We start from the raw sequence: 72,089 nt of genomic DNA on the forward strand, positions 1-72,089 counted from the left end.
AGACACGGGTTGTGTCAGGTGGTTAAGATGTAAAACCTGGAAAACCCAACATGGGGACCAGCCCAGCCTACCCCAGACCAGACTAGTCTATCCTAGACCAGCCCAGACAAGGCCGGTCCATCCCAGACCAGACCAGCCTATCCCAGACCAGACCAGACCAATCTATCCTATCCCAGACCAGCCCTCCCATCCCTGGCCAGACCAGGCATAGTCTGAACACACACACACACTCGCACACACACTCGCACACACACACACACACACACACACACACACACACACACACACACACACACATTTGAATACTTTATTTGGTTCCACAAATTATATTATACAAACAGGGAATCAAATATTTCGGGGCTAAGCAGCACACACACACAGTCACACACACACACGCACACACACACACACACACACACACACACACACACACACACACAGTGCCTGCTAAGAAACCCACAAAGAAAAGATGGGATCTAACATATGTAAATGATAATCCCCCACATAACTCACACCAAAATGTCTGCCAACCATAATATTCTCATGCTGCGTTAGTGCGGCTCATTTCACCTCTGCTTTACCTCAGATGGGGAATTGTAGACTAAGATTAATAAAGCTAATGTTGAAGCCATTCGTCATTTCATAATCCCTGGTGTAACATGTCTAATATTAATCCAATGTTGTACTTTTTGTAAACTGTGAATTCACATTCACTCCCCGCTGAGGTGCCTTAGTGCCGTTTGTGTGACTCTCACTATAGATGAAGAATCATCATACAGTGTGTGCGTGTGTACGTGCCAGTGTGTGTGTATGTGCTAGTGTTTGTGTGTGTGTGTGTGTGTGTGTGTGTGTGTGTGTGTGTGTGTGTCTCTGTGTGCCAGTGTGCGTGCCAGTGTGCACTGAATGATGTAAACAGACATATTAGACGAGAGAAGATTGCCATGATCACCAGAGTCTATTCTAAATAGGCCTAAATAAAATGTAATAGATATTAAATAATTGAAAAGTGGTTTATTTATTTCCACTAAGTGGGATTCCATCCGTAGGGTCTGTTCCTACCCAGTAGCCCTGGAATCTTCTCTAGCTTGACGTGGAGAAGCTCTGTAGAGATGTGTTGCTATGACTCCCCAACCCTCGTGGGAGGTTATCAGAGGACAGGGCTCGTTGTAATGCATGGAATGGAACGAGGAATGGTCGGAAAAAAGAAAAGAAAACTCTAACACACGTGTTTGAAACCATTCCCTCATTCCATTCTATGCACTTCTACAATGAGCCCGTCCTCCGATTTCTACATCCACCAGCCTCCGCCTGCAAAGAGGGTTGACCCTCACCTCTCCTACCGCTGTCCCATCAGAGTCTCTCAGCCAGGCCGCGTCGCTTCAATAATTCAGCCCTTGATCCTAATGATCAAAACGTTCCTTGAGCGCCATCTACTGGTGTTGCCTTGGAACTGTGGTAGGCTAGTAGAAATAGATCATCAAAATTGTTTCGAAGACACAGGGGCGTGGGACACTTCAAGTGAACATAGACATGCAATACATATCTCTAGTTCTTCATATCTCAAGTTCATATCTCTAGTTCTAATGTATAGGCTTTATTTGCCTTCACTATACCTAACTATGTTCTTTAAGTCATAAATGTGCAATGCATTCTTATTTGACATATTTATAGTGCAATAAAGTCCTCTACATTAGCCTATTTACACAAACCTCTCAAGAGGGTCAGGCTGTCATAGCAACGCATCTCTACAGAGCTTCTCCACAGCATGTGTCAAGCTAGAGAAGATGCCAGGGTTAATGGGTAGGAAAAGACCCTAAAGGAATCCCACTTAGTGGAAATATATAAACCACTTTTCAATTATTTAATGCCGTGAGCGTTATCTATTAAATTTAATTGAACGCAAATTGACTCTGGTGACCCTGGCAATCTTCTTTCGTCTAATATGTCTGTTTACATCATTAAGCAGGGTGCACACTGGCACATACACACACACACACACACACACACATACACACACACACGCACACACATACACACACACACACACACACTGGTGGGTATATAAAAACACTCACACACACACACACACACACTTGTGCGTATATAAAAATACACACACACACACTGGCACATACACACACGCACGCACACACACACACACACACACACACACACACACACACACACTGGCACATACACACACACACACACACACACTGGCACAGACACAGACACACACACACACACAAACAACCTCCTCCATAGCTGATCTATAATTAATTCAGAGTGTGAGGATGGTTGCGTAAGAAAATGTTGTGCAGTGCTCTAGAAAAAGCTGGTTTGGGATGAAGGGGTATCTTATTAATGACTCTGCCCTACGTGGAGGGAGGATTTAGGACCAGCGCAGCACCGCGGCTCTGATCAGGGGCATCTGTAGAGAATCACACACTAGAAGAGAACAAGGTTGTTGTTAGGCCAGAAACACAGGGATGAGAATCTCTTCTAAAACCCTGCTTCTACAACCACTGAGAGCCCTCACATGGAAAAGGAGATTTATTTTAGATAACAATATATTATGCTTTGTCATTCATGATACAGTATTGCACTGTTCAATGAAACTGTATTAGTTAAAGGTCTAATGATGATCTTCATCATTGGATTAGAAAAAAAAAACTATTCTCAGTCCATTTACGTAATTCACCTATAAGTACACGTCTTTAAGCGGATAGGCAAGGTGATATAAATCTAGGATAATCCCTGATCTGCTGTAGTGTAGTCTAATACTGTATGACTTTATACATGAACATTATGGGATAGAGTTGTGTTGTACCAGGAGGACTTTGGCTCGTCATAAAAGTGAAATGTCAAAGAGATGCTTCTGGGTGTTTTATGGGTTCATGTTTATTGACAGCATCACCTAGTGGTGAACTCCTCACACACACACACACACACACACACACACACACACACACACACACACACACACACACACACACACACACACACACACACACGCACACACACTCACAGCAAACAGGTGGCATGGGAATACTTTCTTATGCAATTTTTCACCCTGTCCCTGCCCAAAATGAAGCGTTATCCCCCTAATAAACACATTGTAGTTCTGAAAGGATTAGATAGGACATCATTGTCATGAATGGAATGAGGAATGGTATCAAACACATGCAGTATCAAACAATATGGTATCAAACATGTGTGTTTGATACCATTCCTCATTCTATCCTATGCATTACAATGACCCCGTCCTCCAATGTCTACCTCCAGCAGCCTCCCCTGGTAGAGGGAATAAAGTGGCTCCTCCCTATACTTCCTGGGTAAAGGCATCTTCAGTCATGGTCAATTGAGAGATTCGATTCTGGGTTCAAAGGTGACTTCCTATGAGGGTGAGGGGGTCAAGGTTGATTACTGGACTGAGCAACACACTTGTCATCTCAAACCAGTTGAATCATAATGCTGTGATATGAATGGATTACGAGTCTCAGGAGTGTCATCATTGGCCTGGTTTCATCCATGATTTCATCCATTGATCCATACTGTTGTGTCATGAGGATTAAAAGGGTCAAAGTTCACTTGATTGAGCCAATTCCTGTAGAGTTTAGGTTCAAAGGTCATTGACGAGAGATGACCAACAGCTGGAGCTTTAGGGGTTTGGACCAACAAGGATAATCTGCGGTGGCGGAGAACAGACCATAATGAATGGAAAATATGTTTATGACTTAAGCAATTGCTTTGTTACATAAGGACAACTTGCTGATAAAGCCTAATGTATCGGAATTCATCACCGTTTGAAATTGCTTCCGAGGCTACATGATGGAAATGTGGATCTTCTCACTCAAAAAGAAGGAAAACATGCAAAGGTTTGTATTTCTAAACACCCCAGTGCAGTCTGTGATGTTTGACTTGATGATGGTTAAGCATTAATTTATGGTCCTATAATAAGATAGTTCTTGTGAAAAAATAAACTTGCAAGCCAGATCTCCAATGTTCCAATGATTTCCCATGTGTGCATGTCTAGTCTAATAAATGAATGGGCCATGGTAGGAATACATCGGAATGGATCAGACAGGTCTTCTTAGAGGAGTCTTAAAAACAAAGCAAATCTGTCTGGAAGGGGAACCGTCCTAACTCCAGCGTCATTTGCGGCCCCTTTAAGGAAGGAGTCGCTGACATTGACGAGATTTCCTGGTGTGTCTTGTGTGTGTGTGTGTGAGCTATGAAATCAACAAGAGACTGGAAACGGGAGACAGTCTATTCTCTCTAGGAGGGGGGGGGGGGGGTTACTACTGGCATTTCTACAAAAACCAATCAAGGCAGCGGGGGATAAAGCGTTGCTCTGGTCCACAATAGAGGGGATTGCGATGGAGCGGCTCAGTGAGCGGCTTGGAACGCGAGGGGGAGAGGACCGTTAGATATTCTCGCCAATTTGCGGACAGACAGACAGCAGGTGTATAAAAGGGATTTAATCAAAGGCAATCTCTGTGTTCATGAAACTTTGCTACGATTTACGAGCTGGGTAAGAAACTTTACGATTGTTATTAGACCTGTCTGTCGGTGGTGAAATGAAGCTTTGGAGGGTTAAAATCGTCTGATCGCTGAGTTGTGTCATGCATTACTTGGATTAGGAGTCTCTCCAACGGAGCTGTGTCGTATGTTTATTTCTGTGATACAGTAAACATATTTTCTCTCTGCATGTCTTGATGAGGCAATAAGTAAGGCGTTGAAAACACGATAGGCCCATGTCTATGATTGCTCCGTGGATCGGAGCAGCTTCCAGAATGAATCGCTCGAAGGCAGCAGAAAGACTTGTTACATTGTCACAGCCGACACCTACTGTTGCTCCCGCTGAGTTCCGAAGTCGGACGTCGTCTTGGTCGTTTCTCTGGAGCTCTGTGATGTTATTATAACCACTGTGATGTTATGTTGTATTATTTATTCACTGTGTTTATAAACTGAAAGTTGGATGCAAATCGGTAGGCTAGAGGGATCAGCATGCCACCATTAGTTGGTGTGGTGTTAGTATGAGCAGTATTATTATTATTATTATTATTATTATTATTATTATTATTATTATTATTACCAATAAAATAATAATACTGCTCATACTAACACCACACCATCTAATGGTGACATGCTGATTCCTCTAGCCTACCGATTTGCAAACAACTTTCAGTTCCCGATGTAGCCTATAATAATAATAATAATAATAATAATAATAATAATAATAATAATAATAATAATAGGCTACATCGGCAACTGGTGGGGCTACATGTTTACGCTTTTTAGCTGTTTGTTTGCTATAGTTGTATGTGTTTACTGCGAAGCTGATGACTCTCCCTCGCTGTCGTGATGATGACTAGTGCATCGCTTGAATGATGAATAGAAGAGAGGCTTAGGTCAGGGCTGATTTACAGTTAGATAGACTAAAGTAATCAGACCTATATTCTGGACCACATCAATCACTGCAGAGTCGTTTCCCTGTTATTGTATTACGCAACTGTCATAGTGAATGAAATGGGTCTACTCTGTTTTACTTGGCCAGCGGCCTTGATCATGAATAGGCACGCATACAAGTAGCCTAATCCATTTAACAGCTGTTTAAGTTTGATGTGCCTCTCTCTGAATGAATGAATGGTCTTTATTGTCATTGATATAGTACAGGTACCATACAACGACATTTGGGAGGGGGGGCTCCCCTGGTGCTAGGAAAAAAAAAGAAGGGAAAAGAGCTGGTTTACATAAATAAAGGCTATATACACTATCCACTATACTATACTATATAAATAAAACACTGTGCTGTACTCTATGCTATGCTATACATATCCTAACATTTCCTATATCTGAACCTTATGTACCCGAGGGTTGCACTGCTTGTAAGGCGTCCATCAGAGCAGATGTCATCTTGGACATCTTGGATCTTAAGTGAGACTCGCAGATGAATTGGGGTTTCAAGAACATGAAGGTAGAGAAGTCCACATACAATTGAAGCACTTGTGGCTGTGTGAATGCTGTGACTTTGGCAGCTATGCTGGGTGGGTTGGTGGGTGGGTGATTTTCAGATGAAACCAGTGGGGGAGACTTGCGAATACGTCTCTACAGGTGGGTGTGTGAGCTGGTGTGAATGTCTGTTTATCGGCATTCAAGTCTTTCTCGGCAAACACCGTGACCTCACCGTGTCAGGTGAACCATCTCATGCCGTTAGACACACCGGATGTTGGTGGAAAGACTAGACTTTCAGGTTCAGGGCAGGCATTTGGGGACTCTCTGTTTCAGATGCTGTCTCCTGATGATTTGTTTCTAATGTAGGCCTAAGTTTCTGTTTTCCCCTGGACTAAGTGTTACTAACGTCAACCAATCCATGACTTTCCGTCCCGGGCTGGGGAATGTTGATCTGGGTCAGTGCTCTATCAGAGTCATTGAGGAGTATGGTGTGTGTTGGAGTGGAGCCAAGCCCCTCTCTCTCGCTCGCCAGTTGAACACCAGTACATTTTCTCTCTCTCGCTCTCTCTCTCTCTTTCTCTCCCCCTTTCTCGCCCCCTCTCCCCCTTTCTCACCCCAGTTGTACACTACAGCAGTATGTGGTGGGTGTGCGTGTGTCTCTCTCTCTCTCTCTCTCTCTCTCTCTCTCTCTCTCTCAGGCCCCAGCTTGTGTACAGCTGATTGAGATAAAAGGTGGGGTGGGGATCTCATTGAAGTGAGACGCCGTGCTCATGGCTGCCATGGAGATGGCTCTCGTAGATTACGGACGTTGTCACGGCTGCAGTGGGCGTCCATGGCCCTGAATATTTATGAGTGAAGTGTGTGTGTGTGTGTGTGTGTGTGTGTGTGTGTGTGTGTGTGTGTGTGTGTGTGTGTGTGTGTTGGACAGGAATATTGGCATATTGGCCAGCAATTCCCACGGACTGAACAAGGGCCCCCCTGTCTGTAACCAATAAGAATGTTGAATATAAGTCCTCCTCTTAAAGTCTGTCATCTAATAAGCTCCTGGCTGTTATTCCCACAGAGCCTACTTGTATTCATCCAACTCCTGTAACACACACACACACACACACACACACACACACACACACACACACAGGTCTGTTGGTGGGGTCATTAGCATCGTAGCAGGGGGCTTACTACTGACATTGAGGTGGGGGTAGGTTACAGCAGGAGACTTATGAGGAGACAGGCGAGGACACAGAGCTTAACACTAGGACCGCGGCGGATCGCGACCTTATTCAATCGCGATGAGGTGTGATTCAGCACTATGATAGTTTAACATAGAGAAGAGTGTACTGACGCACAAAGATCGCTGGAGGGCGATGTCACACAAGGCCGTCTGCCAGGCTCCGACGCCTTTTCCCAGAATGCATTTCGCACCGGCAAGCAGAAGGCGTTTTGAATCCTCCATTTTTTTTTCAAAAAAAAAATGCTGTGATTTTGCCTTTACAAGTGTTACCATGTCATTTTATGAAGTTTTAATATGTTTTCAGGTGAGAAAGTACCAATATATATTCCCAAAATGTGTCCAGCTTATCAAAATAACCCGTATATCTCCTCTGACGATTTTCGTCGTCGAATTCGCTAGCATGCGTTCGTAAATTCGCCCTGGAAATCTGGTTAGCACCCATGGAATGCCTCTTGTCCAATCAAATTACCTGGTCCCTTTATGACGTTGAACCCGGTGTGCGCTCCGGCGCTCTCATAGCGAATTTACGAACGCACCCTGCGGTTTCACTTTCAAGATCTAATTTTTTTGCATTGGAAAACACTTACAGAGTGAACTGTCATAATGAAAACATGACAAAGCCATTTGACTATCTTGTTCATAAACAATGGTGTCAGGACTTTTCATTTTGATGACACTGACAACTGTTGTGCAAATGTTAATAGTGATGTGAGAAATGCACCAAAGCGACTGAGAAAACTGTATTATACACAACAGTGTTGTGTTGTGTATATGTGAGTGAGACTGTGGTCTACAATGATATACAGAAAAAACATTATATACAATATTATACATATATTTTTGTTGTCAGGACTTGTTTAGTTATTGTCATTTCGCAGAGTCACCTCAATAAAGCAAATGAACAAATGGAACATTTGCGAACAGTTCTGTAACAAAACGCTGTTACTTTTCCTCACACATGTGTAAGTGGAAATCCTTGGCCTTTCCTGTGGTCCTCGCAAATAAACCAGAATAACTCGTTTCTAAAGTCAGTTCCATTCACTTGATATAATGGTTGAAGCATGGGGGATGGTAATCTAAATTCAAAGGATCTAAAACAATTGTGGCTTGTTTTTCCAATGAAGCCAACAAGGTCTTTGAATTTAGCCCTGCCATGACTAATCTCAAGTATATTGCAGGCAATAGACCTCCATTTATCCCTATACTTGTAGGGCAACTTAGAAACAATAAGCCTGAGGTTTGATGGGCTATCAAGCTCTTCCAGATAGTGCAAGTCTTGCATGGCATTGTTGCATCCTCTCAAATACAGTGCATAGGCCTGTAGTGACTTTCCATCTTCAGCCTTTATGCTTGGCCAGTTCAAGGCTTTATTTATATATATAATAACGTATGCATGTATGTAACGAGACTGCGGGAGTTTTCATTACTAACGAATGAAAGTTGATTATCATTATTAAAAAATAACTGTAATATATATTGCAATGTTGTCCCTTTCACACATAGTTCCAAGTAATTTCCTTGGAATCCCAAGCTGTGTTGACCAGGTATCGAGACACAACAGCAGGGGAGGGGTGGGGGAAGGGAGGGGAGGGAGGGGTTACATCACCCTCTGTAGAACATCTTCTATCTAATCGGCGCACTGTGCTAAAATGCAATGCAAACAAAACAACACAGGACAGACAGCAGTGCAGTGATGCGTTTTATATTATATTCTTTGAACAACAGAACGGGACAGGCGCCAGAAACTGCCATAATATACCATACATATATCTGCCATATATCGTACCTCCGTTTTATATTGAGAAATATGATGATAAATACATATAGGGCGGAGGTATGCTATGTGGTGTGTGGCTAGATATTTTCATGTAGCACTGTGACTGCGGGGGAACCCGATGTCTTTGTTCATTGATCGGAAACGATCGAGAGCCAGCCATCAACCCTCCCCCCATCAAGCGCATGTCTTATTGAGTCAACACGAGTTGACTCGCTGGAACGAGACAGACTGATACACACCACACCTCTGCCATATCATACATCGGTCCCACATGTATTTATTTACCATCATATTTTTCAATATAAAACGGTATGATATGGCAGATATATATGGTAGCCTACATTGCAGTCGTCCCGCAGTTCTAGTAGATCGCCGACATCATGTTATTTGATGTACATTTCACGGCAAGATAATTCCGATTTGTGGCAAACACCCAACAATTGTTCGTTCACTAAACATTATAACATGAACACAGTTATAGCACCAGTTCCTAGCACCTAGTTTCCTAGCACCAGGGGAGCCCCCCCTCCCAAATTTCGTTGTTTGGTACCTGTACTATATCAATGACAAATAAAGACCATTCATTCATTCATTCATTCAAACAATGACAGTTACAGTCTCGCTCAAACTGTAGCGAGATTAGGAGACTACTAATTGAGAAAAAGAAAAGAAAATACATGAAAGAAAGGAGAGAAAGAGTACAGAATGATAAATCCGCTAATGTGTGTAATGAAAAGTGTGACAATGTTGAAAGACATGATGTCATAATCAAAATATAAAACCTGGTTGGATAAAATAAGATTCTGTTGTGATTGTGTTGACATTGTTGTGATGTCAAAAGAGATCTTGGTTATGTAATGTGTAAAGTGGAGAGGAGATTGATCGGAACTGCGGGAGTTTTCATTACTAACGAATGATGGTTGATTATTATTATACAAAAATAATAGTAATAAATATTGCAATATTGTGTTATCATAGTTATGAGCTTCACAGTGATAACGTCTGTTTATTTGTCGTGAACTTCACGCCGGCCGTGCCCGTAACATCAGCAGACAATCGACTGCTGTAAGCTTGTAAGCGTTGAAACCTGCTTGGCAGCTTTGAAACCCGCTTGGCAGCTTTGAAACCCGCTTGGCTCGCTCATGAATTGGCAGCTATTGTTTGCTAATGGGAAACGATCAATAAGATTACCCTCCCCCGTGTATCAACCATCAAGTGATTGTAACTCACTTTAGAAACTAGTTCTTAGCCTACACGTTTCTTTGTCAAATACATGCTCTGCATGTTTCTCTAAAATGCATAAAGTTCCTATAAGCAGAGAAGTGGGGAAATTATTAGAGCAATCTGATGAAGCTTGAGTCAGCTGAGAACGAACTATGGAACAGATTAAATGCTATATATGGAGAGGAGATTGATTGAGACTGCGGGAGCTTTACTAATGAATGAAAGTTGATTATCATTATTAAAAAAGAATAGTAATAAATATTGCAATATTGTGTTATCATAGTTATGAGCTTCACACAGTCTGTTTATTTGTCGTGAACTTCACGCCGGCCCTAACATCAGCAGACACATGAACACAGTGAGGATTCAAACCAACAAAAATAATTAATACACATCATTTCATTTATAATGTGCAGTAAACAAACAAAATAATGTATACTCTCTGCAATTGGCTACTATACAATGGTGCCAAAATCAACTATCCAAATATGAATCTGCGTATATCTATGTACAACCTTGATTGAACCAAGATTCATAGACAGATTGTCCCTTTTGCATATCATCATAATAGGCATTCGTGTCATCATGTTCTTTACACATTACATAACCAAGATTTATTTTGCAATCACAACAATGTCAACACAATCACAACAGAATCTTATTTAATCCAATCAGGTTGTATATATAATCTATATATATAATCTATATATTGGTTTCAATATACCTCCATAGCAGTCTACAGTCTAATTTAGCTATATATATAATTACATTATGAGAACATCAGTATTTTTACGCCTTTGGTTGTATTGTCTGAACGAACATTGATTGGGAGACATACTGTACAGTTTATCATTTTCATAACTGTCTGCACATATACATATCTTATTTTGATTGTTATTGTAGCCTATATATAAACACAAATATCAGTCTTATGCACTGTGTCTCATTCAGCACTGAAGCCTGAATTTGAGCACAGTGTGTGCCCCCTTGCTACCTCTGCTGATATAAAAGAGAATTGCAGGCTTGGAGAAATAGATGGCAGCCACAAGTACACAGACACACACAGAAATACTGCTAAAACGCTTTATACTAACTCGATTTTGAAAATGTAAAAATGCTGGGTGGTAGAACGCACATATCTAGGAAAAGTCATGAAAGGAGGGTCCTGAAATGTGATCGAGTGCAAAGGTAGAATTTTTTTTGTACTCACTGGTGCTGTTTAACACCTCACGGCTGTTCTAGTGTTAACAGAGGACGCCCACCCCTCCCCCTGTGTGAGGCCTACCTGAGATTCACTAGTTAGAAAACAACAAAGCAACCTCAACTGGCCTACGGGTTAGGGTTTGATAGGGTCAGTGTGTGTGTGTGTGTGGGGGGGGTGTGCGCGAGTGTGTGTGTGTGTTTTCTGCTGTATAGGAGGTCATTAGAACCCTACAGATGCTCTCTCAATGGTGGGTTTCTATTTGCTACATCTTCAATGGAGTGTGAACGAGGGCTTTCAGGTAGCCGAGGCGTGCGTGTGCGTGTGTGTGTGTGTGTGTGTGTGTGTGTGTGTTTACCGCTGAATGAATGGCAGAGAGGTGTGGGTTGTTGATGAGAGAGAGAGAGAGAGAGAGAGAGAGAGAGAGAGAGAGAGAGATGAGAGAGAGAGAGAGAGAGAGAGAGAGAGAGAGAGAGAGAGAGAGAGAGAGAGAGAGAGAGAGAGAGAGAGAGAGAGAGAGAGAGAGAGAGAGAGAGAGAGAGAGAGAGAGAGAGAGAGAGAGAGAGAGAGAGAGAGAGAGAGAGAGAGAGAGAGAGAGGAGAGAGAGAGAGAGAGAGAGAGAGAGAGAGAGAGAGAGAGAGAGGAGAGAGAGAGAGAGAGAGAGAGAGAGAGAGAGAGAGAGAGAGAGAGAGAGAGAGAGAGAGAGAGAGAGAGAGAGAGAGAGAGAGAGAGATTGAACAACTCTCCTCACCTCCTAATGGATCACATTTGTGACCCCCCCCCCCCCCATTCTACTGTCCCTCTGTACCTGCTCACACACTTTACTTTTGGACATTTTTGACATTTAGCCTTTATCCAAAGCGACTTACATTGAGGGTACATTGGTCTAAAGTAACAAGTTAAGTGGCTCATCTGTACGTCATCATAACCAAACCTCTACACTAGGACCAGGTGACCAATGCTTAGAAAAAGGAAGGATTGTTATTATTATTATTATAAAAATAGATATATTAACAGTAGAGGAACTGTACTGAAGTGAACGTGGGAGTCCACCGAGAGCTGCGGTATGAAAACTGTAGTAAGCTACAGAGGAGAGCTGTTATCATGCTAGATCTGTCTTGTGTGAACTAGGCTAGCATGTACCCTTCGAGTTTCCGCTGGCTTTTTCCACCTCCATTTGGGTGAGGTGTGTGTGTAAGTGTGCGTGCATCTAAGTGTGTGCACAGGCTGTGTGCGTGTGTCGGCGTGTGTGTGTGTGTGTGTGTGTGTGTGGGGGTATGTTTCCATGCGGGCCTGCGGGCTGCTCCTTGTGTCCGCAGCTTAACCCTGAGGAGTGAGAAGAGCTGTGGAGGAGAGCTGTGTAATCTGAGGCTTACCCTGAGGAGAGTGGAACTTAATCCGTCCACAAATGTCAAATCACATCATATCATGTCAGGCTGGCCCAAAACACCACAACATTCAAGATTCTACTTTTTATTGTTATTGAACAGAGCACAAGTACTGAGACAACAAAATGGACTGCACTTATATAGCAAACGGACTGCACTTATATAGCGCCTGTATCCAAAGCGCTTTACAACGGCCTCTCATTCACCCATTCACACACCAATGGCGGCAAGGCTACCATGCAAGGCGCCGGCCCGCTCACTGGGAGCAATTTGGGGTTCAGTGTCTTGCCCAAGGACACTTCGACACGTGGCCAGCCGGGGCTCGAACCGCCGATCTGCCAACCTTGCGATCATTAGATGGGGGCTCTACCTCCTGCGCCACAGCCGCCCCCAAAATGGAGTTTGTGCACACGCCTCCCCCCTCAGAGCCCCTAGAGCAGTTAGGGGGTCAAGTGCCTTGCTCAAGGGCACAACGGCAGTGGTGGGCACCGTTGATATGATGCCAGCAACCCTCCAGTTACCAGCTCACACCCTCCTGGGTTGGGGATCGAACCAGCGACCTACCAATGGCTGGCCGGCCTCTCTAACTCCTAGACTACCTGCCGCCCTTGAGTCAAGTGGCCACTCTCTGGTTGGTTTGGCACTGATCTGGAAACAAGTAAGCCCTCGAAAAACAATGCAGAACAATTGAACAAACAAAACAAACCCATAGACAGCGGCAGCCACTTGTATTGTGATAGACAATTCTAGGCCTAGGTCAAATGCTTTGATATCGCCTGTGATATGGCATGTTTGTTGAAGTGGAGTGCTTCTGTTGGTTGGTTTGTTCTGAACGGGTGAAGTAGCATCACATTGTCTGCACTCAAAGTGAAATTGAGATTGTTTTTGTTGCTTCTATCTCTGCGTTCGTGAGTTGAAGTACCATGATCCTGTGTCAGGAGGGTCATTAGTACCATAGGGGAAGCACTTCTGATGGTGCACTTTTAAAGTTGTAGTGGGATTCATCATTTTATCATAAATATGGATGTGTGTGTGTGTGTGTGTGTGTGTGTGTGTGTGTGAGAGTTCCTTTCGATTTCCTATGCAGTAGATACGACCGTGGCTGATGAGTCAACCACTGATACATGTCTCTCTCTGTCTCTCTGTCATTAGCCTGAGTCAGACAGACACTAACCACCATCATTAATGTTTATAGTCTCCCATTTGTGTCACACCGCCTCTCAGTGGGCAGGAAGTGAACCCTTCTATTCAGTTAGCCCTGGGCTGCGTTAACGACCTGTATGTCCTCTGACCCGGCTCTGTTTGTCCCCCGCAGGGTTGCCGTACACCATGTTAAGGTAAAACCGAAGCGAGGGGTGTCGACCATGCGCAAGCGCTTGGACAAGATCCGGTTCAGAGGTCAGAAGCGAGATGACTTCCTGGATCTGGCCGAGTCTCCCAACGGCTCCGACAACGAAGGTGGTGACGACACGCCGCCCCTGAAACCCCGGGCCTCCCTGCTCAGAGACACGGACGAGCTGCCTGACCCCGTAAGTCACTTATGGGGTGTGTGTGTGTATGTGTGTGTGTGGGGGGGTGTTTGTGTGTGTGTGTGGGGGGGTGAAGCCCCGGGTCTCGCTCAGAGGCACGGAGGAGCTAGAGGACCTCATAATTCACTTAGAATGCTGTGTCTCTCTCTCTGTGTGTGTCTGTGTGTGTCTGTGTGTGCCTGTGAGTGCCTGTGTGTGTCTGTGTGTGTCTGTATGTGTGTTTGTGTGTGTGTGTGCGCAAGTGAGTGCCTGTCTGTCTGTGTGTGTGTGTGTCACTCTTCTTGATCAGTTACGTTTTTTCCCCAAAGGTTTTACCGTGCTTATTCCCTGTTTGATGTTCCACCACAAAGCCTTGACTGGCACACACACACACACACACACACACACACACACACACACACACACACACACACTTCTGTGTTGTTTAATTCTCCTGCATCATGTATACATTCTGCTGAGAGAAGGGTTTTGACCTCAGGTTGACTTTCACAGCACACGCACACGCACACGCACACACACACACACACACACGCACACACACACACACATCTGTGTTGTTTTGTTGTCTCATGTTCTGCTGAGATCTGTGTCCACATGTTGACAAAGGCAGAGTCCTCGTTTAGTGTTCAGCCAGGGGTTGCCTGCCGCGCTGGTTAATGAGGCTGATTACGTGTCCTCAGAGAGAGATGTACAGACTTTAATATCTGAGACTGAACAGCATGTTGTATGTGTACTGCTCCTGTTTACTCTGCTCATATTAACATTGATTTGACTCCGGGGGGGGGGGGAGATGAAAAGATGAAAGGGTTAAGCAGAGAAGCACTCCTACTGTGTTCAGTGTGCTAACGCCTTCTCTGAAGACGCCCTGAGACAGACGGACTGTGTGTATGTGTATATACTGTACATACACACTTACACAGATGCCAAGGTTTCTCAGTCTCTCATCCCTGTTTACCATATTAAGATCTCATTATAAGTGATGATATCTGACTGTTGTGTAATTATCTTGTCTCTAGGGGAAGTGAAGCCAGTGTGGTAATCCTGTTGTCGTTCGTCAGGCTCTGTGTATTTTGAACGGTAGCTTGCCGCCCTGATAAAAAAAAACACCAGTCCATTAGTCATTGGGACGTGAACGGAGGCCTTCTCCTCACACGTCCTCTTTCCTCTGCTGATTCTCCGGTTTATGCAAACGTGTTTGTATGTGCCTGAGTGTGTGTGTGTGTGTGTGTGTGTGTCAGAGAGTTTGTCGAAGGTTGTCCACCTTCCCTGGTCCAGTCAAGGAGTGGGCAGCAGCTTAGTGAGAGGTCACAGCAGGGGAGACCTAAGGGAGAACACACACACACACACACACACACACACACACACACACACACACACTCTCTCTCCCACACATACGCCGTGTTCTCTATCTCAGAGCACCAGGGGAGGGAGGCAGTAGCGATCAGAGAGACAGGCCGAACCTGGGGCTGGACTGAGGACAGTTCACTCAACCTGAATTCACAATACAGGACCAAACCGAGCCAAACCGTGCCGACCTGTACTGGGAGGGCCTTGGTTAGCCATCCACCATAGTTACTGCAACAACGATGGAAAGGACATTGTGAAAGGAAGTGATCTGACGGTGTGTTCTCACTAGAACATTTGCTTCACTTGGAATCAGAGTTTAGGAGAAAATGTGCTTTGCTCTGCGTCGTTTGGAGCTGTGAGAACGCACATTCGAAGCCACTCCCGGAGCAAACAACCGACGGATGCTCCGCTTGAAAAGGGTGGTTTCGCTCCGGTTAGAAACGACGCATCGAGGCTGTCCATAGGAAAACAACAGCGCATGCGTGTTGCTCTGGATAAGAGCAGGACGAACGGGCAATTTTCAATTTTTCGGACCAATCAACTACCACGTCTGTTGCTTCGATTGCGTATGTTACTTCGTTTACATAAAGGGCTGTGAGAATGCAAATCAGAGAAATAATTTATGCAACAATGTTGCAAACTCATCCACTTGCTCCGGGTCCTGATTCAGACTTTCATGTGAGAACATGACCTGAATGGACACAGAATGGTTGCAGGGGTCAGCCCCTGTCGTGTGTAAAGCCCACTGCAGTCTGGGACACATTAATCCCCGCAGCAGACTGAATCTAGGCCCACTGGTTATTATGATAAAGCTTACTGGGACCAGTGCCAGACAGACCGGGTCATCTCCAGACCTCCCAGCGCCGCCGTCCGTTGGTCGTGTTTACCGTTTCACGTTAAAGGTCAAGCGTGTTGTTGTTTTTATGCGACGTTGCTGTCCTCTTTGGTCACTGAAAGTCTTGAAACAGTAAACATGCTCTGTTTCCTAACGGAGGCAAATGTGTGCCTAATATTTTTAAACGAACGAAATGTAAAATAGATGTTTTTAAGGGTCAAGAGGTCGAGAGTCGCTGCCAGTTCTTATTCCTTGTCATTCTCATTCATCATAATAATAATAATAATAATAATAATAATAACTTCGATTTCTATAGCGCCTTTCAAAAACCCAAGGACGCTTTACAATTCTAAAGGGGAATGGTCAGACAGACAAAACAGAAAACAAACAAAGCAAAACAGAAACAGTGACTAGGGGCCAAAGGCCTTGGTCAACAGATGGGTTTTAAGGGCTGATTTGAAGGAGTCCAGGGTGGGGGCGTTGCGGATCACTATGGGGAGAGAGTTCCAGAGGGTAGGTGCGGCCACTCTGAAGGCTCTGTCCCCAAAGGTCCGTAGTTTGGTGTGAGGGGTGGACAGCAGGCCCATGTCTGCGGACCGCAGGTTCCGGGAAGGGGTATGTTGGGAGTTAGGTACTGGGGGGGGGCAGGCGTGGAGGGATTTGTAGGTGAGGAGGAGGATTTTGGAGGATCATGGCTATTAAGCACTACTTTTAAACCTCATGTTTATATTCTGGACTTTTTTTTATGTTTAATAATCGTTTCAAGTTAATCTTCAAGTGAACTCCAAAAGTAAAACTATCTACAGTAGAGTTCACATTAGTCTATGTTAAAAGTTGCTCCAGATGACCCCAGAGGGAATATTGCTTCATAGTGTCTCCCTATGTTCTAGTGTTTGTCCGTCCGTCTGGGTCAGAGGGGAAGATCAGAGTTATGACAGTGTTGTTGTTGGATGAGAGACGCATGTTTTTGTTCAGCTAAAGGCGATCTTCTGCCATAGACTTAAGACGCCATCACTTCAGGCGACATCTTGACTTGTCCCTCCTAAAGACCTCTAAAGACACCCCCCCCCACTAACCCCTTTGTACAGTTCCTCTATAAGGTCATGTTCTCACATGAAAGTCTGAATCATGGCCCGGAGCAAGTGGATGAGATTGCAACATTGTTGCATAAATTATTTCTCTGATTTGCGTTCTCACAGACCTTTATGTAAATGAAGTAACATACGCAAATGAAACAGACGTGGTAGTTGATTGGTCAGAAATGTTTTAAAATTGCCCGTTCGTCCCGCTCTTATCCAGATCAACACGCAAGTGAAGCAAATGTTCTAGTGAGAACACACCCTAAAACAGTCCTTCCTTTTTCTAGCATTGTGCCTGCCGGTGGCACCTGGGCTGGGCCTAGCATAGGCTTTTGCTTATGATGACTCACGTATAGATGTATTCACTTACTTTAGACAAATGTACTTTGTAAGTTGTAAGTCGATTTGTTTAAAAGCGTCTGCTAACATTTAAACAACGTTTGCGGCACTGAGCCTTAGAAGACGCCAAACTCGACACATGTCAGGGGGGCGGTTGTGGCGGTTGTGGAGGTAGAGGTGACATCTGCAGAGGCGTTGTTGCAACAGTTGCAGACCTCGTTTGAAATTGCTTCCTGTACTTTATCGTTGGCTTCAGTCTGCCTAGAGTGCTGCTTTTGGGACTTTTTCCCCATCGGGTCCAGATGAAGTTCGCTCCAGGCAAAGTTAATCAAGCACAGAGAAGTGTGTATGAAATGATTTCCAACGCTACTTGAAGCCAGGCCTGAGTAGTAGTAGTGAAAGAGTCTGTTCTCTACTCAATCAATATTTGACACGTTCTGATTGCACTTCATGTATTGCTCAGTGTGTGTGAGAGAGAGAGTGGCCCCAGCAGCCTGCTGTGGTGCGACACATAAAATCACAGATGAGTCATACTTAGAAAACCCAGAATAAACCCAGCTCTCTCTCCCTGTGTACACACACACACACACACACACACACACACACACACACACACACACACACACTCTTTCAAGCTCCTCACTATTTATATTTCTCATTGATTTCCCTGCAGTATAATTAGAGCCTGTATTGTGTTATTACAATACAATGTGTGTGCTTTTACAGAACACTTACAGAATGTGTTTGTACATAGTAGCCCACATACAGTACATATTATTGATAACCACTACTGTATATCTTACTGTACCTACCCTGCCTCTACATATATCTGTACACACCTACAGCTTGCACAATGCAATCTGGCTGGATGACAAATGCATTTCGTTGTCACTGTACTATGCCAATGACAATTAAATGGAATCTGAATCTAAGAACATTCAATTCTCTACAAAAGGTATAATGGCAGGCATGTTGTGCCTTGGAACAATGATCAGAGCCTTTCTCTGTGTGTGTGTGTGTGTGTTAATTGTTATTTGCAGCAACTTTTCCCCATAAACAGTTTCTGATGAGGCTGGCTCAGAGTAGCAGGTTCAATGCAATGAAAAAGTTGCTAAGGACCGATCCAATCATGACCGATCAGTCATGACTTCAAGGAAGGAAGAGAGGATGCATTTTTTAAATATTGGAATAGGTCCCCCCCCCCGCAAGCCTCAGGCCTGTAGAGATTTCAAGATGCTGCCTCTCTCTGCCTCTCAGGACATGGTCACATGACGTGGGTCTTGGCCTCAGCCCCTGCTTCCTCTTCCTGATTCAGGAGGAGACCCCACCCAGTCTGAGCTCAGCTCTCCCAATCGCTCATCCCTAATATCTCTCTCTCTCTCTCTCTCTCACCTCCCCTCTCTCTCTCTCTCTCTCTCACCTCCCCTCTCTCTCTCTCTCTCTCTCTCTCTCACCTCCCCTCTCTCTCTCTCTCTCTCTCTCTCTCTCTCTCTCTCTCTCTCTCTCTCTCTCACCTCCCCTCTCTCATGCTGTCTATTTATCCCACCTCCCTCCTCTTTTCTTGCCTCCCTCTCTCCTTGATCTGCCCCCGCTTTCTCAGCTCTCCCACCACATCCATCCGTCTCTCTCTCCCTCCCTCCTTCTGTCATCTGTCTGTTTCTCTCTCTCGCTAACACACTTAGCAGAGGAGAGACACCCGTTCGGTGTTTGAAGCCTTCTGTTCCCCTCACCACCGTCATTTCTTTTCTCCTCAACCCACCCGGATGTTTCTAAGCTCTGGCTGCGTCCCAAAACATCTCTCTTTCCCTCTTTCCCTCTCTCTCTCTCTTGCTCTCTCACTCTCTCTCCCTCACCTCCCCCCCTCAGAAGTATCTATCACATTGGCTTGACAGGCAGCACAATAGATTAAGACACTGCTGTGTGTGTGTTTGTGTGTGTGCCAGGCTGGTTGCTGCAGGGAGTAGCTGGTGCAGTGTGTGTGTGTGTGTGTCAGTAGCGGGAGTCTCTTAAAGGGACACCCTGCTCTTGTCTGCCGTTACAGCTGAACCTGCATTGGCTCACAGTAGCCCAGCACTGCAGCTCCTCCTCTCCTCCTCTCTCTCGCTCTGTCGTTTCTTTCCTCCTCACACTCCATCCCGCCACCTCTCCTCCTTTTGTTCTCTCTTTCTCATCCTCTCTCTCTCTCTTTCTCGTGTGTGTGGGAGTGTGTGTTATTTTTCTCACACACTCCCATCCTCTCTCGTTCTCTCTCTCTCTCTTTCGTGCTCTCCTTCTCCTCTCTCTCATCCAGTAGTGCTCTCTTTCCTACTCTCAGACACACACACACACACACTCACCTGCGTGGTACTGAAGCCCTGAGTCAGAGTGATTGAGTCATTGTCCGTTGTTGTCGTCAGATTAGAGGACGGTAGGGATTCCTTCGCTTCAAAACGGGAGGGACACGCAGCGCCAGAGTGAGTCATGTCTCTCTCTGTGTGTGTGTGTGCGCGTGTGTGTGTGCGTGTATCTGCGTGTGTGTGTGTGTGTCTGCGGGTGTCTGTGGGTGTGGGTGTGTGTGTGTGTGTGCGAGTGTGTGTGTGTGTGTGTGCGCGTATGTCTGTGTGCGTGCGTGTGTGTGTGTAGGTCGTTCTTATACAGATTTTAATTTATTTTTAATTCTCCTGCGTGTATGTGTGTGTCATTTGCGTACATGTTTTAACTCGTGACTCTCCTGTGTGTGTGTGTGTGTGTGTGTGTGTGTGTGTGTTCTCTCCAGGCAGGTTCGGGGCCTCTCACCATGGCTGCTGCCATCCAGGATTTCCAGAGGAGTGAGTCGGACCGGCTGAACGAGGTGAAGGGTCACCTGGAAATTGCCTTACTGGAGAAACACTTCTTACGTGAGTCAACACAACACTAGCTCTGTTGTTGTTGTTGTTGTTGTTGTGGTTCCCACCATCATTACAGTGTGTGCTGCTGCACACTGACGAGCTAGCTATTATGGAAGGGTAGAGGAGGGAGGGGGAGAGGAAGGAAGAGAGGGAATTTGTCGGGTACTTGTACTCTGCAATGAAAATAAAGTTGAATGTAATATCTAGTGATGGAGACAGTGGGGTGAGAGAAGGATGGAGAGATGGAGTGGTTGAGACAGAAAGGAGAGGGAAGGAATGAAATGGACGGGGAGAGAGAGAGGTGGGGGGGGGGGAAGTCGTGAGAAAAGAATTGAGGTCCTCCGCAGCTTGAGCTTTTCCTGAGTGAATTGTGCTGACTCCCCAGTCTCTCTCTCTCTCTCTCTCTCTCTCTCTCTCTCTCTCTCTCTCTCTCTCTCTCTCTCTCTCTCTCTCTCTCTCACACACACTTACATGCATACATACACACACACACACTTACATGCATACATACATACTGGAGTGTTCCCTCTGGCCTTCTGGGCTGTCCTGGTCCATTAACCGTCCTCTGCTCTCCAGTGAGGAACACGCGCTGTACCGTACCACGGTGTTGCACATGGAGAGCCCTGTGTGTGCACGCTTGCACGTGTGTGTGCACGCATAGTGGCCTGTGTTGTCTGTTAGCTGTTTTTCCCTTCACAGGCCTGCCGCTTGTCACTCACTCCACCTCAGGGACCGAAAACACACACTGCTGAGGCTAAAGCTAAAGCTAGGGTTGCTATTGTAAACAGGCAGAGTTAAAGCTAAAGCTAGGGCTGCTATTGTAAACAGGCAGAGCTAAAATTAAATCTAAACCTAAGGTTTGGTATTGCAAACATACAGTGCTAAAGCTATGGCTGCTATTGTAACCAGACGGAGCTAAAGCTGAAGCTAAGGCTGCTATTGAAAACAGGCAGAGCTAAAGCTAAGGCTGCTATTGTGCTACTGCCAAGAGGTTGCTACAGTAGCAGGGTGGATCTGCATAAGCACTGGTGGTGCAATCTCTGTCACTCTCTGTCTCTGGCTAAATTAGTCTCTCTGTTTCTCTCTCTCTCTCTCTCTCTCTCTCTCTCTCTCTCTCTCTCTCTTGAGAGTGTAATTAGCCGTGGTTCATCTAATCTCCCAGAGAGCCTTTGTGCAGAGTCTGATACAGTTGATGAGATGCTTCAGAGCCTAAGTACCCAGAGAGAGCAGGATTCCAGCAGCATAGCCATGGGGCCAGACAGGTGTCCTCGTCACTTAGTTTTCCTCAGTCAAATGACATTCAAGTTTTCCGCCTGACTTGCTTTCTGACTTGTTGGTATTGAGTAGGAAAGTCGTTCCTAAGCAGGCCTTTTTAGGTTTAGCAGGTTTAGCGGTCTCTCCCTCCCTCCCTCTCTCCCACTTCCTCTGTCTCTACCCCTCACTCCTATCTCTGGCCAGTGTAATTGGAGTTGTGAGAGCACTGGAGCATGACAATCCATTAGCACCGAATGGAACTCTGTTCTGTTCAGCTCTCTCTTCTCCTCTCCTCCCTTCTCCTCTCATCCCCTCTCCTCTCCTCTCATCCCCTCTCCTCTCCTCTCATCTCCTCCCCTCTCCTCTCTGATCCCTCTCCTCTCCTCTCTGTTCAGCTCTCTCTTCTCCTCTCCTCCCCTCTCCTCACCTCTCCTCTCCTCTCCTCTCCTGTCCTCTCTCTTCTGCTCCCTCTCCTCTCTGTCCTGCTCTGTTCTGTTTCAGTGTGTTGAGAGGTACCCATTCAAGCCCCTCTCCTCTCTTTCCTCTCACCTCCTCACCTCTGTAAGCACTATACACACCACCTCCTCCCCTTCCTGCCTGCATTGTTCACACACACACACACACACACACACACACACACACACACACACGTGCCCACCAACACCCACACGTGCCCACCACACACACACACACACACACACACACACACACACACACACACACACACACACACACACACACACACACACACACACACACTGACAGCTCGACAGCTGTTTCAACTCGTTGTCTGGATAATCTTCATGTTAAATCTAGACCAACAACCCCTTTTCTCTGTACTATTTGTGTCTTCATATTTATATAGCTTTTTTATTGTTGTTGTAAACTCATGTTGGCTGTTCAGGCCAGGTTTTTTTCTTGTCCATAATCGCATACAATACGTTTACAATGCAGACAGTGTGCGTGCGTGCGTGCGTGCGTGCGTGTGTGTTTACACACAAGAAGGGGACAACAGACACAATCTTGACAACAGGCACAATCTTGACAACAGGCACCACCTTCCCATTCATAACGAGTGAAGAGATATATTGATGACAGTTGCAGCTGTTGTGTGCTGTCAGGCCTACCTTAGCCAGTGTCCTACCTTTGATCACATGACACCAGGGTGGCTACTGTAAAGCTGCTGGGGCGGCTGTGGCTCAGGAGGTAGAGCCAGTGTCTAATGATCACAAGGTCTGGGGTTCGGTCTCCGGCTGGCCATGTGCCGGTGTCCTTGGGCAAAACACGGAACCCCAAATTGCTCCCAATGAGCTGGCTGGCGCCTTGCATGGTAGCTTGCCGCCATTGGCGTGTGAATGAGTGAATGACAGGCCATTGTTAAGAGCTTTGGAATAAGGCGCTATATAAGTGCAGTCCATTTACCATTTAAACTGTAAACCATAAAAGTGTAAAGCTGTTAACTCATTGAAGGGACAAACACGTAGAATGTTCTAGAGAGGATCACGCTAGGCCTACTCAGGGGCCTTAGCATAGCTACGTCTTTAAGCTACGCCATAGCATAGCTAAGTCTTTCACACAGTAGGGTTCACCACAGTGCATTTGGCTGCTTAGCATGTTGCGGTGTTTACAAGGCCACGTGACCAAAGACATTGGAACGTGGTGGAGTCGGCCATTTTGTTTTCACCCATTGCCCCTACAGTACACTTCAGAGAACTACAGAGCTTCTCTTGACTTGTCAGTTGATAATATCCATAATATGTTGAGAATATCTCGGCCTTCAGCTTCTTCTTTCATTCAGGGCTCCAACTCAACAACATTAAAACCGCGGTCATTCGGTTGGCATCAGTATAGGCCAGTCAGTACACGGTGGTGTCGGTGGGCTTGTCAAGGGGAGTTGCCAGTTCAAACATCCTGTCGTTCCACGTTCACTCATTTCCAATAGGCAGAAAATAGACACTTGGTCATACCGGGCAGCAGGTGTTCTCTGTCGGGGGATAAGCCCTCCTACGACCAGCCTGCCACCGTAAGCTTGTTGAGTGCTTAGATTATGATATCCTCCACTCTTCAGCACGTGGTTACATTAGTTGCCTCCAACTGTTAGTATGATAGTCATTTTATTTGTCCGAAAATGATTAGGAACTTGATATGATAATCACTTCAAATTATGAAATCCTCATTGGCGAGGACAATGGATCTTCATGTCATATTCAATTATCCCTACCCACCCACTCTCTCTCTCTTTCTCTCTCCCTCTGCTTCCTAAAATAGCTGTGTGTGTGTGTGTCGTGATGTCGGCTCTCTCCCTGGCATTTGTTCCTTTGCCAGTAGCTAAGAGCTATTTTGAGGGCAGTTAACCGGTTAATATGTAACCATGTCATTTAATGCCAGCATATGAAAGCAAACTCGCACACACTCAGCCACCACAACATGCCTACAGCGTGTGCACAAACACACACACACACACATTGCCAGCACAACATACCTACAGCGTGCTTACATACACACACACACACACACACAGCCACCACAACACCCTACAGCGTCTGCACAAACACACACACACAGTCAGTCATCACAACATGCCTACAGCGTGCGCACACACACACACACACACACACACACTTAGCCATCACAACATGCCTACAGCGTGTACACAAACACACACTCAGTCATCACAACATGCTTACAGCATGTGCACACACACACACACACACACACCCTCTGTTCGTCCTCCGCCCTTTTCCTCTTCCTCCCCTCTCTATTCCTTCCTTCTGCCACCCTCCCTTGTGTGTGTGCCCGTTTGTGTGTATGTATGTGTGTGCCTGTGTGTGTGTGCCCCGATGCTTCTGGATGTGTGTGTGAGGGCATTCGTCACAGTGCTGCTGTGTCACTGTTCCCCCAGATCTCACTGAGTAATGAGATTACCAGAGGGTGGTGTGTGTGTTTGTGTCTCCTCTCTCTCTCTCTCCTCTCTCTCTTCTCTCTCTCTCTCTCTCTCTCTCTCTCTCTCTCTCTCTCTCTCTCTCTCTCTCTCTCTCTCTCTCTCTCTCTCTCTCTCTCTCTCTTCTCTCTCTCTCTCTCTTCTCTCTCTCTCCTCTCTCTCTCTTCTCTCTCTCGAAGGAGGAGGAGACATTGTGTATCTAATGCCATTGATTTGCTACCTTTGACACAAAGGGAAGGACATCTGGTCTGGATCAGGCTGTATACAGACAGACAGACAGACAGACAGTTCTCCAGGCTTCTCCTCCCAGACCATCTTATCTCTCTCTGACAAACCCAACAGTGCTTTATTCTGCAGCTTGGGTGTGTTCCTGGGGTGTTTGTCTGGGTATGTGTGTGTCTGTGTGTGCCGGCCGCTAGTGATCTAGCGATGTACTGCAACACACACACACACACACACACACACACACACACACACACATATTCTGCAGATAACTCATTAGGGATTCACACACAAAACATTGCAGAATGGGCTGTCCTAAATTATGTAAATGATTTAGCTCAATACATAAAGCAGCAGGCAGGCGGGCAGACAGGTGGACAAGCAAGCAGGCAGGCAGGCAGACAAGCAGACAGGCAGGCGGACAGGCAGACAGGCAGACAGGCAGACAGGCAGGCAGGCAGGCAGGCAGGCAGGCAGACAGGCAGACAGACAACATCCGCCAGCTATTTCCAGTGTTGTGCTGTGTGCAGTCACGGTCAGGAGAAGCCTGCTCTGATTCATGATGCGGCCTCTGATAATGGTAATGTTACTGTCTGAGATAAACATCGATGATTAATTCTTCAGTACACAAATAAAGATCATATCTAATGGGTCGAGGAGGTCCCCGGGGCTGCTATTGGTGATGTCGATAAAATGGCGAAATCTCTCTCTCTCTCTCTCTCTCTCTCTCTCTCTCTCTGTTCAAGTTTTATTGTTACGTCACATAACACTAGTGTAAGAGAGTACAATTCTTAGACTTCGATTCCTGACATTTTAGCATAAGACAGTAGGCATAATTCAAGATGTAAAAAGTGGTAATAGTACAGGACAGAAATGACAAATAAGACAGGATACAATTAGCAGTACAACTAGTAATAAAATAGATAGTTCAAGTAGTAAAGTGGCTGTGAGCTTAAGGTTTACCTAGTCCGTATACATGGGGTGTGCTTGGGGATGATAGTCAGTTGTCTACAGTAGGCTTGTTCATGATCCTGTAGCTGTTGGTTTACCTCTGAGTTTTAGCCCTGAGGCTCTGGAAAAGGCCTCGGTTCAAACACATTGTGGTTGGGGTGGCTGGGATATTTGATGATCCTCCGGGCTTTGTTGACAGACTGTTTATTGTATCCTGGATGGAGGGAAGCTCACATCCACTGATGCGCTCGCGGTCGTGGGTGTACAGGGAGTAGAGGAGGGGACTCGGGACACAGCCTTGGGGGGCTCCCGTGTTGAGGGTTAGAGGGGTGAAGGTCTTTGAGCCTATTCTCACCACCTGGCGTCGGTCTGACAGGAAGTCCGGGATCCAGTCACATAGGTCAGGGGTTAAGGCCTAGGTCTCTGAGCTTGGTGTCGAGCCTGGAGGGGACAATGTTGTTGAATGCTGAACTGCAGTCTACGAACAGCATCCTCACATAGGAGTTCCTCTTGACCAGGTGGGTGAGGGTGGAGTGGAGTGCAGTGGCCGTGGCGTCGCCGGTGGATCTGTGTTGCCGATAGGCAAAATGGTGGGGGTCCAGGCAGTGTTAATTTTGGCAGGCTTTTTAGTCACTTAGTCTTTGGTGTTTAGATGAAGATGCACACCAGTTCTAGTCACACCAACTCACCTCCATTTTTCTTAGTTCCAGTCCAGTTCCAGTTGATGAAAACTGAAAACATTCCAGTGCAGTTTCAGTCCACAAAAACCCCCAAACATTTTAGTCAAGCTGTAGTCAGCGACGAAAACTCGACTACATGTTTTGGAGTTTTTGTGGACTGAGACTGCACTGGAACTGGACTGGAACTAAGAAAAATGGAGGTGACTTGGTGTGACTAGAACTGGTGTGCATCTTCATCTAAACACCAAAGACTAAGTGACTAAAAAGCCTGCCAAAATTAACACTGGGTCCAGGCCCGGTGGTAGCGTTCTGCAGATCTCGGCCTTGACGTGCTTCTCAAAGTGTTTGCTCACCATGGGAGTGATACCTTGTTCTTTCCCGGGGACACAGGGACGATGATGGAAGCAGGAGGGGAAGTATGGAGACCTGTGGAGACGGAGAGATTGAATATGTCTGTGAACACACCAGCCAGCTGCGCCGCACACACTTTGATCAACCCGGCCTGGGATGTCATCTGGCCAGGGCCTGCTTTGCGGATGTTGACGCGCCTAAACGGATTCCGCACTGCCGTCTGCTTTCGGCGATGACCAGACTGCTGGCTGTGCTGCCTGTGGTGTGTGTGCACCCTCTCGGGTAGGTTGGTGTTCTCGAAGTGGGCGTAGAAGCTCTTCAGCTCGTCCGGGAGAGAGCCAGCTACGTTAGCTGCGCAGCTAGCTACTCCCTTTTTGAAGTCTGAGATTGTGTGCAGCCCCTGCCACATGCTGCGTGAGGCATTGCTACACAGCTGTGACTCGACCTTTTCACTGTATCGTTCGGCTGCCTTAATACCTCAGCGGAGGTCATAGCGGGTTTTCTTCTTTTGTTTTGGGGATTTTGAAGGCAGAATCTTTCGCCGGTAAGTGCAGCCCTGACTGCACTATTAATCCACGGCTTCTGATTTGGATCCAGCCGTACTGTTTTGGTGGGGAACAGTGCCTGGGGGGACTGGGCTAGCTCCACGAAGACACACAATAAAGACCACTCACTCAGTGTCACACACACACACATCAGCAGCACGAAGAGAAGGGACAGGCAGGCTAATGAGGAGAGGAAGACAAACGCACGCATATGTGCAGTGTGTATTGCAGGGATGCAAACTTGTCACCTTTCTGCTAAATTAGAAGTTTTTAGTTCAAAATAGGTCATCCATGTGAGATCGTGTAGATCTGCAAAAATATATATATAATGTGGGGGGGGGGGGGGGTCTCATCAAAGTCACATGATGCGCGAGCTAACTAATCTTCCTGTCTGCTAAACTCCGCTGCTATTGAAATAACTTTTAGCTTAGTGCTAGCGATATCCATTTACCACCATTAGTGCTAGCACTATTCCCCCCCCCCCATCAAAAAATTTCTCCTCTAAGGTTAGCCATTTTCTTTTTGTTGACTGTCACCTTTTTGGGCCATCACCAGTTTTCACCCCTGGTAATGACTCTTGAACTCATATGAAGTTCAGAGAGGTGTGTGTGTGTGTGTGTGTGTGTGTGTGTGTGTGCATGCACACAATCTCTGTATAGGAAGTAGGGCAGCTAGGGGACAGAGAATTGATTGGTCAGTCAGCCACCACCAGTGTGTGTTTGTAGAGTTGTTCCACGGCAGAGCAAAGGGCTGTGACCTTCACCCCCCCCCGTCTGACACTCGATAGCCAGGCTAATGACACCAATCATCCCCCCGGCATCTCTGGGTCTGGCACGGCGGTACTTCAAATCAGGCTGTGTGATCTTAGCAATCACCCACCTTATAATCATACATCTCTCTCTTTCTCTCTCTCTGCCCCCTTCTTTTCCTCTCTCCCTCTGCCTCTTTCTATGTATCCGTTGGATCTGTTTCTCTCACTCTCTCTCTCCGTGGGGGGGGGGTTCTGTTGGACAGGTTCTAACATTGTTGCAGGCAGGATGTAGAGGACAGCTCCTTTTCACTTTGTGGCAGGCAGGAAACTTAGATTTCTCTCTCAGGAGTCTTTGGCTCAGCGGCCAGTTGTTCCCACCCCCCTTCCCCTCCACTTCTCAGAGAACAGAGGTCTGAGGAGAGGCCTGGACGACTGTTATTAGATTACCTTCCTGTGCTGACAGGCAATGTCGCCGTGTTTGACCCGAGATTGAATCATCGTGGAGGACTAATCTCGTGGACTGGAGCGAGTGATTGTGTGTGGCGTGCAGTGTTTATCTGAAGCATACTTGACTGGACTGGTCCAACTAGGGTTGATACTGCCCTAATCCACTACCCCTGTGTGGATCCCCCCCTCTCCAAAAGTTGGTTTGTTCCTGTGCTAAAGAACATGAGTGGCATGGCACGGGGCATGACAGTGACATCAGGGTCACGCGGGGGTGGAGAGATGTCACCGTGCTGTCAATCGCACAGAGATCTGTATCTGTGTCTTCTTATCTGACAGTGTGGCCTGGGGGGGGGGGGGGGTGGGGGTCAGAGGCTGGGTCGTATGTGTGTGTGTGTGTGTGTGTGTGTGTGTGTGTGTCTGAGCTAGTGGTGATGTACCTGTCAAGCTCTCTCTCTCTTCAATCAAGCCTGTTGGTGTGTTGGGTGCCACTTTGATCTCTACATACCATCGTCACTAACACTAACCTGGCTAACGCTAGCCTAGGGGTTAAAGAGGCCAGCCAGCCAGCCATCGATAGGTCGCTGGTTCGATCCCCACCTCCAGGAGGGAGCCGGATGTGAGCTGGTGACTGGAGGGTCGCTGGCATCGTATCTAAGGTATCCTACCACTGCCGTTGTGCCCTTGAGCAAGGCACCTATAACCCCCCTAACTCCTCCAGGGTTGCTGAAGATGGCCGACCCAGAGCCCAGAGTTCTGTTCTCCCTGGGGGGGGGGGGAGGAGACGTGGGCACGATCTAACATTTCGTTGTCTCAGTACTTGTGCTCTGTTCAACGGCAATAGCGTTGAATCTTAATCTCAACCACCAGTCCCACTCCGCCCAGTGTAGTGTAGCGTAGCGTCGCGCTAGGCTAAAGACTGTACATAATGTGGACAATGAGGTCCCCGTCTAACAGCAGGTCTCCCTCTACAGTGAAAGGAGGCATTGTTCTGCCCATGAGTGAAATCTCACAGTACTTTTCCTCTCCGGTCTTTAAGCACTAGAGAGAGAGAGAGAGAGAGAGAGGGGGGGGGGTGGGTGGGATTTGCTTTGCTCTGCTTGAGTACACACACACACACACACACACACACACACACACATGCACTCTGCCCTGGAGGGACAGCTGTAGCTGTACTGTATAGGCCCAGTGTTGGTGTTGAGATTCCAGGCTGTATAAGCTGGGCAGGGTTCCACCTCTCTCTCTCTCTCTTTCTCTTTCTCTTTCTCTCTCTCTCTCTTTCTCTCTCTATCTCTCTCTGCAGACTGCACCAGCCTGTTCCCCTCTCCCTTCTTCTTCTTCTTCTATTCCCCCTCTCTCTCTCTGCCTCTCTCTCTCACCCTCTCTCCTCCTCCTAGCCCAGCCTGTCCAGTGTTACAGCAGACCCACTTACAGTACTGTCGCCTCATTCTCCTCTCCTGGAGGTCGCTCAGCGGTGGTTGGATGGTGCAGTGTGTTCCAACGCGTCACTGCACGGGCCTGGAGCTACAGGCGCAACGACAAGCTAACAGTGGTGCTGCTCGGCTGAAGTGACGGGGGTCGCGTGGCGTGGCGCGGCGCGGGTGTTTATCAGAGTTGGGTTGAGACCCGTCCAGTCCAGGTATCAAGAGTGCCAGGTTTTAGTGAGGGGGTTTAGTTTGGGGGCTACTGTGCTCTTCTACAGTGGGGGGTGGGGTTGTGTTTATGTGAACGGGGTACGTCGGGGGGGGGGGGGGGGTTCTGTTCTGTCCTGTAGGATACAGTGGTGAGGGTTGGGGGGGGGGGGGGGTCTAGGCTGTGTGTGTGTCAGAGCTGGAGGGCTGCAGGGATGGAGCTGCTCTATGATGGAGCGGCAGACAGGATTAAGATCCACAAGAGCAACCTCAAAGTAAGTCAACTAGTGGTCTATAACCTCAACCTCAGTAAATCAACTAGTGGTCTATAACCTCAACCTCAGTAAGTCAACTAGTGGTCTATAACCTCAACCTCAGTAAGTCAACTAGTGGTCTATAACCTCAACCTCAGTAAGTCAACTAGTGGTCTATAACCTCAACCTCAGTAAGTCAACTAGTGGTCTATAACCTCAACCTCAGTAAGTCAACTAGTGGTCTATAACCTCAACCTCAGTAAGTCAACTAGTGGTCTATAACCTCAACCTCAGTAAGTCAACTAGTGGTCTATAACCTCAACCTCAGTAAGTCAACTAGTGATCACAACCTCAGTCTTACTGCTCATCACAACCTCAGTCTTACTGCAGTCATCTCCGGTCTCTGGCTACTAGAACTTCTGTCCTGTCAGTTCTGTCTCATTCAACTCAGTCAACTTTGACCCCTCTCTCTCTCTGTCTCTGTCTGCTTCTGTATCACCTGTATCATCTGTAACATCTGTCTTCTGCCTCATGCCTCCCACAGCAAGTCACCTTTGACCTCTTGTCTATCTGCCTCATTAGGTTCATCCATGTTCAGGCGTGTCCCTTCCCTGGGTGTGTCTGGCCCGCGGGCCTCTAACCGGGCCTGGACAGAGCTATTATCATTCAGGACCAGACAGGGAGGGCTGTCTAACTAAAGAGGATGGAGAGCCCAGTGTTCTCTGATCACATCCATAAGTCTGATCTCTGATCACATCCATAAGTAGGCTAAGCAGACAAATGGCAGGATTTTGGCTCGTTGGTTGGCAATAGAGAACATTACTCCTGCCTTGTCGGCAGGTTTACTCTGAATATAAATGGACACACTTGGTTTCGATTTTCTATCTTTGTCGAAAAAAACCCTAGTGTCCTGCCAAACATGCGCAGTTGGGTATACCGCCAGTGTGTCCAAGTATAAGGGAACCAAACCTGTGTACATACACATTTGATGCGTTTGCCATTACCATTGTGACCCTGGTTATCAGACATCAGCTATGGACGGGGGGTGGGGGGGGGGGGCTCAGCACACCCAAACATGCGTCTTGCCCACCGCGTGTTTGAATGTTTAATCTCATATTTACTGTAGGTCCATGTACTATGTTTATCTATTTAGCGCGTAAGCAACGTAAAATCACCATCTCACCACACACGGTGGTCACGGTGGTCATGTCATGAATTACGGTCCCCCCCCCTCCCCCATACAAAATCAATGGCCGTTCCAAGGTGTTGGTTCTGGCACCTGGCCTGTTAATCGGGCGTTTGTATTGCATCCGCCCCTTCCTGTCTATTCTGATATCCAATCTCTTTGCTCTAATCACAGAGATAGAAACAGGGGAACAGACATATTCATTGAAACCAAAATGGCAAATTCTCTGTCTAAACTTCCATAGCCGTGACTTATGGTAGCGGATTACCAAGGATATATGCATTTAAAGGAGATTAACTCCTTAATTTTCCTCACGTGTACAAGACAAATGGATACTTCTCTTCAGGATTCTGGGGTTTTCCAGCAGAGCGAGCGAGCGCGAGAGAGAGAGAGACAGAGGAGAGCTGATCTACAGAGGCCTGAGAAAGAAGGTCACAGCTATTTCAAGGAGTATTTCTCTCCCGAGCGTGACATTTGAGCATGAATTTGTCCCTCTGTTGTGCATCATGTCTGGTTTACTGAGGCTCATAGCGGTCACAGAGAAGTGAAACAGGCTTCTGTGCCACTGTGACCCAGGGTAAACTAAGCCAGCTGCCCTGGCCCAGACCGCTGGCCTGGCCCCTCCTGCCCCTCCTGGCCCTCTGGCAGAGTGCAGGGCGGATCGGACAGGGACTGTTTCCACATTAACAGGCTGTGGTGGAGGCGCGATCTATAGGGGGTCTTTAGGGGTCACACACACACACACACACACACACACACACACACAGTAGAGCACATACCAGCTCAGGCCAGCACACACACACACACACACACACACACACACACACACACAGTAGAACACATACCAGCTCAGGTCAGCACACACTGTACATTACCACAATATGACAATCACAAACACGCACGCTTGCACAGGCCATTGCAGGTCAATACACACAAACACACGCGCACACACACACACACACACACACACACACACACACACAGATTCCAGTGTTCATCTCGTTGCCCTTGACGATGGGATGAGGAGTGACAGATTGTGACAGGGCCTGCCTGATTACTCCACCACATTCAATAGCAATCACACAAGCAGAGGGGGGGGGGGGAGAGATGGTAGGGATGGAGGGAGGAACATTGATAGAAAGAGAGACAGAGATGGTAGGGAGAGAGGGAGGGAGGGAGAGAAATGGATTGAAAGACATTGAGATGGAGGGAGAGAGGTCAGGAGAGAGAGAGAGAGAGAGAGAGAGAGAGAGAGAGAGAGAGAAGAGAGAGAGAGAGAGAGAGAGAGAGAGAGAGAGAGAGAGAGAGAGAGAGAGAGAGAGAGAGAGAGAGAGAGAGAGAGAGAGAGAGAGAGAGAGAGAGAGAGAGAGAGAGAGACATGCATAGAAAGAGATTGAGATGAGGGGGGGGGTCAGAGGAGGAGACAGGGCTCATTGTCATGCATGGAATAGTTTGAGGAATGGCATTAAGCTTGTGTTTTGATAATGTGTTTGATCTCATTCCTTATTGCGTTCCATCCATTACAATGGTCTGTCCTGGTCTAGTCTAGTCTGGTCTGGCCTGCTCTACTCTTTCCTGTCCTGGTCTGGTCTGGTCTAGCATGGTCTGGCCTGCTCTACTCTGTCCTGTCCTGGTCTGGTCTGGTCTGGTCTAGTCTAGTCTGGTCTGGCCTGCTCTACTCTGTCCTGTCCTGTCTTGGTCTGGTCTGGTCTAGTCTGGTCTGGCCTGCTCTACTCTGTCCTGTCCTGTCCTGTCCTGTCCTGTCCTGTCCTGGTCTGGTCTGGTCTGGTCTGAACTAGTCTGGTCTGGCCTGCTCTACCCTGTCCTGGTCTGGCCTGCTCTACTCTGTCCTGTCGTGTCCTGGTCTGGCCTAGTCTGGCCTGGTCTGGTCTGGTCTGGCCTAGTCTGGCCTGGTCTAGTCTGGTCTGGTCTGGTCTGGTCTGGTCTGGCCTAGTCTGGCCTGGCCTGCTCTACTCTGTCCTGGTCTGGTCTTGTCTAGTCTGGTCTGGTCTGCTCTACTGTGTCCTGGTCTGGTCTGGTCTGGACTTGTCTGGTCTGGCCTGCTCTACTCTGTCGTGGTCTGGTCTGGACTAGTCTGGTCTGGCCTGCTCTACTCGGTCTTGGTCTGGTCTGGTCTGGTGTGGTCTGGTCTGGCCTGCTCTACTCTGTCTTGGTCTGGTCTAGTCTGGTCTGGTCTGGTCTACTCTGTCCTGGTCTGGTCTAGTCTGGTCTGGTCTGGCCTGCTCTACTCTGTCCTGGTCTGGCCTGGTCTGGTCTAGTCTGGTCTGGTCTGGTCTACTCTGTCCTGGTCTGGTCTACTCTGTCCTGGTCTGGTCTAGTCTGGTCTGGTCTGGCCTGCTCTACTCTGTCCTGGTCTGGTCTGGTCTGGCCTGCTCTACTCTGTCCTGGTCTGGTCTGGTCTGGTCTGGTCTGGTCTGGCCTGCTCTACTCTGTCCTGGTCTGGTCTAGTCTGGTCTGGTCTGGCCTGCTCTACTCTGTCCTGGTCTGGTCTGGTCTGGTCTGGTTTGGTCTGGTCTGGTCTGGTCTGGCCTGCTCTACTCTGTCCTGGTCTGGTCTGTCCCACTCAGCTGTCAGTCTGGCTAATAGGTTTACAGGCATTTTCTGGCACTCAGAACCTTGGTCACGGCTAAGCTACTTACACAGTGAAACTAGGGCCTACTCATGACCCTACACACCCACACACACACACACACACACACACACACACACACGTTTACAAACACTACTACTCGTGACCCTGCACGCTTCACCATACTAACAAACATGTTTACCTCAATTCACGTTTACACACACACACTAAACACAGTAGGAAACACGTGTTATAAGCCCTTCTGCTGGAGTGTTCCGGAAAGAGGTGTTAGGAAATGTCACCGGCATCACCAAGATGATCGTCCTCGGAGTTTCAGGAGTTTCTTTCCTATTTCTAAGTTTCTGAAGCGCGAGGGGGGGGGGAAAAGAAAGAGAGATGGCCCGCAGTGTAGCCAATCAGAGTGTTTGGATCGATCGCACGTCTGTGTGTTGTGCGAGCCACATTCCCCCTGCAGTGACACTTGAGTTTCTATTTCCACCCCGTCTCGCTGGGCTGGCCGCTCCCCTTTCTGATGGGGCTTTCTGGGTAGTTTCCTCCAGCAGTGGCGGGTCTGAATTTGACGGCGCAGAACTCTCTCAACTGTTGTTGTTGTGTAGCTTGATTGTATCGAGGCGGATGGAATCCAGACTGATCCACTTTTATCGACCAGGAGTGACAAAGGAGGGTTGGGGTTCATTTTGCACTATGTCCTCGGATCTACCCCTCTATTTCTTGGTGGTGGTGGTGGTGTTTTTTTTTTTTTTCATGGTCTTATTTTTTTTTTATTTCAACATTTTACAGGGACAGGTTCACTGTCGGTCTTTGAACAGCGTCTCATTAAACCTGGGCAGTCGTGGAGGCTAGGAGGGAGCTAGTCCACTTGGAACAGCCACCACCTACACACATGACACACCGTGCCAGTTGATCCTCATTAGGTGGTGGGAGCTTTCATCCCTGCACTTCACCCAAGAACACATTAGCACAGCGTGAAGTCCCACGTCAGTACTGCACCTGAAGGCCATCATTAGTCAGAGGGTGAGAAGGAGGGAGGTTGGGATGGAGAGAGAGAGAGAGACTGAGAGACTGACTATGTCCTGTCTGACTGGAGAGCTCCTCAGATGTAGGTTATGATAGCTTGGTGAAGTAGCGGGGATGGGGCTATTATATCAGAGGTGCTAATGAATGTTACATGAGGGCTAACAGATAGAAAGGAGAGTGTGAGAGAGGGAGGGAGGGAGGGGGAAGGATAGAGAGAGAGAGATGCTATAGTATTAATCTCCTACACTCTTTAATTAGGAGATGGCAGAGGAGCGTGTGTGAATTATACATGTTTCCTTGCAGGAGGGCTGGCTCACTCTCTGTCACTCTCTCACACACACACACACACACACACACACACACACACACAACGTACACCCAATGTGGAGACATCTATCCATCTATGCGCTCTCTTTCTCTTGCATGCTCTCTCTCTTTCTCTTGCATGCTCTCTCTCTCATTTCTCATGTCCTCCCTCCTTCTCTCTCTCTCCCTTCCTCTCAGACTCAGACTGGCCCTGAGCTGTGTCTGTCACGGTCCTCTGTAGTGTGTCTCATAGAGACGGGTGACAGGGCCGGCTAATCATACTCCACGCTAGACTGGCTCCAGGCTACTGCTATTGTATATTAATGGAGTGAATGACGCCGTACTGTCTTCATTACGGCACAGTGCTTGTTTTGACAGAGTGTGTTTTTACGGGGCAGTGTGGTGTTCGACAGTCCTGGGTAGTTCTATGGATTGGCATGTGTACTGTCGCTACGGTACAGCAGGTGGCCATTTTGTAATTGTTCCAGTCGTGCTGTTAGTCATAACATCCACATTGACATTCTTATTCTGATGGGCCTGCTCCCGACAACACACAACACGTCATCAACCATCTCCTCATCGCTGCTGACTGGCCGCATCAGCATCCTCATCCTCCTGGACATCTCCGCAGCTTTTGATACTGTCTCCCACACCATCCTCCTCAACTGCCTATATGCCCTCCTAGGTGTCACCGGTACAGCCCTCTCCTGGTTCCAATCCTACCTCTCCAACAGGGAACTGTTTGTTACCATCAATGGCTCAAGTTCCCCCGCCCCAGCCCCAATCAATCAAGGTGTGCCTCAAGGCTCTGTGCTTGGGGCCCCTCCTCTTCTTCCAGATCATCCGCCATCATGGCCTCAACTTCCACTGCTACACTGACGATACCCAAACCTATCTCAGCACCGCTCGCCACCTCAGTCTCTTGTCAACTGCCTGCATGGGATAAAAACTTGGATGTCATGACATTTTCTCAGTCATAATGGCAAGAAAACAGAGCTCATGGTTGTGGCACCCAGGGCGCTGCTCCGGAAGGTTGGTGACATCATTGAGGTTGACAGCTGCTCCATCTCCCCATCTCCCGAAGTCCGCAACCTGGGTGTCATCCTGGACTCCACCCTTTCCTTCCAATCCCATATCAAGTCCGTCACCAATTTTTTTTCACCTAAGGAACATTGCCAGACTCTGACCATCACTGTCAGACTCTGTCGCTGAAACCCTGGTCCATACTTTTGTCCGCTCCCGCCTGGACTACTGTAATGGTGTCCTCTTCAGGGTACCCAACAAAACCCTGGACAGGCTCCAGTACATCCAATCCTCTGTCGGGGGCCAGAGCTTTTAGTGTGGCAGCCCTCAACCTCTGGAACTCTCTCCCTGCGGCGATACGCAACATCCCTACCCTGGACGCCTTTAAAACGGCATACTCCTTAGCCACACACTCATCTGTGGGGTTAGAGGTTGTTAAATGACTTTCACAGATAACAAACTATCATAGCCCAACTTCTTTTCATAAAAAAACAAACATGCTCTCTTTACAGAGAAACTGTATTGTGTTGGTGAAATAGTGTTTTTCTCTCAGCTGGAGCGAAGGCTATTGTGTGAGAGCTATTAACAGGGGGCCCGGAGTCAGCCTGAGCACATGGGAGATGGACAGTTATTGTTCGACCTGAGAGCAATATGTTCCCAGTCCTGATACCAGTTTTACATTGTGCCCTGTTCTTTGTCTTTGTGTGACGATGAAACTAGCTTTTTGCTAGATGCCCTCACTGCAGTGTGGCTTTTAACAAAACAGAAAACCAATTGAATACTCAGGACGAAGTAGGTTAGGTTGTGACGTGTAAAACCTGGTGTTACGGTTTACTAGTCCGAAGACCTCTTCACTTTCACCTCAACACCTCAACACTATCTGGGAATGGGTGACCAATCCAGTCCCAAATCCAAAATATCTCTCTGTTTAAAACAAAGTACCGGTACTTGTTTTCTGTGTGAGGGGTTGGTGCAGGGGCTGCAGAAGGCCGAGGTGGGTCAAGTAGAGGCGGTCCTCTGTGGCTCAGTTGGTAGAGCAGCATGGCACTGGCAACAACACAACACTCGAGTTTGAGTCCCGCTGGGACCAAATATACATGTGCTAAAATATAGATATGAGCTCACTGTATTCCAAGTTGCTTTGGATAAAGGCTAGCGGGCATGGATTATACTATGTGAGAGGAGGCCTCAGTCCCCCCCCCCCCTAGCCTTTCTGGCAGTGTGAGGAGAGCTGTGCCCTCTCTGATCCAATATTCATGACTCTTTAGCGAAGGGGACAAAAGGTGGCGAGGGACACACAGGACCTACCGACAGCAACTCCACAATCACCTGACAATACCTGACACTGGAGCTGGGGACGGAGCCAGTCTGCCAAGGACGGGGGGGGGGGGGCGGGGGGTGGGGGGTAGAGGGTAGAGGAAGATGGGTCAGGGGAAATAGAGAGGAAGGATAAAGAGGGAGGGGGCAAGATGTGGGAAATAGAAAGAGACAAAATCGAGAGACAGAGACAGAGCGAGAGGGGAGAGTAAGAGGTGATTAGATAACCGATTACCAGAGTGTCTCCTTGTGTGTCAGCAGGTGGTGATTGATTGTAAACATTGAACAGGCTCTTGACTCTTCTGTCAGTGTGTAAACCTCCCCCTTTACTCATTTGTCAGTGTTTAAACCCCCCCCCATGAAGGGGCAGGGCTGAGAGGCCCAATGTTTCATCCAGTCACTATCATTCTACACCTGCACACACACAGCAGGGGGCCAGTCTCTACAATGGGGTCACAATCACATGATTCACGTATCGGATGAAGCTGCACTGTTATTCTTGAATGGACCTAGCTAGCGTAGCAGTACATTGTCTGTAACTCAGGTTAGCTACACTGTTATGCTCTGATGGACCTAGCATAGCATAGCGTAGAATGATGCTGTCTGTAACTCAGGTTAGCTACACTGTTATTCTCTAATGGACATAGCATAGCATAGTGTAGAATGATGCTGTCTGTAACTCAGGTTAGCTGCACTTTTATTCTCTAATGGACCTAGCATAGCATAGTGTAGTACGATGCTGTCTGTAACTCAGGTTAGCTACACTGTTATGCTCTAATGGACCTAGCTGGCGTAGCAGAGCAGCATACGCTGACTCAGGTTAGCACCGGTGCATGAAGGTGTGCTTTTATCAAAATCAACAGCCATGATGGTGATGATGATATGTTCTTCTATTTACTGCAGACTATCAGAGGACATTTTAGGGGGATTGTACAATTTTTTTTCATATCATTTGGGATGATTTTCCTGACATTTATGTGTGTTTTTTCTTTTGTTTTTTTGCTGGTTTCCAGAGGAAGAGTTGAGAAAGCTGAGAGAAGAGACCAATGTGGACACGCTGAAGCAGGAGCTGGAGAGGGAGAGAGTGAGGAGGCTCGACCTGGAGCAGAAGATGAACGAGGTGCTCAAGTCCAGGTGGGTGATGTGTGTGTGTGTGTGTGTGTGTGTGTGTGTGTGTGTGTGTGTGTGTGTGTGTGTGTGTCAGCCCCAGTGATCTGTTCTTCAGTTCTTCTTCATGGCTCCTGTTAAAAATAGATGTTCCCACTGCTTGCTTGGCGCAAGGCTGGGAATTCCTCAAGGAGCAGTGTGTGTGTGTGTGTGTGTGTGTGTGTGTGTGTGTGTGTGTCTGTGTCGCAGTTTGTGTATGTGCATCACAGTGTGTGTGTGTGTGTGTGTGTGTGTGTGTGTGTGTGTTAGAAACAAGTCACGAGCCTCCTCCGTCTCAAAGCAGAGAGCCATGACACAGCAGAACTATGCTAGGAATTAGTCCATCTGTGTTGTTTGGCGACCAGATAAGACCTTTGTTGACGATACTGGGTCACCGAGTTCGCTCTGGTATCAGGTGACATTGCCACTCCTGCCAAAAGGACATGTCACCATGTCGCCCCCCCCGCTCCTTATCCCTGCAGTCAGTCAGGGACACGGGGACATCCATGGCAGTACAGGGCAACTTGTACACAGTCTTCTTAAAGATACAGTACATAACTTTTGTCACCAAGTCTTTACATCACATAGATAATCATGTTAATAATGTTTTATTTGATGTGCAATCAACTTGTCAATCGATTGTTGGAATTTCTTTTTTGTTGTTGCTCTAGGCACAGGGTCAGCCCTAGTCGGTGCCCCTGCAGCAATTAGGGGTTAACTGTCTTGCTCAAGGGCACATGCAGCTCCCTCCTGAGGTGGGGATTGAACCAGCTACCTTCAGATTGTTAGCTGGCCTCTCTAACCACTAGGCTACTGCTGCCCCCAGATAGATAGATAGATGTTGGCTTGAGTGTTGACTGTATGCTCGGTTTATTTCTGTCTCTCTCAATAGACTACACAGTCCTTTGTTTTAATCTATTACAACTTCTGCCAAAAATATGCATTTGTTTTTCTCATGGGTGTAGTAGGGAGGTGTGCCCCAATGTGCCCAAGCAGGTCATATCTTGACACTATTTGCCGTCTATTTAGGGGACACAACCTGCTCAAGAGTGCCCCCCATAGGTCAAAGCATCGTATATATTATCACTTTAACTCCCCAATCGTTTCCTGTCTGTTTTCCTCTCTCTGTCGTCAGGTTGGAAGACTCACCACCACAGCCTCCTCGCAGTAAACCCCAGTCTCCCTCAAACAACGGCACAGGTAAGCACGGCCGCAAAGGAGAGCGAGACCGAGGGTGAATTCTAAAAACGAGCTTGCTCAGAAAACACACAAACATGACCCTCGGGGTCCCACAACCCAGCGTCCTCAGCAACATTCCCTTCAGTGTGTGTGTGTGTGTTTTGGATCGGCTTGGTTTTAATATCTGGCGTTCTGCCATTGCTCTATCCAACTGTGGGCTGTCTGAGATGATAGCTTTCTGCTCCACCTAGTTTTTGGGCCTAATTACATCCCTGAGAAGCCAACAGGGAAGGTAGCCGGGAGGGGTGGGGGGGGCTAGGGGTTGTTTCCAGACTAGCCTGTCCTCCCCCCTGTCTCCAGCGACTCTGGGAAGGGATCCAGTGGCAGGTTGGAGTCGGGGAGGACCGCGGCGCTGACGGAAAGGGAGGAGGAGAGCAGGGAGGAGGGTGACCCAGGATGTCCCTGCTGACACCTGGTGGGACTGCGGGGGGGGGGGGGGTGCGTGGGAGACGGTTTGGAGTGGTGTGTGTTGTGTGGGGAGCGGTCGAAGTGGTCGAAGGGAGTTTGTAGCGTCTATTCTTGGAAGGGTGTGTCTGTGTGTGTGTGTGTGTGTGTGTGTGTATATATGTGTGTAGGGTCTATTCTAGGAATCCCATCAGAGTGGAATCCTGTGTCTGTGTGGGAAGAAAGGGGGGAGGGGGGGGGGGGGGGGGTTCAGAATGATAAAGCAGGTGTGTTGTCATGCCAGATGTCCCCGTGGCTGCAGGCTCAACAGGAGTGTTTATATCAGGAGACATTGTTGCCTCCATGCTGAATGTCCTCATTAGAGGAGAGACATTTTCTGTTTGTGAAACAGAGATTAACGACAGCAGTCTGTTCGACAGCAACCGTGTGTGTGGGTGGCTGTTGTGTGCGTTGTTTGTTTGTGTGTGTATGTGTGTGTGTGTGGGCGGGAGAGGGGGTGAACAAGCTGCATCAATGTGCCGCAGAGCTTGTTTGTGATGGTCTGTTATGATAGAATAATGAGGTTGCCGTGCTGTGGGTTCTAGAAAGGGTTGTTGGTCTACCTGCAGGTACTAGGGAGGGTAGTATTTTTGGAAATGGGCTACATTTGTAGATCAGATTAACTAGGGCAGGCAGGCCTGTGGTGATCTAGCAGTGTGTGTGTGTGTGTGTGCTCGCACACGTGTGTGTGTGTTGTTCCTCACTCAAAGGCTGAGTGAGTGAGCGAGAGGAGAGCTCAGAGTTATTTAGGCTAATAGGCCTCTGGTATTAACTCTGATTAAAACAGGCTCTTAAACCGGGAGTTATAAAAAAAAGAAAGAAAAAAAAAAACTAACCACCTGTGGTCTGTTTCTTAGTGAGGTCTTTCTGTATTGTGCCTAAATAAAGATTAGATCAATACAATAAACCGCTTTGAGCAGAAGATAAAGAATAGATAATAGAATTAAAGAATTTAGGGTTAGAGTCCCAAATCTACCTTAGAATCACCCATATCAAATCTAGCCTTGACGAGGTGAAAACACACAACTGACCCTAGATTAGTGGTCTTGTCCTGGAGCAACTTCATCCAACTTCTAAGCTGAACTTTAACCTTTCTCTTCCTGTCTACCTGTGCCCCTCAGAGAAGCAGAAGGAGACCCTGTACACGCGCTCGCACAAGTGGATGTACGACACGTTTGGGGTTTACATCGAGGACTTCCGCTTCCAGCCGGAGGAGAACACGGTGGAGGCAGAGGAGCCACTAAGTGCTAAAAGGTGATGTAGACAGAGCCTGTCTCACCCCTGTCTCAGCCCTGTCTCAGCCCTGTCTCACCCCTGTCTCGTGCCTCTCTCACCCCTCTCTCACTCCGGTCTCACTCTTGTCTCACCCCTGTCTCACTCCTCTCTCACTTCTGTCTCACTTCTGTCTCACTCCTCTCTCACTCCTGTCTCACTCCTCTCTCACCCCTTTCTCACTCCTCTCTCACTTCTGTCTCACTCCTATCTCACTCCTTTCTCACTCCTCTCTCACCCCTGTCTCACTTCGGTCTCACTCTTGTCCCACTCCTGTCTCACTCCTGTCTCACTCCTGTCTCACTCCTGTCTCACTCCTCTCTCACCCCTGTCTCGCTCCTCTCTCACCCCTCTCTCACTCCGGTCTCACTCTTGTCTCAGCCGTGTCTCACCCCTGTCTCACTTCTGTCTCATCCCAGTCTCACTCATGTCTCACTCCTCTCTCACTCCTGTGTCACCCCTGTCTCACTCCTGTCTCACTCCTGTGGTAACAGAACATGATATTAGGAGACTCATCTCTGGCCTTAACTCATTTAGTGCCGAGGGTGAATAAAGTCACCCAAATTGTCAACGTTCTAGAGTGCCACGGGTGACTTTATTAACCAAAAATGATTCATTATTCATTTTGTAGCCAATCAAAGGGTTGTTGCTAGCTAGATACCACATAAAACAGAGAGAGAGAGAGAGAGAGAGAGAGAGAGAGAGAGAGAGAGAGAGATTTTTTGGTTTATTATTATTATAGGGTTTACATTATGGCCGAAGGGGTAGAAGTCTCCTCAGAACCTTTTAGTGCTAGGCTGGGCACTCCGGTGTTGTCTGTGAGAGGTTAGTGTGTACTGACTGTTGTCTGTGAGAGGTTAGTGTATACTGACTCAGTGTTTCCTCCAGGAATTTTTCCAATGGTGGCGGGTGGCCGATTTTTTTAGCGTGCACGCGCATGAAACGCGCACGCGCGCTCAAAACAAGTTTTTTTTTTTTTTCTTTTTTTTTTTCTAATCACAGCCAAAACTAGAGGATGGCCCAAAAAAATGAATATACAGAATATAAACTTGTGACTGACAGTCACATACACACACAAAGATCATCAGCTATAATATAATACGAAGTAGGCCTACATGAGCACAAAAGCGGCTAACGTTACTGATTAACTGTTTACTGTAGTGCAGAGAGATGGTAGTCGTAGGCGGCGTATCAAATGACAAAGCTAAACGTTTAATGAAGGACATGAACGATTGTCAACAACACACTCAAGCAGTAAATAGAACAGTCTAAACAACTTGGGTACTACGGACGGAACAATAGTCTCAACCTATAGTTCCGTGCGTGAATTATGTCAACCCACCACATTACAGAAGTAAAATCACAGTCAGATGGAGCATTCGGTAAACAGCTGAGTATCAGCTGAGTTAAAGAAAACAAACTCTTACCTTTGATGAGACCCACATGAGCCCTGTTTTCCCGTACTTCTCCCGTGTGTCTCTTATTGTCCAAATGTTCCCAGAATTTTAGCTGCATGTTTTTCCAGCATGTAATTCCGTTGTCAATAAAAAAATCGTCTTCCCTTCTTTTCCCCTTGACAATACTGTGTCGTTGCTAAAGTGACGTCACATAAGAATCGTTTTTTGACTTGCTAATGTCTGCTAACGTAGCACTTGAAACTGGCGCCGTTCTCTGGACTGCAGCTGCTCCCGCGTTAGCATTAGCATCCATCTTTTCTTCTCCCTTCTCACCGTCACGAGCTCAAATGACACTTGTCGGCCGATCTAACTCTTAACACTCACTTACAGGACTTCTGACACCATGTCGTGTTATTCTATTAAACATACACGTGAGTCCTTCTGTATTTCAATGTAAGTGTCTTTATTTTAACTCGCTCTGTAAGCTCTACAATACCGGTCTCTTGTTGTCTCGTCGTAACCTGCCCACCTGACCTGGGGGGTATTCCATCAACGTCGCTAAAGGAAAATCCTGGCTTATTTTTGATAACTCTCGCGAGACCTATCAGAATATGCCTGGATATTTGTAAGAACTCTCGCGAGATTTATCAGACTAAACCTGGATTTTCCCTTTAGCGATGTTGATGAAATACCCCCCGGATGTCACTACGGTGGCCTGTACACAATAACAATAATACCACAGTTCACATTTAGACCAATCAGGAGCCCTTGTGTCACGTCGTCAACTGAATGTCATTAATCTGATTTTGGATCAGCGGTTAGAGAGAGATGGGCGTGGATTTAGGTGCACTTTTAGTCAACATCCATTATAGCGCTGATCTAGGATCAGATATATTTTAATCAGCTAAAATGTTCAGATTTTTTATTTTTATTTTTTTTTGAGAACTTTTTTTTTTTTTTTTTTTGTGGACTGAATCAATCGTGGCGGAGGAAATTCCATCGTGGCGGCCCGCCACCAATAAATGCATGTAGAGGAAACACTGCTGACTGTTGTCTGTGAGAGGTTAGTGTATACTGACTGTTGTCTGTGAGAGGTTAGTGTATACTGAGTGCTGTCTGTGTGAGGTTAGTGTATACTGACTGTTGTCTGTGAGAGGTTAGTGTGTACTGACTGTTGTCTGTGAGAGGTTAGTGTATACTGAGTGTTGTCTGTGAGAGGTTAGTGTATACTGAGTGCTGTCTGTGAGAGGTTAGTGTGTACTGAGTGTTGTCTGTGAGAGGTTAGTGTGTACTGAGTGTTGTCTGTGAGAGGTTAGTGTATACTGAGTGTGGTCTGTGAGAGGTTAGTGTATACTGACTGTTGTCTGTGAGAGGTTAGTGTGTACTGACTGTTGTCTGTGAGAGGTTAGTGTGTACTGAGTGTTGTCTGTGAGAGGTTAGTGTGTACTGACTGTTGTCTGTGAGAGGTTAGTGTGTACTGAGTGTTGTCTGTGAGAGGTTAGTGTGTACTGAGTGTTGTCTGTGAGAGGTTAGTGTGTACTGAGTGTTGTCTGTGAGAGGTTAGTGTGTACTGACTGTTGTCTGTGAGAGGTTAGTGTGTACTGAGTGTTGTCTGTGAGAGGTTAGTGTGTACTGAGTGTTGTCTGTGAGAGGTTAGTGTATACTGAGTGTTGTCTGTGAGAGGTTAGTGTATACTGAGTGTTCTAAACAAAATGGTGAGAGGGTCTCACCCCAGTCCCTTGCTTTTCCATGACAGACTGATGTCTGCTCTATACCATACATTTCTATCTGAGTGTTCAGTGTTGGTTGCATGCTATGTCCGAGCCCATGATGGGGGGGTTGGGGTACCACACTAGCAGAAATCGGGCTGAAGGCTGGGTTGTTATGGCATGTGGATTGGCCAGTATGCTCTGCATGTTTCATCCAATGACAGTGCTGCAATGTGAATATGGTATGTGTGCCCCCTTGTGGTGAACTGACCACACTACGGCATCCTGCAGGTTTCCCTGGTGATAGGAGGACATGGCTCATTGTGCTTGGGAGTAAATCAGTTTGTAGAAGGCTGTCGACCTTGGGTCTATTGAAATGCAGGCCTGTATACACAGAATTCAGTGATTGGCTAGAACTTGACCTGGACTTGTGTGTTGGAGGCCTGTAGAGGAAGGAAATAATTGCTGTAGTTGTAGCTGACCTTGCAGATAGCAGAGAGATATTCGTTCTTTTCTCTCCTCTGAGTGAGTGAGTGACTCATAACCCGAATGGTGTGTGTGTGTGTGTGTGTGTGTGTGTGTGTGTGTTCTCCTGCGCACGCCACAGCTCCTTCGCTAACGTCCACCATTGTCCTCTCCTCCCTATCCAGGTTAACAGAGAACATGAGGAGACTCAGTGAGTATTGTTTTACCTTAAGCACTCAAAGCGTGAGTCATGCTATCACACTCCATCTGTCCTCATCAGACGCAGTTGAAATGGAACAATACGGGGATGATTATGAATATCTCATTTGTGTTTTTCAGAGCGAGGAGCCAGGCCTGTCACAAACTTCTTAAGGAACCTCTCCGCCTTATCCAACTGGCACTCAGTGTACACCTCAGCTATAGCCTTCATTGTGAGTGGATGTACTGTGTACGTGACAGCAGCTGGTGAAAGCGGGGAAACAAGTCGCCAACCAATCAAAATGTTCCGACTTTTATTCCAAAACATTGAAATCAATTTCAATGTTGTTCAAGATCAATGACACACTCGCTTGTCAAGCCAAAGCATTGCAATATTTTGGCTTGATTAGAGAGTGTGCCATTTGATTTTCAACAAGCGTTGACATTGTTTACATTTTTCGGAATAAAAGTCCAAACATTTGGTCGCGTCGTGACTCGATCCCTCTTTCACCAACTGCCATCTCACATACTCCTATGGGGCCTCTGTTTCTCCGTTCTATAGTATGTGGACCACCCAGACCAAACCTTTAACACAAGAGTTTGACCTATGCTGTTCTCTAGATAATATATGCCGTTTAGCTGACGCTTTTATCCAAAGCAACTTACATTGCAGTGAGTGCCTACATTTCCCCGTATATATATGGTCCCAGCGGGAATCGAACCCGCCATCTAAGCGTTGTACGCCCCATTCTCTACCAACTGTGGCACAGAGAACCACTTGGTAACACTTTACATTATGTCTCGGACAAGGGGAAGTGGCGGGGGGACACGACATTAAAACAACAGTCGGCCTTATCTTGTCATGACACGGTCATTGTCTTACCGGTAAGCACTGGTAATTACCATGGTTATTCCCATGTTATTAACCACAGTCCAAGCAAAGCGTCCAAAGTAAGCGTCACCAACGTCTTCCCTGCGGTATGTCTAGAGATATGATCTGATGTGTGTGTGTGTGTGTGTGTGTGTGTGTGTGTGTGTGTTTTCAACCAAGATCTTGAAATACCAACAGCTGGAGCAGGCCATATCACAACTGGGTTACAGATGTAAACTTTTAGTTTTCATATTTGGCAGCCTGGGCCATGTTCATAAGTTTGTTGTCAGAGGCCTTCAAATGGCTGGTCTCTCTAAGAGAAGGGACAAACAGTTAGCAAAATATTTCTCAGTATCTGCTATTATTGGTAGCCGCTCAATATGGAGAAGGCGGTGCTTCTTGTACCCATGAGCTGGATACTGTCTGTTTTACAGTATTGATACTGTATCTGTCAAATCCACTGTAATCATCATTTAGTGTGAATAACATCCTGTGTGTAGCATAACTGGTTGTTGGCTCAGCACTACTGTAACTGACTGTTTTCATAATGTCAAAATGCACTGATAGTATTTATGTCCTTTTGATATTGTACATGTATGTGGACATAAATAAAGCATTTAAAATGTGTGTGTGTTCCCCTGTCCCCTCCCTTCCATCCCAGATCTACATGAACGCTGCCTGGCATGGCTGGGCCATCCCCATGTTTCTCTTCCTCGCCATCCTGAGGTTATCCTTGAATTACCTCATCGCAAGGTACCTTCCCTCTGTACTACAACGCCCTACATACTTCGTGACGTTAGAATTATAAGGTTCTATCTCCATTTTTAGTAAAAAAAAATGTTTTTTACATAATCTGATCCATTAGGTGTTTATTAATGCCCGTGTGGTGTTATTTTTAAAATGTTGATTTTGTTTGTTTGTTAGTAATTAATAAAATACAAAGGTTCCATCTGACAAAACATAATGGAATGTAAAAACTTTGACGCTCAATATTACTCGGAACTACCCTAAACGGAGATAGCACCTTATAATTCTATGCTCACGACTTTATACTGATATCATGTATATTCATGTGGTCGTAGTTCTATTGGTTATTACACAGAATGTCGGTTAGACGCAATATTACAATGTTATAACACGACCAATGTGACGAGTATGTAGACATGGTGGTTTTGGGTTTGTTTGATATAAAGTGCGATGGATGTTATGCTAGAAGAGGCTCTAGAACGTGAAGCAGCACAGTAAAAGCAGAAGTTCAAAAATCGATTGTACCACTGGAGCACATCGTCGGCGTCAGCCCACAGAGGTTCAGAGTCTGTTTTTGAGAACAGGCACCGTAGGTAGGTGATCGATGGCGGGGTGGGCGATTGAGGAGGTTGAGGTTAACGTGAAGGAAAAAGGTCGGAACCGTTCTGAGGTTGAGGGGGCCGCTTTTGTTTCCGTCCTGAGTCATGGTTTTGAAAGGTTGCATCTCTGCGGGGGGGGTTTTCAGAGGCTGGAGGATCCAGTGGAGTATTGTGCCTGAAGTTTCAGAACCGCTGGTAAGTCTCTCCCTCTCTTATGTTGACTGTGTGACTTCCTGTCTCCTTGTGTCTTGGCAGGAAGTGGCCTAGTTGGTGCTTCCAGGCATGCTTCCTGCAGTTAAATGGACTAACTGTATTTGTTTTGTTTTGTTTCATGTAGGAACCTCCAAAGGACGACTTGTCTGTGTCTGAAAAATTCCAGTTAGTTCTCGATGTTGCACAAAAAGCACAGGTATAGTAACAAGACAAGGAAATGGGTGTATTTATATTATCGCGGTGTGAATATGTCCCCATCTTTCCGACCTTTATTGGAATAGAAATAAACAAAGATTTCTCCTCGCAGAATCTTTTTGGGAAGATGTCGGATGTTTTGGAGAAGATCAAGAAGTAAGTCTAAGCTTTTGATTTCAGAAATAGCACTTCATTCCTCTGAGGTTTGCAATGTATGAATAGTTAGTAAGTGGTGTGTGTGTGTGTGTGTGTGTGTGTGTGTGTGTGTGTGTGTGTGTGTGTGTGTGTGTTGCAGCTTGTTTATGTGGGTGCAGCCTGAGATCACTCAGAAGCTCTACATCTGCCTGTGGGTTGCCTTCATCTGTTCCTGCGTACTGCCTTTTAAACTTGTGGGCTTCATGGCTGGTGAGTTTGTTCACACACATACAGTACACATGCACACACACACACACTTGCTCACACACACATATCAACACACACGCACAAACTACGGCAGCACACACTCGCAACAAATTATGTAACCATATATTTTCACTCTCTGTATCAATATGAAAACACATTATTTTGAGTCGTGCTCTAGGGCGCCGTGTCTCACGGTATGCGCAGAAATGTAGTTCCTCTCTCATAATATAATAATTCATCTCCAAAGCAATTAAGCCTTTCTCTCGTGGGCTCTCCCTCTGCCTCTCGCCGAGGAGACACTTAGGGGAACATTTCATGTACAAGACACAATGAGATGCACCACGACTGCTGTATTAAAGATGACTCCATCTGACAAAATGTGTCGCGTGGCACAGATTTCTGTATGCAATGTTAAATACTGGATGTCTTTTAAAAAAAAAAAATGTTTTCTTTCTTAATGTAATCCATGTTTGATGATCTGTGTGGTTTTCTGTCTCTCTCTGTCCCCCGCTCTCCTTCTCTCTCCTCTTCTTTCAGGGCTGTATGCTGGTATCAAGTTCTTCATCATTGACTTCCTGTTTAAGAGCTGCCCTAAGCTGCGGGACAAGTATGACACGCCCCACGTCATGTGGAACGACCTGCCCACCGACCCCCAGCTGAAGGAGAGGACCAACGCTAACGTGTCCCGACGGGTGAGGGCCGCACGCGCACACACACACACACACATACGCATCCAAACACCCATCCACACACACAATGTATGTAAATATGCCTAAACACACACACACACACACATCTGAACAACCACCCACCCACACACACACAAATTATGTAATTTGTGTATACCTACACACACACACACACACACACACTCACACAATGATCATCTGATGCAGCTTAATCTGGGGCCACACACACACTACAAGAGGCGAGCAGGCGTCGCATGGCACTGATCACATTCCCAACTCACTCTGCTAATACTGTTGTAACTTAACCTTAATTCTCGTTTTGTTTTCTCCCCCCCGCCGCTGGAGCCAAAGTGTGTAAATGCAATCAAGAGTGTGAGAGTAGCTTAACAGTTGATACCCGCTCCCAGGCTGTTGTTTGTTGAAAGTGTGTAACCCACCATAGCTTTAACATTCTCCCAGTGACATGTCAAATGCCTTCCCCCTGAGCCAGCCATAAACCCTAAGCTGAGACGTAAGGACAACTGACAGCAAACTGTTTTCATTTGAAACAAAAGCTAATTTACCTTGACGCTCTGGCACTGAATGTCATGTCATGTTCTGTTCTGTTCTGTCTGTCTTCTCTGTGTGTGTGTGTGTGTGTGTGTGTGTGTGTGTGTGTGTGTGTGTGTGTGGTGACAACCTGTGGCTTCGACCGGGAAAAAATGTGCACACTCGAGCTAGAGAACGACCCAGAAAACAAGTGTAGGCTTCTGCCGCAACGAGCATATTTAATAAAGTAAAGTATGACAGGGGCGTGAAGTTAAACTTAGGTTCTTCTTCGGTCAAGTCCAACTCAGGTTCGTCCACTCTCTGGGGTAGCCGTGGGTAGAAGGTGGGCCTGGGGCGTAGCTTTACGGGGTTGGGTCGGTGGACACTCCTCTCTCCAGTCTCCGTCTGTCAGGGCCTCTTCAATTGGCTTGGCGAGGCAGCATGAAATACGTCACTATTAACACTAAAGGGATGTATCTCTGGTATCCGGCTCTCACCCTGTAGCTAGGCGCACTCACTCCACGCTGTCAGGTCTCTCTTTGATGAGCGGTAGAGATGCACAGGCTCCGCAGGCTAGCTGCTAGGGTAGGTTCCTCCTCGTTGGGCTGCTCTCAGGGGCTCTCTTCCACGGGTAACACAACACTCTCCTCTGGCTCTCCTCTCATGTGCCGCCCCCCAGCCAGGGGCACAGGTGCGGCTGCTTATGCTGATTGGCCCGGGGCGCGCTCCCTGCTGATTGGCTGATGGCAGGGTGCCCGGACGAGGAGGTAGTGTCGGCGCTCCTAGGCGCCGAGGTGACTGTCTGTGCCGCTGTCCGCGCTGCTGGCGGTCGCTTTTCCCCGGTCAAGGGTTCGGGTTGTCACAGTGTGTGTGTGTGTGTGAGCTTGTGTGTGAGAATGCATGCGTGCGTGTGTGTGTGTGTGTGTGTGTGTGTGCGTGTGTGTGTGTGTGTGTGTGTGGCTGTCATGGTTTGATGCCTGAGCAGTTGACAGGAGTGGTGAGGCTCTTGCTGTAGTGACTGTGTTTTGTTGTTTCTCTCTCTCAGCTCTCTGGCTCTGAGAAGGTAGGGACTCTGGTGTGCCTCTGTCCGGTTACATAGTGCCTGTGTGTGCCACCAGCTGACCTCAAACCGTGCGTGTGTGTGTGCGTGCGTGGGTGTATGTGTGTGTGCGTGCTGGAAAAAGAGAGAGAATGTGTGTGCGTGAGTGTGTGTGCGTGCGTGTGTGTGGGGTCACGACACACCTCGTGATATGAACTGTGACTGTTTGTGAACAAATGGATCAAAATGTTATCGTCAGTTTCAAATGCTATTTTTAAACCTTTATAAAAGTGGGCTTTTTCCAAATTTGTCAATCTTAATCGGTCGTGAACCTAATTCTTCTTCACGTTATGACACTTTTGATCCATTTTTACAGACATGCTCTTGTATAAACCAGTTGTTACATACTGTATGGTGTGTGTGCCAGCACAACTAAAAACCAGTCCTGTAAAATAGTAGCTGTAGGGCTGGTTTGACAGACAAGGCTTAAGGCTAATCCTAGACTAAAAAGCATCTTCAATGGTGATTTTACATTGAAAGTGTGGCTTAAGCCTTGTCTGTGAAACAGACCCTTTAGTGCGAGTAGAGATCGACAACATAGATTTGGATTAGCTCAGTAATTACCTTTTAGTAATACCCACCCCCATAGTTTACCTGTCTAGAACACTAAAGTAGATCTTTGTTCATGTTGATGACACATGCATGGTAAAACCCTTGACAATTGATTAGTCTTTTATATATCCATTAGATTTACTCAAACAACATCCACAACCACTCTCATGCTCAATTAGATCTCAAAAACACTCAAACTAACCAGGATAGATCACATTTTAAGTAGGTTCTTTTGTCTGAGTATCCCCTTGTATGGAGTGCGCCCTTCCTAGTGTATTCTTCCTAGGGGCCTTGCCTGCCTAAGCATGGAGGGACTATACTATAGCAGCAGTGAACGGCATGGCCACGTATCCGCTCTCACACTCCCGCCGTCAGCACACTAATATACTACTATCAGGGGAGGCTGGTGGAGGTAGAAATCGGAGGACGGGCCTTGTTGTTAACGCACGGGACGGAAGGAGGGACGGTATCCAACGTATTCCTCGTTGCATTCCATGCATTACAACGAGCCCGTCCCTCCCCAACTCCGATCTTCGGCCTCCACCAGCCTCCCCTGACCTACCATACACACATACAGAGTGTTTTCTCCACATAATGTCCCTCACGTTAGATGTCGTGTGACAGAACTAACAGAGATGACTACCTCACCTGTGTGTCCTGTGTTACCGTGAGTGACCGTACCGTCCCCCATATTGAGTGTGTCTGGGGTGGGACTTGCTCTGCGCTTTGCACGAGACCCCCCCTCCTCCCCTCCGAGGCTGGCCTAAAGTGATGAGACATGTTTTTTGCAAGGCTATACATTTATCAAGGAGCGGAGGGTTGGACTGTATCCATGGTTGATGATGAAATGCCTCCGTTTTGTGTTCGCTCTGAGAAGGGATAAGGGTTTTGGTTCTCTCTCTCTCTCTTCTCTCTCTCTCTCTCTCTCTCTCTCTCTCTCTCTCTCTCTCTCTCTCTCTCTCTCTCTCTCTCTCTCTCTCTCTCTCTCTCTCTCTCTCTCTCTCTCTCTCTCATTGAGAGTGCACAGTGAGATGGGTGCCAGTGCAGCTGAATGGTAACAGTCTTTCTCTCCTCCTCCTCTTCCTCTTCCTCCTCCTTCTTCTCCAGGTTCAGCCCCTGCTCCCGCGGGGTAGTCTGGCGAACATCCCGTGTGGCGGTGGCGGCGTCAGCCTGGAGGGGGAGAGCGGCCGGCTGCACAGCACCAAGAAGGGGGTGTTCCATGAGATCTTCAACCTCAGTGAGACGGAGCGCCCTCTACCTGGTGAGATGACTTACTGCGGCACTTATATTATTATCTTGCTTTTTGGTCATGTTTTTGTTTTTGTTTTACATTTCATTGAATGCCTTTATTGATTTGTGTTTTCTATGTTCATACACACACCGAAGTAAACTACTACTGCACCACCACACTGTACCATAGCCCACAGAGGTTTGCTGTATTTAAGGTGTGTGTGTGTGTGTGTGTGTGTGTGTGTGTGTGTGTGTGTGTGTGTGTGTGTGTGTGTGTGTGTGTGTGTGTGTGTGTGTGTGTGTGTGTGTGTGTGTGTGTGTGTGTGTGTGTGTGTGTGTGTGTGTGTGTGTGTGTGTGTGTGTGTGTGTGTGTGTGTGTGTGTGTGTGTGTGTGTGTGTGTGTGTGTGTGTGTGTGTGTGTGTGTGTGTGTGTGTGTGTGTGTGTGTGTGTGTGTGTGTGTGTGTGTGTGTGTGTGTGTGTGTGTGTGTGTGTGTGTGTGTGTGTGTGTGTGTGTGTGTGTGTGTGTGTGTGTGTGTGTGTGTGTGTGTGTGTGTGTGGTGTTTACAGTGTGTGAGAACGGCTGGAGATGCTGCCTGATCAATAGGGACAGGAAGATGCCAACTGACTACATCCGCAACGGGATTCTCTTTGTCACTGAGAAGTAAGTAGCTTCCCTGTAGCCTAGCCCCTCTGTAGCCTAGCTTCTCTGTAGCCTAGCTTCCCTGTAGCCTAGCTTCTCTGTAGCCTAGCCCCTCTGTAGCCTAGCTTCTCTGTAGCCTAGCTTCTCTGTAGCCTAGCTTCTCTGTAGCCTAGCCCCTCTGTAGCCTAGCTTCTCTGTAGCCTAGCTTCTCTGTAGCCTAGCTTCCCTGTAGCCTAGCCCCTCTGTAGCCTAGCTTCTCTGTAGCCTAGCTTCTCTGTAGCCTAGCTTCTCTGTAGCCTAGCTTCTCTGTAGCCTAGCTTCTCTGTAGCCTAGCTTCCCTGTAGCCTAGCTTCCCTGTAGCCTAGCCCCTCTGTAGCCTAGCTTCTCTGTAGCCTAGCCCCTCTGTAGCCTAGCTTCTCTGTAGCCTAGCTTCCCTGTAGCCTAGCTTCTCTGTAGCCTAGCTTCTCTGTAGCCTAGCTTCCCTGTAGCCTAGCTTCTCTGTAGCCTAGCTTCTCTGTAGCCTAGCTTCTCTGTAGCCTAGCTTCCCTGTAGCCTAGCTTCCCTGTAGCCTAGCCCCTCTGTAGCCTAGCTTCTCTGTAGCCTAGCTTCTCTGTAGCCTAGCTTCTCTGTAGCCTAGCCCCTCTGTAGCCTAGCTTCTCTGTAGCCTAGCTTCCCTGTAGCCTAGCTTCTCTGTAGCCTAGCTTCTCTGTAGCCTAGCTTCTCTGTAGCCTAGCTTCCCTGTAGCCTAGCTTCCCTGTAGCCTAGCTTCTCTGTAGCCTAGCTTCTCTGTAGCCTAGCTTCTCTGTAGCCTAGCTTCTCTGTAGCCTAGCCCCTCTGTAGCCTAGCTTCTCTGTAGCCTAGCTTCCCTGTAGCCTAGCCCCTCTGTAGCCTAGCTTCCCTGTAGCCTAGCTTCCCTGTAGCCTAGCCCCTCTGTAGCCTAGCTTCCCTGTAGCCTAGCCCCTCTGTAGCCTAGCTTCCCTGTAGCCTAGCTTCTCTGTAGCCTAGCTTCTCTGTAGCCTAGCTTCCCTGTAGCCTAGCTTCTCTGTAGCCTAGCTTCCCTGTAGCCTAGCTTACCTGTAGCCTAGCTTCTCTGTAGCCTAGCTTCCCTGTAGCCTAGCTTCTCTGTAGCCTAGCTTCTCTGTAGCCTAGCTTACCTGTAGCCTAGCTTCTCTGTAGCCTAGCTTCCCTGTAGCCTAGCCCCTCTGTAGCCTAGCTTCCCTGTAGCCTAGCTTACCTGTAGCCTAGCCCCTCTGTAGCCTAGCTTCCCTGTAGCCTAGCTTCTCTGTAGCCTAGCTTCTCTGTAGCCTAGCTTCCCTGTAGCCTAGCTTCTCTGTAGCCTAGCTTCCCTGTAGCCTAGCTTCTCTGTAGCCTAGCTTCCCTGTAGCCTAGCTTCTCTGTAGCCTAGCTTACCTGTAGCCTAGCTTACCTGTAGCCTAGCTTCCCTGTAGCCTAGCTTCTCTGTAGCCTAGCTTCTCTGTAGCCTAGCTTCCCTGTAGCCTAGCCCCTCTGTAGCCTAGCTTCTCTGTAGCCTAGCTTCTCTGTAGCCTAGCTTACCTGTAGCCTAGCTTCTCTGTAGCCTAGCTTCCCTGTAGCCTAGCCTCTCTGTAGCCTAGCTTCTCTGTAGCCTAGCTTCCCTGTAGCCTAGCTTCTCTGTAGCCTAGCCCCTCTGTAGCCTAGCCCCTCTGTAGCCTAGCTTCTCTGTAGCCTAGCTTCCCTGTAGCCTAGCTTCCCTGTAGCCTAGCTTCCCTGTAGCCTAGCCTCTCTGTAGCCCAGGTCCTCTGCTGCCTCTTCTACTCTATCTCTATACCGTGACGCAGTACCATCATAGGGTTTGTGTTGACTCGTCCTCCCTCTAACTCTCCATCCATCTCTCCATCTCCCAGTTATCTGTGCTTCGAGAGCTCCAGCTCCAAGTCGAGCTCCTCCAAGAAAAACAAAGTCATTAAGCTGGAGGACATCACAGATATACAGAAGGTATCTATCTCTCTATCTATCTGTCTTATCGACACGCTCATCTAATGCTGTTTATCATAATCATCGGTGTCAGTGACTATGTGATCCTGAGCCAGGGTATTATACAGATCCCTTGGGAACTGATGAGTTTTTATTGTCATTTAATCCCTTTGCCCTTCATTCTCTCTCTCCTCTTCTCCCTCTCTCCCAGTACAAGGTCCTGTCAGTCTTACCAGGGTCAGGGATGGGTATCTCCATAGCCACTCCCTCCACACAAAAGGTATGGTCTCAAACCCCTCTGTGGATGTGGAACATCTTAACTGTTTGTCAATCGAACAGATACAGTGAAATGCTTCTGTAGAATTCCTAATGCTTAGTTTCTCACAGCAACTTTTACATTTGTGCTGTACAGTACACCTTCTCCTCTCTACCTAATCCTCTACGCGTCTGCTGTTGTGTCATGAGCCCCTCAGAATCATCAACATCTGTCATCCCTAGATGAATGAAAGGTGAATCATTGTGTTTCTGTGTGCCTCCCTCCCTCCCCTCCCTCCCTCTCTCCCCTTCCTCCCCTCCCTCCCTCTCTCCCCTCCCTCCCTCCCTCCCTCCCCTCCCCTCCCCTCCCCTCCCTCTCTCCCCTCCCTCTCTCCCCTCCCTCCCCTCCCTCTCTCCCCAGCCTCTGGTGTTCGGCGCGATGATCCACCGGGACGAGGCCTTCGAGGCCATCTTCACCCAGTACATGAAGATTATGACAACCACCAAACCTTCAAGCGTCCCGGAGCTCTAGCCTGGCTCAGCCCCGCTAACGGAGGCCCCTAGGCTGGGTATCAGGGCTGCAGCCTCCCCTGAAACCTACCTGCTCTGGAGCTGGGCTAAAGGACACTTTTCACAGCCCCCCACCCCACCCCACGTTCTCTCCCTCCCTCCCTCTCACTTTCTCTCTCTCTCTCTCTCTCTGGACAGTGTGGTGGGATGGACACATCCTCCCATTTGATCTGTAATTGATGGATCTTTCTTTTTTTTTTTTGGGTGGGATTGTGTGTGTTTATGAAGGGGGTTGGTAATGGAGGGGTTGTATTGTACTAGGTTGCATGCACATTGGGGGGGGGGGGGGGGGCACATGTTTTTTAAAACAGACATCTCACCACAGAGAAGGAGGCTGGACCTCCTGCCTAACTGACGGATCGCTTTCTTTCGCTTCAGAGAGGTGTACAGTGCGTGTGTGTGCTGCACAGAAAGTGTTTGTGTGTGTGTGGTACAGTAGAAGTGCTGCACAGAAAGTGGTTTGTGTTTGTGTGTGTGTTTCTCTCTCTCCACACATCTGCGTCAGTGTAGTCACCACTGCTGGGCTTGCACAGGGACGTGTGTGTGCGTGTGCGTGTGCGTGTGCGTGTGTGTGTGCGTGTGTGTGTGTGGTACAGTAGATGTTTGTCCAGAAATACATGCTGTGAGGACGTCTGGGAGACGTTCAACTGACAAAGAAGCCTTTTCCGTTACTTAACACGTTGTTGCTGTCGGGTTCTTGAGACACACACTCACGGATATTTCTGCAACAGTTTTTTCGCTTCAGGTGTCTCTTTTGCATCATGAATACATAAATGTATTATTATTATATTATACTTTCTGCACTCACTCGCGGTGGGGGTACCATGGCGGGGTTCGTTGTGAAATGCCTTTCCTTTGAATATATATATATTTTTTGTAACAGCCAATGGAATGAGTAACTGGACTTGGTCAAGGTCCTGGATCTGTTGAATGTGATTATTACCACACACCTCACCTTTAGAGAATCGTTCACATATAGAGTGAAACCCAGGATAATGTTGCTGCATTAGAGGTAGGCCTAACCCAGTCTAAAACCTGCTAATGCCCTATTTCTTAAATGTGGTACATTTCATTTCCTGTCAAAGGTGGTTGTAAACTGTGGGTTGGTTGACTGCCACTGAGTCAGACTCACCCCCACAATGTACAAACAAGTGCAGGGAAGCACTTTGGGCTGGAAATTGAAACTACAGATTGTGTCTTTAACGCCCCATCACCTGTGTTATTTCAGTCTTTAGTGACAAGTTGCAGAACGCCACTAATACAAACCTGTGGGTGTTGCTGTTAACGTTATGTAGTATTAACACTGGAACGGTCCGATTGTATGATGTACTGTCCAACAGTACACTTTACTTGTTTACTCATGAAGGTAATCATCTCCTGATGATTTTAATGCAAATCAAATCAGTCCACTGTTTTGGTCTTGTGTCCTCGGCAGGTGAAAGAGGCTTGAACTGAATATTTTAACGTCACTTTATTATATAATGATGACCCTTCTGAATAAAAGCTGGTCTTTTTTTACACTCAGAGAGGTTTGATATGTAGAAATTATTAATGCCAAACTATGTGGACATTTTGTGCGTTTTTGTAAGATGGCTGACAGTATAGGGACTTTGCATAGTGTCAGTCTATCGCTTGCTGAGTAGACATTCCATGCTCCTGGCTCCAGGTTTTAGCCCAGCACAAGTTACTCTTACGAGCATAAACCTTGTCATGCTGTTAAGTCTGTATAAGCTGTGTGTTGGTTATCGTCTTATATGACCTACTGTATTGTTTCAGACTGGATTCGGTTTTCTTTATAGATATGACTGTCTATAAGCTATCCATGCTGTCTAACTGTGTGACTAATTGTAGTCTCAATTGCTTTTAACCTGAAGCCTTTGTAGTTGATTTACAAGTTACTAACTAACTTTGAATCAGCAATCAGGGTCTTGGACACCCTGCTAGAGGGTTCGCACTAAAAGAAGGACAGAATGTATTGTGTACTTTCTCTAGTTTTTTGCCAAATGTTTGTTTTTCTGTTTCCGCCCGCCATATTCTGCCTAAGCTCATGTTTACAGAAGGTTGGGTTAAAACCTTTTTGTTACTATTTTTTTTCCTGTTATTGTTGGTTCTTTTGTTGTGGCTAGAAGAAGAAGGCTGGTTGGAACTCCTAGCACAGGTGGAGTTATGAAGACTGGTCAGGTGACATCCTCTGGCGTTGAATTACTGTGTCAACTCTTATTGGCTCAGACTAGTCACATGACAATCTCTCCTCCTCACCCACAACCAACAGTAAACATCATCATCATCACTACTCATTCTATTGGTAGCGTGATTTAAAGGTATATTCTGGTTATATTGTAGGCCACTCTCACAGGCCTGCTGTAGATGGAGCAGAGATGGTCATGTTGACGACTTTAAGAGCTGTCCACTGAACTCTGGTTTCTACTCCTGTGGCTCTCTGTGTTAACAAAGTATTAGTTCTAACTGTGTGTAAATGTTAGCTGACTATTCATGATATTCCCATTCAGTATATCGCTACTGCAAAGTAACGTCTACTACTGCAATCATTTGAGAGTCGTGAGTAAATTATTTGTCATCCGTGCTCGCCAGTGTCCCAAGGACAAAAATGACATAAAGAGGAAATTTATACAAAAACTATTGTCATGTACAAATAAAAATCCATGGAGTTTTTAAAGAGAGCGATGTCTATCGTAAAAAAAAAAAGATCATGTGATGTACAATTTTTTAATTTAAGTAAATGAATTTAAACTAAAGCACTTTTTTGTGTTCTGTTTCTGCGTGGGGGGGGGGGGGGGGGGGGGGAGAGAGAGACACATTCATAAATCCTATGTATTCGTATTTCTAAAAGAACATACAGTTCAGATGGAGAAGACCCACACATTGCAGGATGCAGTTTGCACACTGTCCACATGATGGTGCTGAAGGACATCCTTGACATCCATGAAAGGTGGAAAGATAGGGACACCGCCCCCCCCCCCCCCCCCCCCCCCCCCCCACACACACACACACACACACACACGGCAACCCCAACTCTGCACAACAGAGAGAAATGCTAATGAAACGAAACTGAGTTCCCCATACATGAACACCTATTGGTCAAGGTCAATTCTGTGATTGGTCATGGTTAGATTGATTGAACGGCAATCCAGCCAATCACAGCCATTTGACCAACCCACCAGGCCAAGGAAGAGTAAACAGTTGAAGTACGGTAAAGTGTCATGCATGTGTGGCACATGGTATGTTTGTATGTGGCACCTGCTCTAACAGATCCCCCCCCCCCCCATCAATTTGTAATTGTTTACCCCTTATGACTGGCATGAGGAGGTGGTGAGTTCGCTTATGGGCAGCTGGCAGTTACCCCGAGACACAGGCCCAATCCCATTTCTATTTTTTACCCCTACCCCTTATTTTGGAGTGCCACTCGCTTTTCGGCTTTACAAGGGGTAGTGGTTGAAGATCTTCCCCTATGAAATAACCCTTCAAGACCCTGATAGATCATCAGTAGTATAGTTGTTCAATAACTGAAACGGAATTTCTTAAACCATAAACTACGGTTGACTTTTCCAGAAGAAAATAAAACAATATCGAACGCAGGATTCAAGATAATTTCAAGACATGAAATTAAAAGGCTGCCTACCAGCAGGAGGACCATCCTATGTGTCACACACAGCCACCAGGTAAGTATCAGGTAGGTGACCAATCTCAATATCCTTTAGAGTACACAATCAAAAGGTAAACAAACACATTTCATATTAATATATTGCATGGGTCAGAATATCATAATCTAACTCAAAACACCTTTATTACAGGTTTTCTAAGCTCTCAATATGGCTCCAACAATAGGAGATGTGTGTATTTGATTTGGCAATATGGGAATTAGATTAAGTAACTTTACAACAATATGCAAGAAGAATGAATATGTACTGTATTTTGTATGTGAAAGCTGCTATGTTCTTGCCCACTGACACTGGTTTTGCATCTTGTTGGACGAAAATAAGAATTAAGAGAATTAAAGTCTTAATCTTTATATTTTTGTGAAAAGCGTGTTTTTTAACATACTAAAAAGTCTAAAGTATATCATATTATTTGCATATGGTGGTGAAGAAAATGTGGAATGCATGGCATTCATTTAGACATGTTGGCACGTTGTGGAGACTGTAACATGGGTGGGGGTCTGTGATGCTCACCCCTGAATTGAGTCTTAATGAAAATACATGTCTTTATTTTATTCATATAGGAATGTAAGGGTTTGTGGTAAGACATTGCAATATTTGTAGTCATCTGTTTGTTTTTATTGAAGGAACAAGTAATGTACAATGTAACCTCACACTATAAGTTACAGTAGAGTAAAACAGGTGTACCAAGTCTGTCAGGCCATCTTCAGTCATGCAAGTTATACACAAATCGAGAGAGAGAGACGGATACAAATGTTTCTTATAAGCACTAGGGGGCAGTGAAGTCAAAGGCTATGAACGGCTCCTTAAGTTCAAGAAAGACTCATTGTATGCAGTGACAGTGGCAGCACAGCATGGTAAATAACCCTTAATAGATCTATTTATTATGTTCACTGTACTGTATTGCCATTGTCAAGGGACTTGTGGAACGCACTGATTACATTCATTATGTGGCAGGGCTTTAAGTGCTAAGTGACAAGAGTGCTTAGACCCAGAGTACTTAGGAGTACAATGGGACACTTCAGCTGTGAACAGTTAAACTTTTTCATTGCCTTTGAATTTATTTGAGCAACTTCTATCCTCCATACCAGTATGGCCAGCACTCAGCACATAATAAGCAGCTAATTCTGACAGTTTTTGTTGTGTGTTAGCTTTATACCCGGAATGAAGTCTGTGTGAATACATACGAATGTAAATCAAACTGTGATTGCATTGAACACTGAACAAAAGTTCCATTAGTTCTAACTGTGTCTAAATGTTAGCACATAATAAGCAGCTATTGTTGACAGTTTTTTTTGTGTGATTGCTTTATACCTGGAATGAAGTCTGTGTGAGTACATAAGAATCTAAATGAAACTGTGATTGCATGACACATGGGTTGGTAAGTACTTGGTGCGGTGCATTGCAAAGACCACTCATGGACGTTCAGTATTAAGAAAAAGTAGCACTCTACTTTGACGCCCCATGCAAAGCGCAGAACTGTTGATTGTTTGACTGGAGAATTACATAGTACAGTAGATATTTCAGCACAGTAGATATTTCAGGCAACATGAACTTGACCAGTTCCGTAGTCTGAAGAAGGCCATTTGATGGACATATTTTCTTTTTGACTATTGGATAAACTTTTTTAAATGGAGTGTCATGCCTCACCTTTTAATGCCATTGTTACAAATGTTTCGGTTGTGTCTTGTGTTTCTGTCCCTCTACCTACGGCCCTCCTTCTCAGGCTGGGGGCGGCTGTGGCTCAGGAGGTACAGCCGGCGTCTAATGATCGCAAGGTATGCGGTTCGGCGGTTCTATCCCCAGCTGGCCATGTGTCGGTGTCCTTGGGCAAGACACTGAACCCCAATGAGCGGGCCGGCCGGCGCCTCGCATGGTAGCTTGCTGCCATTGGTGTGTGAATGGGTGAATGAGAGGCCGTTGTAATGCGCTTTGGAACAAGTCGCTATACAAGTGCAGACCATTTACCATTTCAGGCATTCTGGTAATCAATTTGGTTCATTCCTCCCCTCCTCATCTCCTCCATAGCCAACCAGAGGATAGCTCATCTCCTCCTTAGCCAATCAGAGGATGGCCCGAAAGTATTAACACCCTGCACTCCCTCCCCTCACAAGATCCTTTTGTTCCTGTCTGTCTGTTCAGAGCGTGTCTGTGTAAGTGGTATAGGTGAGAGCATCCCATGGCTCGTGGGTATACATTTATGCAGGTAGGTCACTCTTGTCTATATTCACTAGTTAGTTGGGGGCAGGTGCCATCTGTTGTGTTTTCGGTAAGCTTAGAGTGTTGACGCCAGACTGTGTCTAGCGGCATTCTTAGGTATAGGTTAGTCTTTTTTAAGGACTACCGGTACGTTATTTTTGTTTTTTTCTTTGGGCACAATCCCCCCCCCCTCTCTCCTTAGCCTTGTCATTGTTTTTCACTGTTCTCACTCCATTGTAACTGTTTGCGTGTGTCCTATGTTGACATGCCTCACCCATCCTCTAGACTTGGACCAGGGTATGTAATAGCTGGGGCTAGTGGAGGCCTAGTGGATAGTGAGTTGGACTGGTGATCAGAAGGTCATGAGTTCAAATCCCACCTGGGAACACCACCACTAGTGTGCCCTTGAGTAAGGCACTTAGCCCTAAGTTACTCCAGGGAGACTGTTCCTGTAATCCTCTAATTGTATGTCGCTTTGGATAAAAGTATCTGCTAGCTAGATTATTAAAATATAAACTTAGTAAGAAAAACTTTGTAAAAGCCTGTCCTCTCTCTTTTTTGAACTGCAACGAAAGTCCACAGAGACCTCATGCTGAAAACACTGCTGTTCATACCTCCACATGAGGAAGCTCCCACTGTTCAGCACAAAGGAGAGGAGAAGGGAATGTGTTTATCTTGTACTAGTACTGCCTTTTTCAGGTCTTTTCATCTGTGGATGATTTTGTTGGCTATTTCCTTTTTTGTTGTACGTGTGCTACTCCCTCTGGAGCTGCTGACTGGGCCTGTGGGTAGCCGCTGAGGCTAGTCTACAGAAAGTAGGGGCCAGTTGGAAATTCGAGTTGGAGGAGATGCTGAACAGTTTCACCACACGCTTCTCCCATTTGGGTCTGTGGAAGGGTAGGGTAGAGAGGTTGGTTCAACAGAACCGTTGAATGAATGGTACCTCAGAGTTGCCTGTTCGTACATACTGGGATGAGAGAGGGTGTATTTTTAGCGTCTGATTGAAAGCGACATTGCCAACTTCCCCCCCTTATGCTCCACTAGACAGGGCAGTTTGTACATTTTGACAAAACGGTGACACTGTGACAGCTCACATCTGTCTTGGTGTCCTGTGTGTGTGTGTGTGTGTGTGTGTGTGTTATTCTCAGCCCAGTTACTGCCCAAACTCCCTCTGAAACCCCACCAGAAACACACACACACACACACACACACACACACACACACACACACTCACAAGCTGGTGAGTGATGTGCCCCATCTTCACCGGTGGGCGGAGGTGACCTCCCTGCCACTGTAGGGGGCTGTGTGGTGGACAGACATTTGGCTCTCTCTGCGGTGAGCATTATTCATTAGTTAAATGTTGAAACGACGCTCCACAAGGATACAAAAGCCCAGGCCATTCCTCTCATGGTTGGAGCTGTCACCATCGTGTCCAGGCAGAATACAGACCATAACATCAGCGAAGAGTCTACTAAACTCATGTTGGGTGCTTTAGTTGGATTTCAGCCTAGAAACACTTAGACAGGTTACAAATACCCTCTGTCTGATCTATAAATCTTCTCTGTGTTCTGTGGGGGAGAATGCTCATTTCACCTCGGGGGGGGGGGCTGGGGGCTGGAGGGGGAAGACCGCTCTTCGTTGCAGCTAGTATCCAGTTTACCCTCCCCAAACTCTAACCTAAACCACCAGGGGCTTGGGATGAAAAACAACTGACCTCAGACCAGTTAGCTGCATGCACATCATTCTTGTTGACACGGTTACGGAATGGGAACGCTCATTCCCAATGCATGGGTTGGCCTGCTCACTGGGAATTGGGAATGCGAGCAACGGAGCACCAGGGCAACAGCTTGGTTCACAAGAACGTTGACATTCCAGCGCCAATTAAGCCCAGAACCCCCCCCTTGGGTCCCCAGCTGTTCTGCAGTAATTGCTGTGTAATGTATTCGGAAAGTTGAGAGCACCCAGAGAACTCTCTCTCAGAGGCTCACTGATTGCTGGTACACAGGGGCCACAGACCTGGAGTGACATGTTTAGTTGAAATATAGGGTAATAGTGGGTTACGGCATAGTTGGCAATGATTATTTGGGTTATTTGGCTGCCTATCAGCATACTATTGTTGTGGCAATCAGCACAGCATTATATCCTCATTGTTGAAGATACTATAGTGGCTGAAAAATGGATTCCGCTCAGAGAATGAAATGAAATCGTTGGAGAATCTTTACACGTCTTTCTGAATCTCTAATGAGAAGTAGAAATGGTTTAAAGAGTCGTGACGTTAGAATTATAAGGTTCTATCTGCATTTTTGGTCAAAATTAAGTTTTTGACATAATCTGATCCATTAGGTGTTTATTAATGCCTGTGTGGTGTTATTTTTTAAATGTTGAAATGTTTCAGTTAGTCATTCATAAAATACAAAGGTTCCATCTCACAAAACATAATGGAATGTAAAAACTTTGACGCTCAATATCTCTGAACTACCCTAAACGGAGATAGAACCTTATAATTCTAAGCTCACGTAGTATTCAAGTAGTATTTCAAACACAGTGTTTCTCTAGATTACAAAATGAGGCCTATGGCCGAGTATGGACACATTCAGAATACTACATGGTCTTGGTCCTCCTGTGATGGAGTCGGTGTTCTTTCAATATGGCCTACAGCACAAAGTAACTTCCAACAAAGTCATACAGAACATTTTAGGAAATAATGTGGTGAGCAAGCTGGAGGGAGGTGCTGTGAGAGATGATTGATGGGAGGTAAAGCCAATTGCTATGCGTCTGGAGTTTTTCTGCTTTTCATGTTGGCATTGGTCCAACAGACCGTCCAAGCGTTGAGCACTGAACACACCAATAGTTGGGACCGTTAATTCCAATCTGTTGGTCTATTATAAAACAGTAATATATGCCAGAGGAGAGATGAAGAGGTGGGATTTCAGATAGCAACATTTGAATTAATCCTCCTAATATACCCCTCCCTCGTCAACCAGGCCCAAATCTGAGAGGTTGAAAGGCTAGGCTAAATCTGAACATCTGAACGGTAGTTCAATGCACAAGGGGTTTTAACTGTTTTCCGCTGCGTGAAATCCCCTCGTTAATTAACAGTCGATCGCACGATTGGACTAAATCTTCCCGGCTCTCGCGTCCTTAACGCCACCTACGTTAGAGAGAAACAGCCAAAGCCGTTTGATGATTGTTGATGCTAATGAACTGACGCGCTGTTTACCCGACACGCATGAGGGCCTGAGATGGCGCACAGGGGAGGGCGGTGCATGGCGGGCGCTAGCGTGATTTTAATGATGTTGATTTGCTGTACATTTGAGGAGAGGGAGCCGGTTTGACTGATGGGCAGATGTTTAATTTGTAGGAGGGAGAGCGGCAGCACAGCTGTTGCTCATTGTAGCATGGATAAAATAACTGCTAATTCCGCCACAGCTTTCTGAACAGGTCCTGATCCCTCCCATTCAACAAGTTCACTCGGGTGACAAACGTACTTGTAGGTTGTTTTGTTTCTGTTCATTAAAGTTTTCAAATGTTGTTGTGGTTTGACTGAAACCATGCTTGTTGGTTTGCTTGAGGCAAATAAGAATATATCCCTTCACTTGTATGTGAGTTTCAAATCAGTATATAAGCCTAATTGCAGGGTGACTCAACACTATGGATGCTTCAGTAACCACACTTGTAATACAGTAGACTGGCCATCTGGAGACGCAAGATTGTGGCTGACCCCTCACATCCAGCTCACAGCTTGTTTGCATTACTCCCTTCTGGACAGCGCTATAGGGCCACCAGGGGGCCATTCCACTAAAGGTGGATCAGTATAGCGGCGATATAAATAAATGCGGCGCTCAGGCAACTCGAGATTGGAATTCAAGCCTCAGGTGATTCCTCGAACGAGGATCAGCCTTGTGTGATGAGTGTTCACAGAAGACAGGCTTACAAATCTTCGATATGGGCGCGTGCACGCAGACATAAAGAGCCCAGAAGAGTCGATCTGTCGAAATGAAGATACTCCACTCTGCAGGCGTACTACATTTGCGCAGCATTCCCGAATTATTGATCTTTATGAAGACGGAAAAATAAGATGTAAAATAGTGCAATACTGCCGCAATTAACAAGGCGAGGGAAATGGTTTGGCAAGAAATTGCTGACCGATAAAATGCGTAGGTCATACTAGCCCCAGTTATTGTTATATGTTCATATTTTAATAAATGAATATTACTACTGTGGTGATATCAGCAGCAGGCTACAAACCGTCATAACGCCACAATGGCCTAGTGGTATCGACCGCTGCCACAGGATTTATTCATCATTTTTAGATGTGGTTCGAATCCCTCTTTCGACACACTTTTTACTGCAATTTCGTTGTCTGAATCTAATCTAAAATCTCATCTAAAAAAGTATGTAGGCTATACAATTATGGTGCAGGCTAATTTACAAGAACTGACACGATTACAATGGTGTTTGAAGCCTTTGCATGAAATCTTCGGTTAAATGTAAAAAAATAAAATAAAATGACTTAGTCAAGTCTCGAACTCACAACCTTTGGGACTCCAGCCGGCTGCCTTAACCACTGCGCCAACCAGACCGCTGTGATAACAGCAATGCAAGTTGATACACATACCTATTCATTTTATTTTATTTTTTACACTTTTTAATTTATGTATCCATCGATCTATCTATCTATCTATCACACTTTCAAAATATCTAGTTATCTATCACACAATCAAACTATCTATCGATCGATCACACTTTCAAATTATCAAATTATCTATCTATCACACAGTCAAACTATCTAATCTATCTATCTCGTGTGAAGTGGGAACTAATATTTCCTAAAAGACACATGAGGAACTGTCGTTCGGGGTTTAGTTTCCGCCTGTGAGCCTTTTTTGACGCGCGTCTTACTATAGCCAGTGTTTTAGCCTGGTCGCGAGCAGGCTAATTATATCTGACTCAGAAGGAGCTCAACCAAGCAGCGAATTATTTGAGCCACATTGATGGCACCGAACGCAAGCTAACATTTTCGAGGCTTAGAACTTTATCGAGGCTTAGAACTTTATCGAGCTTCGTGGAATACCCCCCAGGTCAAAAACATCACGCCACTTGAACAGTTTCTTCCCCAAAGCCATAGCCCTCCTCAATAACTCCTGATCCTTGCACTTAGTTGTACAGTATATTTATTCATAATATTCACTCATATTGGTACTGTATATTTTGTCTTGAGTATTGTTGTATTGTCGTCTTGAGTATTGTTGTATGTTGTATGTACTGTAGCTTGTTCAGAATGGTAGAATACCAAGTCATGTTCCTAGAATTTTCTATCAGTCCATTGTTGAAAGTGTAATCAGATATGGAATAATTGTGTGGTTTGGCAACTTAACTGTACAACAAAAAAACAGACTAGTCAGCATTCACAAAACAGCTATGAAAATTGTAGGTGAAAGAGACTGTGATCCTAAATAAACTATATGAAAAAGCTGTCCTGGACCAGGCTAACAAGATAATCGCAGACCCCCAACATCCGCTCTCCACAGAATACGAAGTTCTCCCCCTAGGTAGAAGGCTTCGCATGCCAAGATGTAACTATAAGCTCTTAAAACTATCATTTGTCCCATTCTCCATTAAACTAATCAATTCTCTCAAGCAGAAACGATGATTAGGACATGATCACCAGCACCTGCACTTTATCTTAGACACCACTTGAAGGGCCATGTGCAATATTCGAAAACACCACTTGAAGGGTTATGTGCAATATATATTTATACCAAATGATGCCATGTCCAGGTGGAAACTGCTGCCAATGTCACTCAATGTTTGTTGCTGTCCTGTTGTTTACTTTGTCTACTGTATGTTGTATGTATCGTCACTGTTGCACTTGAAGCATGAAAGTACCATGCCCAAGACAAATTTCCCCTCGGGGACAATAAAGTACAATCAATCAATCAATCAGTGCACTGCACATGGCGAATAAAGTTTAATTGAATTGAATTGGAGTGTCAGGAGAACTCCTGGTAGGATATGTCGGCCTTGGGGTGGGGGGTCTGTGGGGTGGGGGGTCTGTGGGCCTTGGGAAGGGGGGTCTGTGGGGTGGGGGGTCTGTGGCCTTGGGGAGGTGGGTCTGTGGGGTGGTGGGGCTGGGGGGTTGGGGGTCTGTGGCAGTGGTGTAGTCTAGTTTTTTCTAGTGGGTATACTGTGATTTTGCCCTCCCAGCCTCATGCTCACCCGTCCCAGAGCGATGTGTCCCGTAGCGAGACCCCATAAGCACCACCACACTCACTTATGAATACAGTATGCATCTACACCAGTGTTTGCTGCCTTGGGGGGGTGGCACATCAAACTGCCTCACGCTACGGTTTAATAAGAGGTATACATTTATTCATATCAATTCATAACATCATTCTAATTGAATATTGGGTTGCTGTGGGCAATGCAGTCAGATAATGTCTTTACTTACTCTCTCACCTGTAAGAAAATTGTATGTCCATCTATAAAAACAGACATTTCCAATGAGTGAGGGTTTGTTCCAATGCTTCAATTCACTGTCCATGTACTGTAAATATACCATTATGGTATTACCATAAAGCCCAATTCTAGCAGAATAAGAAAGATTGTATATCTACTTTAAGTAAAATAATAAAGTGCATCCAGTTAGCTCTTTAGCTGGCATGTGTGCAGCAGACTAGCTCATCTAATCACCTCTGAGCCAGCAAAGCTAGTTCTTTGACACTATTATTCACACCATGAAACTATAGTCAGACACTTTCTAGTCACAATAATAACAACCAATTTGAACCAACTTTCTCTGTCAGAACACTCAGCAATTATATTTGCTAACGTTTCAACTTGCTTATTTTCTTCTGCAGACCTCTCACCCTGCAAAAAGTCTCACGTCGCGCGCACACACTCGCGGAAAAAAACGCAAACATTCTCCAGCGCTGGCACAGCGCAAAGCAAAGTGTGGAGATAGGTCTGGCGCGCCCACCCCAAGGCAATGTAGGGGAAATACTGAGAGCATTCTGAACGACTGGTTGTGTTGACAGACATGTCAGAAAGTCCGAAGTAAGTGCTTCGTAACACAGACGGGGTGAATTTTATAAATGAAAGTGTGAAAGTTATGTCACAAAACGCTGTTACGTATCCTCACACATTTTTAAGTGGGTATACGGAAAGCCTTGGCCTTTCCTAGTGGGTATACGGCATAGTCCTGCGCGTCACGTAGACTACACCACTGGTCTGTGGGGTGGGGGGTCTGTGGGGTGGGGGGTCTGTGGGTCTTGGGGTGGGGGGGTCTGTGGGGTGGTGGGTCTGTGGGCTGTGGGGCCAGTAAGGCACGCGATCTGTGGGCTTCGTGCAGCCCTGCCTGCAGCTCCCTGCACCCCCCCCCCACCAAATCGCAAGCATACAGAAACAAAAGGTGGTGGGTGAAGACAGACAGCAGTAGTGAGGGGGAGTCTAGACTGTGTGGCTTGACCTGATCTAGCTGTACTGATATTGAAGAGTTGGCTGGAGGACTGTGGACAGGGCAGCATGTAATAAAAAGTGACACTGTCACTTGCTGTCAACCAAAACAACTCATTGAGCTGGATGACGGTTGGTTGTCAGTGCCCTAATTTTGGCTGTCGTGCAGGGAGAGAACATTATGTTCTGTGTGTGTGTGTGTGTGTGTGTGTGTTTGCGCGTGTGTGTGTGTGTGTGTGTATACGTGACAGCTGATGGATGGGGTTTGACTGTTGTCAACTGTGTGGTGCATGCAGGACTTCAGGTAAAGTCCCACTGGTGCTGTTAAGGTGGTGCAGTACTTCGGAGTCCTTCACTAGAAGCAACATGCCTCTCTCGAGATTAAATCCCTAGCTAAGAATTAAAAAGATAGGGATAGAGAGAGATGGAGGGGGTTATTGTATTAACAGCTGTGGTTGAACACCAACATACTCTGTCATTGCAGAGGAAGAGGCAGACTTATTTCTGACTGTTTTTAGATTGGATCCATCCATTTCCATGACTCATTGGCTCTGTGACAACTTGAAGAAATACTCATCTGTAAAACAAGTCAAACAAGGACGTTTTCATTCCTTTTCAGACGGTCTTGAAGCAGGAAAATAAAAACCGTCAAAGAGCAATAAAAGGTACTACATTACTACATAATACTTGTATGATGTAGCCGTAATAATTTTGCCTGGCGACACCCTGGGAACGAACACTTTGCTCGGCTGCCCTCGGACAGGCGGTTCAGGACCATGTTCGCACGGACAAATAGACTGAAGCTCAGCTTCTACCCCAGGGCCATTCAGGCCCTGAACACAGCAAAGACCTAGGTTCTAGGCCCTGGACAATCTAGACAACTTGATGGCAGCTACTAGATTGTAAACAACAAGTGCAATATTGAAATACAACTGTGAACATTTCAAACCTGCTAACTAACAATACTATGTGCAATATGACAACCCTTGTGTACATAAGGTTCAGATATAGGAAAAGTTAGGATATTTATAGCATAGCATAGAGTACAGCACAGTGTTTTATTGTATAGTATAGTATAGTAGATAGTGTACATAGCCTTTATTTATGTAAACCAGCTCTTTTCCCTTTTTTATTTTACCCTTGGCCCTTTTGTTTTTAGTCTTTTTCCAAGCACCAGGGGAGCCCCCCCTCCTAAATTTTGTTGTATGGTACCTGTACTGTATTAATGACAATAAAGACCATTCATTCATTCATTCATTCATGTAGGCCCGAATATCGCCTGTGGACAGAGAGAGAATGTGTGCTTGGTTTAATGGTAGAGACTTGGGCGTGACGTTTGGGAGACCTAGGTTCGTATCCAGCTGGGTTATACAGCACGTTGCCCCTGTTGGGACTGTGGTAGGCTTGGCAACAGATGGTTCCCTGTTAGAAAACGCAAGGCGTATGCAAGTGGCCCCAATTGGTTTTGACCTCCCGGAAAACTCTCCTTCGTTGTGCAATAATGCGCTAGCATTCTCTATGAATTCATACAAGTGAAATGATGTAACTATTCTGTAATCCACAAAAAGGTGATCCAGGATGTGCTCTGTATGAGGAAGCCATGTGTCAGTGGTGCCCATTGAGATTTTAGGACCCAGGGACAAATAATCAGTTTTCTTTCCCCGAAAACCTCCTTGGGTGTGCAATATGTGGTACATATTGATGTAATTAATATTTCATCTATAAAGGTTAATGATGTAACTACTCTGTGTGATGCAAAATAAGGTGAGCCAGGATTTATCCTGCATTTTTGAATGTTTATGCAAAAGCAGCCTTCTCCCCCAAAACCTACTCTAGGATTGTGTGTGCGTGTGTGGCGGGGGGGGGTGGTTCTGCTAAATGGTTAGTGCTACTAATGATGGTCTAATGGTGCCTGTTGTAGTTGTGCTTCATCTTAAATTTAAATAATTCATCATTATGATTACTATGATGTTTATTATGATGATCATTAGCCCCCTACGGGCCCTTGGTGCCCTATGCACAGTGTGTGCTGCGTGTGTAGGTAGCGGGGGCCCTGAACTACACCCACCACGCTGTCCAAGAGAA

General features: G+C 46.6%; 1 protein-coding gene across 1 annotated transcript; it reads left to right on the forward strand.

The window, feature by feature from the left end:
• Positions 1 to 4,396: 4,396 nt before the first annotated feature.
• gramd4a (GRAM domain containing 4a) lies at positions 4,397 to 56,689 on the forward strand. The gene is made up of 20 exons (XM_080537779.1): positions 4,397 to 4,534; positions 14,095 to 14,308; positions 20,664 to 20,784; positions 39,273 to 39,393; positions 40,541 to 40,605; positions 42,210 to 42,342; positions 46,117 to 46,142; positions 46,271 to 46,362; positions 47,662 to 47,753; positions 48,493 to 48,541; positions 48,684 to 48,755; positions 48,867 to 48,910; positions 49,050 to 49,159; positions 49,694 to 49,848; positions 51,419 to 51,436; positions 53,132 to 53,285; positions 53,823 to 53,916; positions 55,779 to 55,869; positions 56,060 to 56,128; positions 56,525 to 56,689. Exons 1-20 carry the CDS (start codon positions 4,506 to 4,508, stop codon positions 56,633 to 56,635), a joined length of 1,860 nt encoding a protein of 619 aa, XP_080393905.1. The 5' UTR covers positions 4,397 to 4,505; the 3' UTR covers positions 56,636 to 56,689.
• Positions 56,690 to 72,089: the final 15,400 nt, after the last annotated feature.

The sequence above is a fragment of the Nansenia antarctica genome (genome assembly GCF_963989245.1).
Source record: "Nansenia antarctica genome assembly, chromosome: 8".
In the NCBI taxonomy this organism is placed as follows: Eukaryota; Metazoa; Chordata; class Actinopteri; order Argentiniformes; family Microstomatidae; genus Nansenia; species Nansenia antarctica.

What these genes read in the sequence shown, in the direction of transcription:
- gramd4a (XM_080537779.1), top strand. Translation starts at nt 4,506, where the DNA reads ATGAAACTTTGCTACGATTTACGAGCTGG. An exon ending in CTGAAGTTTCAGAACCGCTG is followed by an intron (nt 48,542 to 48,683) that starts GTAAGTCTCTCC and finishes TGTTTCATGTAG; the next exon opens with GAACCTCCAAAGGACGACTT. An exon ending in ACATCACAGATATACAGAAG is followed by an intron (nt 55,870 to 56,059) that starts GTATCTATCTCT and finishes CCTCTCTCCCAG; the next exon opens with TACAAGGTCCTGTCAGTCTT.